At 41.3% G+C, this 72,089-nt stretch overlaps 3 protein-coding genes across 4 annotated transcripts; 1 reads left to right on the top strand and 2 right to left on the bottom strand.

Annotated features, from left to right (window-relative positions):
* Positions 1-29,372: 29,372 nt before the first annotated feature.
* LOC147897814 (glycine-rich protein) lies at positions 29,373-30,742 on the bottom strand. 2 transcript variants are annotated; one of them, XM_087380587.1, is made up of 2 exons: positions 30,557-30,742; positions 29,373-30,409 (listed from the first exon to the last, which is right to left on the bottom strand). In XM_087380587.1, exons 1-2 carry the CDS (start codon positions 30,690-30,692, stop codon positions 29,679-29,681), a joined length of 867 nt encoding a protein of 288 aa, XP_087236713.1. In that variant the 5' UTR covers positions 30,693-30,742; the 3' UTR covers positions 29,373-29,678. The 2 variants fall into 2 exon arrangements, with proteins under 2 accessions (XP_087236713.1, XP_087236714.1); XM_087380588.1 differs by having other exon boundaries at positions 29,373-30,364.
* A 12,609-nt stretch (positions 30,743-43,351) lies between these two features.
* Positions 43,352-46,256, top strand: LOC147897813 (pentatricopeptide repeat-containing protein At3g16610-like). Its single transcript, XM_087380777.1, has 2 exons — positions 43,352-43,668; positions 43,722-46,256. The coding sequence occupies exons 1-2, from the start codon at positions 43,492-43,494 to the stop codon at positions 46,020-46,022; spliced, it is 2,478 nt and encodes an 825-aa protein (XP_087236903.1). The 5' UTR covers positions 43,352-43,491; the 3' UTR covers positions 46,023-46,256.
* A 2,171-nt stretch (positions 46,257-48,427) lies between these two features.
* On the bottom strand, positions 48,428-50,000 carry LOC147897812 (uncharacterized protein At4g28440-like). Its single transcript, XM_087380627.1, has 2 exons — positions 49,645-50,000; positions 48,428-49,278 (listed from the first exon to the last, which is right to left on the bottom strand). Exons 1-2 carry the CDS (start codon positions 49,928-49,930, stop codon positions 49,088-49,090), a joined length of 477 nt encoding a protein of 158 aa, XP_087236753.1. The 5' UTR covers positions 49,931-50,000; the 3' UTR covers positions 48,428-49,087.
* Positions 50,001-72,089: the final 22,089 nt, after the last annotated feature.

Here is a 72,089-nt window from a genome sequence, read left to right as displayed (position 1 = left end):
AAATGAATCAAAAGAAGCCAAACAAGCCAAGGATTTGTTGAAAAGAAGAAAAGAAGATGGCAAAAGAAACCAACCAAACATGCAAGCAAAAAGAGACTCTAGAAGAGCTAAGAGATAAATTCTGATGCACTAACATAATTATTGAGAGCATGAATCAGCCTAAATGGACTAACACAAAGACATATCAAGGAGTGAATCTAAGGAAGGGAAGGTAGGCCCAAGGAGCAATACAAAACTAGGAGAAATTTTGGGAATTGAATGTAACAATTAACATAGAGCAACCAGTGGATCCGAGGAAGGGAAGGTAAGCCCGTGGAGCAACACAAATCAATACAAAACTAAGAGAAATTTTGGGAATTGAATGTAATGATTAATATTGGGCACTTCATTTCATGAAGTTCTTTAAAAATACCTTGGCCATCCATCAACTCATGGTAAAACCATTGACCACTAGAGTCTAACTAACTAGAATGGTGATTTGAGATGAAAAAGTACGTATGATCATAAAGACTCTAAATCACATGGTGAAAGGACTCCTCATTCTTGGAGGCTCTAGTTTCAACATCATCTAAGAAGAGGCCCACTAGTGGCTCAAGTCGAATAACTCAAAGCCATTAGCTTTTAAGATTCACGTGGCAAATCAAAAGTTGGTGATGCCAAAGGGAATGCTCAAAGGTGTGTGCATAATGTTAGGAGCAACATGATAACAGAGCAACAATACAAGAAGCGGAATGCATAAAATGCACAATATAAAAATCACATGAAATGGAAGAGAAAGAGAGACACTGATATACATGGTTCACCCAATGTGAGCTACATCCACGAAGAAGCAGCCAATCTTGTGTTTTTCTTATCTAGCAAGTGAGAAGATACCAAATACAAGCAGTATATCCACTACTCTTCTGCTATGTGAGACACACCCTTATCTTATAATTTTGACCACTCAACTCATGAGCAACTCACGCACCAATTCCATGTATCCTTGGAACCCCCCAGTGATAGTACTAGGGGTGTTCTAAATGTACTTACAGGAATTTTTGCTTCTTCTTGTAGGGATTAAAGGCCACTATACCAATACCTCAGCTATGTATAATACTCAAACACATATATATATGGATGACATAGAAGTTAGGGTGCTTTGCACCCACCAAACTTGTGTGGCTCTCTCTTCTGGCTCTCCCACTTAGTCACCTTCTTCCATTCTACTTCCGTTGTTGAGATCTCTCAACTGGTATGGAGCATGGGTGTTCTAGTTGAGCTCGGATGTGTGTGCATGGAGCCTGAAGTCTATTGCTACTACTACAACTTTGTAAGAGGGAGTGACTTTACTTGCATCCTAGTGTGCAAAGAACTTGCAGAAACCTTTGGAAAGTTATTTGAGTGGTTTTGGAGAATAAAGACGTTTTTTGTTGATTCCAACCATTCATAGATCTGTTAATTCCGGTGGACTCAGAGGAGGTCCTAAAACTTCTGTGTTGCTCATCATTCATACTCCAGTGATGTTTACAAATAGGTCTGTTTGCACAATCATTCTTTAGTCAGTGCATCAGACCCAGTGATTGGGAGCACGGTTTTTTAAATCGTTTGTTCCATTGCATTCCAGAGGCCCAAAAACCCATACTTGTGATCTCTTGCATGATTCCGTGGAGATTTGGAGAAGTTCCACCTCTCTAAGATGTTGAATTATCTGTTTCTCTGTCAGAAATCCGTTCGAAGGTTCAAACCTTTGATTTTTTGATAACATGTTAATTGCAAGGGTTGACTCCGTGTTTCCCATTCATCAGTTGGGATTTTGGAGTTCCAACAAAAGAGAGATATTATTGTTGAGTTCGATTATGCAGTGATGCCCATGTTTTGAGGCATCTCAGGTCCAATTTTAAGTAGCAATCATTGTCGTGGGGCCGTGATTTTTGGGACATACCTTACGTAGATCACTCTGGTTGTAGTGTAAGCTGTGTGCGCTCATTGGTGGTTTGTATTGGGTTATAGTGGATGCTTTAGAGGCCATTTGGATGCATTGCGATCCTTGTTGGATGAGTTGATAGGCCCTGTGGGATGCTTTATTGATGGGCGTTTAGCACACGGATGCTATTTTATGCTGAGGGATAGCTTTGACACATTGCAATTGATGCACTAATAATGCTATGCTCTTTTGGTTGAGACATTATTGATGCTTATGCCCATGGATGATGTTTATGCTTGAAGCATTTGGCTTTTATTGGCATTGGGTTTGCCATTGTCTTGTCATTGTGTAGGTTGACATTTTCCTTTGGGCCAGATTTGCTCATATGGATGCATAGTATATGCGCATGAGTTAGATGCATTTTGATGCTTTGAGCCTTTGAGGTTTGGTGATATTTCCTTCCATTTTGGCATACACTTTTGGGTGCACCTGGTATTTGGTGTGATTCTTTCTTGCAGGCACTGGCATTTGGGAATTTGATTTATTTGCATCATGGCATCCTCTTCCATGTCTGAAAATGAGTTTTTCAGCATTAAGAAGTTTGATGGGACAAACTTTTCTTTGTGGAAAGAACAGATAAGGGATGTGCTTATTCAAAAGAAGCAGATTAAACCCTTGGAATGGATTGAAGTTAAGCCTAAAAATATGTCTGAGGATGATTGGAATGAGTTAGATGCATTAGTAAAGTCTACTATTAGACTTCATCTTGCAGAGTCAGTTTATTTCACAGTAGTAAATGAGCAGACTACATAAGATTTGTGGAAGAAATTATGTGCCACTTATGAGAAGGAAGCTATCTATAATAAAGTTTACCTCATGAAGAGGTTGTTTGAGCTACATATGAAGGAAAGGGTCTCCATTGCTTCCCACTTGAATGAATTCAATACTATTTTCAACTAGCTTTAGGCTTAGAAGATGAATTTTGACACATAGACTTCAATAATATTTTCAGCCCAACTTCAGGCTAAGAAGATGAATTTTGACATGGAGGCTAAAGCAATATTCCTCTTATGTTTATTGCCATCCTCATGGGATACCTTCCATACAGCTGTCAGTAACTCTACACGGTGGAGTACGGAAGTTTGATGATGTTGTGGGTGCTTGTTGGCCGAGGAGATTATATGGAAGTCTATGGATGGCAACAAGCAGGATGCAGCCTTAAGTGTGCAAAGGGGCATATCACAGTTCAGGGGGAAGTCCCAAGAAAGAGTGAAGTCTCATAGCAAATCCAAGGCATAGAACATTGAGTGTTACCACTGTGGCAAGAAGGGCCACATGAAAAAGGAATGCTACAAGCTAAAAACAGATCAAAAGGATAAGGCAAAGAATGGAAATTGGGGTGCAAATAAGAAGGAAGACAGTCCCAGGGAGGACAAAGAAAAAATGAAGATCAAGGAGATTAATGATGTAGTCATCATTGATAATAGTGAATGACATTCTCTTCATGCCTAGTCCACTTCAGATGATGCATATTCCCAGGATTATATTTTGGATTCTGGTGCTTCATTCCAAGTTACTCCCCATAGATATGCAAGCAAGACAACAAGCTGAAATGCCCTTGAGAAGATCAACTAGAGTGACGAGATCACCTGAGAGACTTGATTGTGGAGAGCCTTCTTACTATAGGGAGGCTATGATGTGTGAGGATTAGCGGAGTATGCTATGCATGAATTCACTCATGAAAAATAAGACTTGGGACTCGATTTCTTTGCCACATGGAAAGAAAGCATTACAAGATGAAGGTCACATGTGATGATGTGCTTGAGTACAAGGGCCGTTTGGTTGCTAAAGGGTTCAACCAAAAGAAGGGTGTGGACTTTGATGAGATCTTCTCTCCGGTTGTGAAGATGACCACACTTAGATATGTACTTGGACTTGTGGTAGTAGAGGATATGGAGCTTATGTAGATGGATGTCAAGACAACTTTCTTGCATGGGGATCTGCATGAGGAAATTTACATGGTACAGCCAAAAGGCTTTGAAGAAAAGGACAAAGAACATTTGGTTTGCAAGTTGAAAAAGAGTCTCTGTGGCCTTCACCAAGCGTCTAGAGAATGGTATCAGTAGTTTGATTTTTTCATTCGGTCCTAGGGTTTCAAAAGAAGAGTCTGATCATTGCCTCTATACTAAAAGGGCTAAGGATAATAGCCTGATACTCATGGCACTTTATGTTGATGATATGCTATTGGCTAGCAAGAACACTTATGAGCTGGATGCATTGAAGGCCAAGTTGCACGAGGCCTTTGACATGAAGGATTTGGGACCTTCATGTCATATTCTTAGTATGCGCATCACACGTGATCGGAGTAGGAAACTCCTATGGCTTTCACATGAGTATGTTATAAAAGGATTGTAGCGTTTCCATATGGATGGGGGGAAGGCAGTGAGTACTCCATTGCCTCCATATGTGAAAGTGAGTTAGGCAAATAGTCCCAAATCAGATGAGGAGAGAGACATGATGGCCAAGGTTCCTTATGCATCAGCGATTGGGAATCTTATGCATGCTATGATAGCTACTACAACAGACATTGCATTTGCAGTGGGAGTTGTCAGTCGGTATATGGCTAATCCAGGAAAGAGGCATTGGGAGGCAGTTAAGTGCATCATGAGGTATATGAAGTGTACCAAGGAGATGTGTATCTACTTTGACAAAGGAGAGATCCGTGTACTTGGGTACACATATTTAGACTATGCAGGGCATGTGGATAGTAGGAGATCCACTTCTGGTTATGTGTTCACCTTTACAGGTGGTGCAGTGTGTGAAGATAATGGGAGAGAGGGAAGGAGTCTCACTTGCGGCTTTCTCACATACACAATGGGGGAATACACACAAAGGTGGAGGCTGAAAACTATTTTCCTCTTCTTAGTTGTGAAAGCCAAAAAGAACTCTCATACAAAGAAATAGAAGAACCCTATATGTGGGTCTCAAACCAAACTCAATTAACTAAGGTGGCATACTAACTGAGCCACGAACTAGAGTAGATAAGGATAGCTGTCATCTAGCTATTATTCATGGGTGGTGTACCAACCACATCTGCAGCTAACAAGTCAGTGACATAAATGCACGGTGGTCACCCTGGCATATCACAAGTGGAGCTCGATATCTCAACACTCCCCCTCGAGCTCAATCCCAATTCCTGCACACCAAGCAGGTCTTTGAACTTGCACAGCTTCTCTGCGCCCAACGCCTTCATGAATATGTCAGCTACCTGATCCTCTGTGCTGACATAAACTAGATCAATAAGACCTAGTAAAACCTTCTCCCACACATAGTGATAATGCACCTCAATGTGCTTTGTTCTAGCATGATAGACTGGGTTATTTGCCAAGTGTATACTACTCATGTTCTCACAATAAATGACAATTGGCCCATCTATAGAAGAGTAGCTTATGCAACCAAGCTACCTCACATGTAGCCATTGCTACACCCCTGTACTCAGCCTCTGTGCTCGACAAGGCAACTGTAGGCTGTTTCTTGCTGCTCCAAGTGACTGCAGCACTCCCAAAAGAGAACACATATCCAGTGGTAGATCGTCTATCAGAAATACTACTAGCCCAATCAGCATCAGTGTATCCATGCAACTGTATCTGAACCCCAGCCTCATAAAATAGTCCATACTGCAATGTGGACTTCACATACCTGAGTATGCATCTAGACGCATCCAAATGTGGTTTCCTTGAAGCCTGCATAAACTAACTTACCAATCCAACTGCATAGCTCAAATCTAGCCTGGTAATAGTCATATAAATCAAACTTCCTACTATGCGTCTATACATAGTAGGGTCTTCCAAAAGCCCACCTACATCTGTGCTCGGCTTCACATTTTGCTCCAAAGGAATTGAAATAGGCTTACAGCCTGCTGTCATCCCATATTTAGACAGCATGTCCAATCCATACTGCCTCTGCAAGAGCCGTATCCTACTTGGTGATCTAATCACCTCAATGCCCAAGAAATAACGCAGCTCTCCCAAATCCTTCATCTCAAACTTTTGCTTTAATAGCATTTTCACGTGAAGGATATCTTCATCACTTTCACCTGTGATGATTAAATCATCAACATAAATGACAAGCAGCATAATGCCTTTCTCTGTCTTTCTCACATAAAGTGAGAAATCCACCTTAGAAATCTGAAAGCCAATAGTGACGAGATACTATCCTATCTTGTCAGACCATGCTTTAGGTGCTTGCTTCAAGCCATACAATGCTTTCTTCAACCTACAAACAAACTCAGGATGGACAGCATGAACATAACCTGGTGGCTGCTCCATAAAGACCTCTTCTTGCAAATCACCATGCAAGAAGGCATTCTTTACATCCATCTGATGTAAAGACCATCATATTTCAGCCTATCCACACGATACCTAGCTCTGGTAGACCTGCGCAAAATAGGCTCACTTCTAGGTGCTCTCAAAACATCCCTGGTCTTCCTTACTCCAAGTGTAACAATAGAAGGAATACCCAACTCATCATCAATGCTCTAAACTGAGCCACTGGATTCACCATCCACGTGAGTGACTTGCATTCACATCAAACATGGGTTGATCTACCTTCTCTTTTCCTTTTCGTGATACCTGCGTACCACTATCTGCATTGCTTTGAGGAGATTCTCCTGATCTCAATCTGCATGTCCATGGTGAAGTATGAGAACCACTGCTAGAGGACATTGTAGGTCCACTAATATTTTGTGATTGCTGCTGCGAATTCTGTGCAGCATTACCATTTTGTGCATCTATGTCATCAATCATATTTATTGGTTTATACCAACTGCTCATCTCATCAAAGACAACATCTTTGCTCACTGTAAACTTACGAGTAGAAGGGTTATAGCATCTATACCCTTTCTGCTGCAGACAATAACCAATAAAGATGCACTTCTCAGCTTTTGGATCCAACTTGGACCTCAACTCATATGGCACATGAACATAGGCAATGCAACCAAAAATTTTCAAATGAGAAATATCTGGTTTTCTACTAGTATAATCTCCTCTGGCGTCATGCCATGTATTGCTGCAGTGGGAGTCCTGTTCATTATGTAAACTACTGTAGCAACTGCTTCAGCCCAATAATAATCTGGAAGGTCTTTTTCATTTAGGATGGCCCGAGATACCTCTCCAATATGCCTGTTTTTCCTTTCTGCAAGTCCATTTTGCTGTGGGGTATGACTGCATGAATATTGTTGCTTTATGCCATGCTCCTACAGGAACCTTGCAAACTCGTTTGAGAGGTACTCTCCCCCTCCATCTGACCTTAGGCATTTTATTTGCAGGCCTGTTTCTTTTTCAGCCATAGCTTTAAAAGCTTTAAAATGCCCAAACACTTCACTTTTCTTCTTCATAAAATGCACCCAAACTTTTCTGCTATAGTCATCAATAAAAGTGACAAAGTAATGATAGCCTCCAATAGATGCAGCTTTAGTAGTCCACACATCAGAGTGGATTAATTCCAATGGCTTCTTGCTCTCTTGAACATGCCTAGGAAATGGTTTCCTTGCCTGTTTTCCAAATTGACAGGCTTCACATACCTTATGCATTTCTGCAACCTTGAATTTACGCAATCCTGCAACAATATTTTGGGGCCTGCATTGATTTAAGTCGCTGTACATTAACATGACCAATGCGTTTATGCCAGATATCAATATCTGCAACAACACCGGTCCAAGGTGCAAACATCGCTACACTCAATTCAGGCATGTCCGCATCCAATGTAAACATCTTGCCCTTCTTCTTTCCTTTTGCTATCAAGCGACTATTATTTTTCATATCCTCAACAAAGCATCCATGAGGATTAAATCTGACCTGCAAGTCTTGCTCAACCATTTGACCAATAGAAACCAGGTTCTTGGTGATGTTTGGGATATGAAATACATCATATAGGTATTTCTTTTTCCCATCCTGCATAGACAAAGGAATTTTACCAATCTCCACAATAGGATGTGTAGTATCATCACCAGTCTACACAAATCCTGGTCTTTCCATTTTCCTTGCATCCTGTATCCATTCTGCATGACCTGTCATGTTGTTTGATGCACCTGAGTCAACATACCACACATCATTTCTTTCTTCTGCACTTGTCACAGAATTGGTCATCTGCTGCACCATAAATAGATGTTCATTTCTGTCATCACCCTGTCTACTAGAAGATGCATAATTGCCTTGCTGCAATTTTCCATTCATAATGTCATTCTGCTTTTTGTAGCAGTCTTTAGCCATATGACCCATTTTACCACAGTAGTAGCACTCAACATTGCTGTTTGCATTTTGGCCTCTCAGCCATCCACCACGGCCTCTTTGGCTCCCCTTGCCTCTAGAGTTACCACGTCCTCCTCCATAGGATTGGTTTTCTTAAGTTTGCTGCATATTCTGATTTCTACCACGGCCTCCAGATCGGCCTCCTCTACCTCTACCTCTATCTCTTCCAGCATTTGAGTAGAAGACAGTTTCTTTTGAAGTTCCTCCTAAAGAAGATGCACCCCCATTTCTCTGCTCTTCAGAAATTAGAAGAGCAAACAATTCCTCAAAATTAGGAAATTTTTCACGGACGGCAATGGATGTCCGGAACTGTGCATAATCCTTTCCTAGACCATTCAAGGTCACAGAAACTAGATCATCATCTTCCACTGGCGACCCAATGGAAGCAAGTGCATCTGCAATTTTCTTCACCTTCATGTGGTAGTCATTGATGCTCATATTTTCTCTCCACACATTGTGCAACTCCTGCTTGAGCTGCATTTTCCTGGCTTGCGTATTTGTGCTGTACATTTTTGCCAAAGTATCCCATGCCTCCTTTGGCATACTTGCATCCTGAATATGCACAATCATAGAATCGAAAATACTGATAGAAAGCTAGTACATAACTTTTCTGGCTCTCTCATGCCATCCTTTCAATGCCTGCATTTCCTATTGATTGGGAACATTAGGAAGAACTGGTTCTTCTTCATTTCCTGTAATGAACTCCCAATAGCCTTTTCCCATGAGGAAATTCGTCATTCTAAACTTCCATGCTTGGAAGTTGTTCTTATCAAGCTTTTCGGTGACAATCTGTGAAAGATAATCAGACGCCATTGGAAAACACTGCAAAAAATTCTGTCACTGTAAAACAACATAGCTTCTGCCTCACACGGGCAAATTTGCAAAACTGACGAAAGTGGTATTTGACCACACAGTCACTTCCTAGTGACGATTCTGCATTAACAGGCAACAAGGATGATTTTGCAACTCCCAATATCTCTGCGCACAGGCATACGATACAATTTCTGTGGTAACTTTTCACCGACCTACAGAGTAGTGGTCGCACAGCAAAAAAAGGGCCTTTTTTTGAGTGCGTGCGAAGAACTTCCGCCTTTAAAACGGGCCCCGAAATGGCCTCGAATCAGAAAAATAAAGTCACCAAGGACTTCGCCCTTGCCTGTAGCATATACTGCCCTCTCACCACATGGCGAAGGGCGTCTCAATCTGAGACAGTGCACTCTTGCACTTCTGGCTGTGCTACCTGCAGTGATTTGCTCCCAAACTCGAAAAAGGAAAGCAACACTGGTCCTCTTACTAAGACACTGCGAACTTGGTTTGCTTTCTTGAGCTCCTTACCATGAACCAGGCTCTGATACCATGTGAAGATAATGGAAGAGAGGGAAGGAGTCTCACTTGTGGCTTTCTCACATACACAATGGGGGAATACACACAAAGGTGGAGGCTGAAAACTGTTTTCCTCTTCTTAGTTGTGAAAGCAAAAAAGAACTCTCGTACAAAGAAATAGAAGAACCCTATATGTGGGTCTCAAACCAAACTCAACTAACTAAGGTGGCATACTAATTGAGCCACGAACTAGAGTAGATAAGGATAGTTGTCATCTAGCTATTATTCATGGGCGGTGTACCAACCGCATCTGCAGCTAACAAGTCAGTGACATAAATGCACAACGGTCACCCTGGCATATCACGAGTGGAGCTCGATATCTCAACACAGTGCCATGGATATCTCGTGCACAGAAGTGTGTTGCTTTGTCTACCACAGAGGCCGAGTATGTTGCAACTACAGAGGGTTGCAAGGCTCATCAAAGTAATATGTTTCTGATAATAGTCTTCTGAGCCATATAGCCTCACATGCACCTGTAGTGAGTGCTCTATATTCTGCTTCAGTCAAAGCCAAAGAAACAGTTGGTTGTTTGTTTGACAACCATGATATAGCACCTTGACCAAGGAAAAATGCATATCCCTGTGTCGATCTCCTGGTCTCATGATCTTCGGCATAGTCACTGTCATAGTATCCATGCAACCGTGGATGACTTCCTCTGTATTCTATCCCAAACTGTCTTGTTCCTCTGATGTATCTCAAGACTCTTTTGGATGCATTCCAATGAGACTATTTTTGGATTTGCCATAAACTGTGCTAGTGAGCTTACTGCATAACAAATATCTGGCCGTGTGATTGTCAGATATATAAGAGATCCAATGAGCGTCATTGACTATAGGCTTTTTTGAATCTTTAGTAAGTTTCAAACTCTGTTCCATGGGAGTGGCTGCAATCTTGCAATCTGCCATATGAAACTTCTTCAAGAGACTGTCAACATACTTGAGCTGACTCATAAATGTGCTATCTGAATCTCTCCAGAACTCAATTCCAAGACAATAATGCATAAGTCCAAGATCTTTCATGTCAAACTCTGCAGATAAGTCTTGTTTCAATTTTTTGATGAAGCTATCCTTGCTTCCTATCACAATCAGATCATGTACGTACAAAAGTGCAATAGTAATGTCTTTCCCTTAAACTTTGTAGTAGAGAGTATGATCCGCATTGGACTTCATGTATCCCAGATCAGCAAATACTTGTCAATTCTGCTGTACCAACTTTTGGGTGCTTGTTTTAAGCCGTAGAGACTTTTCTTGAGATGGCAAACCTTTTTCTCCTTTCTTGGTTCAACATAACTTGCGGGTTGTTGCATGTAGACTTCCTCGTCTAGATAACCATTGAGAAATGCATTCTTGACATCGAGCTGATACACATTCCATTTACTGAGTGTTGCTAGTGATATCAAGAACTGTATGGAATCCATCTTTGCTACTGGAACATAAGTCTCATCATAGTCCTGACCATATTGTTGTGCAAATCCTTTTGCAACTAATCTAGCTTTATATCTCTGAATACTGTCATCTGGATTGTACTTCACTTTGTATACCCATTTGTTTGCTATGGCCTTCTTTCCTGGTGGAAGGTCGCATAATTCCCAAGTATTGTTCTTATACAAAGCATCCATTTCTTCATTCATAGCAGTTTGCCATTCTGGCTTATCTGTTGCATCTTCGAAGTACACTGGCTCTTCTGTAGCCATGATGGTAGTCATAAGAGCATAGTTGGTGGTTTCCACCTGAATGGCTTTGCCTTTCTGAGCATATGTCAATTTGGCTGGTGGTCTGCTTTCCCTAGTAGACCATCTGAGCCACTGTGGCTCTGCTTGGGGTGTTGCTGGCAATTCTTGCTCTTCTTCATCAACTTGTTCTATAGATGACGGTGAAGTCGATGTTTCTATCTCTTGTGTAGGTGAGGTTTTCCATTCTGATTCCTCATCAAAGATTACATCTCTGGAGATAATGACTTTGCGGTTGATGGGATCATACAATTTGTATGCTTTGCTTTCTTCACTGTAGCCAACCATGATGCATTTGCGTGACTTCGCATCCAATTTCTTGTGATGATCATCATGTATGTGGGCATATGCTATGCAACCAAATATGCAGATATGCCCAATGCGTGGCTTGTGTCTAGTGAATGCTTCATAGGGAGTCATACCCTATATCGGTTCGGTAGGAAGCCGATTAAGCAAGTAGTTTGCTGTAGCTATTGCTTCTGCCCAATACTGATTCGAAAGATGCTTTTCACTAAGCATTGCTCTAGCACTGTCTGCTAAAGTCCCATTCTTCCTTTCAGCTATTGCATTTTGCTGAGGAGTATTTGCACATGTGAATTGTCTTCGTATGCCGTGATTTTTGCAAAAGTTCATGAATGCTGAAGAAATGCATTCACCTACTCTGTCTGATCTCATGACCTTAATCTTTCTGCCTATCTGGTTTCCTACCATGGCTTTGAATTCTTGAAATCTGGAAAACACTTCAGATTTCTCTTTCAAAAAGTAGACCCAACAATATCTACTGTAGTCATCGATGAAGGTCAAGTAATAAAGTGAACCATTGATGCTGCGGGTTTGGGCATAACCCCATACATCTATATGTATCAAATCAAGAATACCTCGTGCACGAGAGGTACTTCTGACAAAGTTGGTTCGCTTTTGTTTGCTGAAATAGCATGCTTCGTAAACTTTTCCAAGAAACTATAGCTTCGGAATCCCAATTGCCATATTCTGATGAGAGTGCTCTCAATGGAAGCAAGAACAGAAGAAGGAGAGAGAGAGACAGAGAGCCACACAAGTTTTGGTGGGTGCAGAACCACCCTAATCTTCTTTTTCATTCATTTATATATGTGTTTGAGTATTGTACATAACCGGGGTAAAGGCACAGTGACCTTTAACCCCCACAACCTCCCACTTAAAGAACAATGTGCCTTTTATGAACCTTGACAAGCTCTATGCGCTTATCCTCAAGTACCTCCCTGATGAAATGGTACGTGACCTCAATGTGTTTGGTCTTTGCATGAAAGACCGGATTCCACGCTAGCTGAATAGCACTCATGGAATCACTATGCAATGTCGGTACACCTGTATGAATCCCCAAATCTCCCACTAGCCGATCAAGCCATATAGCGTCCTTGCAACCCTCTGTGGCTGCAACATACTCAGCCTCTGTGGTAGAGAAAGCAATGCACTTCTATGTGCGAGACATCCATGACACTACACCACCTGCAAAGGTGAACACATAACCAGAAGTGGATCTCCTACTATCCACATGCCCTGCATAGTCTGAATCTGTGTACCCAAGTACACACATGTCTCCTCTACCAAAGCAGATGCACATCTCCTTGGTACCTTTCATGTACCTCATGATGCACTTAACTGCCTCCCAATGCCTCTTTCTTGGATTAGCCATATACTGGCTAACAGCCCCCACTGCAAATGCAATGTCTGGTCTAGTAGCTATCATAGCATACATAAGACTCCCAACTGCTGATGCATAAGGAACCTTGGCCATCATGGCCCTCTCCTCATCTGATTTGGGACTATCTGTATGACTCAATTTCACATATGGAGGCAATGGAGTACTCACTGCCTTCCCCCCCTCCATATTGAAACACTGCAATACTTTTGTAACATACTCTTTTTGTGAAAGCCAAAGGAGTTTCCTCCTCCGATCATGCGTGATGCGCATACCAAGAATATGATCTACAAGTCCCAAATCCTTCATATCAAAGGCCTCATGCAACTTGGCCTTTAATGCATCTAGCTCATAAATATTCTTGCTAGCCAATAGCATATCATCCACATATAGTGCCAAGATTATCAGGCTATTATCCTTAGCCCTTTTAGTGTAGAGGCAGTGATCAATTTCACTCCTTCTAAAACCCTGGGACCGAATGAAAGCATCAAACTTCTGATACCATTCTCTAGGTGCTTGCTTAAGACCATAGAGACTCTTCTTCAGCTTGCAAACTAAATGCTCTTTGCCCTTTTCTTCAAAGCCTTTCGGTTGCACCATGTAAATTTCCTCATGCAAATCCCCATGCAAGAAAGTTGTCTTGACATCCATCTGCATAAGCTCGATATCCTCTGATGCCACTAGTCCAAGCATGCATCTAAGTGTAGTCATCTTCACAACCAGAGAGAATATCTCATCAAAGTCCACACCCTTCTCTTGCTTGAACCCTTTAGCAACCAAACGGGCCTTGTACCTAGGCACATCATCACCTGTGACCTTCATTTTGTAGACCCATTTACATGGCAAGGCTTTCTTTCCATGTGGCAAAGAAACCAAGTCCCAAGTCTTATTCTTCATAAGTGAACTCATCTCGGATTGCATAGCATACTCCCACTTGTGTTGATCCTTGTGCATCATAGCCTCTTTGTAGCAAGAAGGCTCCTCACAATCAGTAAGCATCACATAGTCTACCCCTGGAACAAACTTATCAGGCGGTCTAGACACTCTAGAAGATCTTCTCAAGGGCATTTCAGCTTGCTGTCCCACCTGCATATCAGCCACATTTGGCTCATCATTTCCACCAATAGATGATCCATCATCTACCCTTGATTGTATACCTGTGGGAGTACTTGGTGGTACCATTTCTTGCACATTTGGTGCATGGACAGCTTGCTGTCTATCAACATATGCAGGTGGATTCACATCCTAGAAAGTGATTCTCCTCATTTCCACATCCCTCATGGGTGCCTTATGCATCTTCTTCTCATTGAAGACCACATCATGGCTGCGCATGATCTTCTTTGCTTCTGGATCCCAGAGACGATAGCCCATCTCTCCACTTTCACCATACCCCAGAAAGATGCATTTCCTAGACTTAGGATCTAGCTTCTTTTGAAGCTCTTTTGGCACATGTGCATATGCCTCACACCCAAATATACGCAAATGAGAGTAAGAGGGCTTCTTGCCACTCCATGCCTCTTCAGGAATACCACCATTCAAACTCTTACTAGGTGATCTATTGATCACATGCACTGCAGTCTTCATTGCCTCAGCCCAAAAACCACCAGAAAGACTTGCATTGGAAAGCATGCATTGCAACCTTTCTTGAATGGTACGGTTCATCTTTTCTGCAACTGGATTTTGCTCTGGAGTACGAGGTGATGTGAGCTCCCTCTTAATCCCACGTGTATCACAGAAATGCTAAAAGTCACGAGAGAGATACTCTCCACCATTGTCAGTCCGTAGGCATTTAAGCGTTCTACCTGACTGATTCTCAACCAAGGCCAACCATTTCTGAAATACCTGGAACACATCACTCTTCCGAGCTATAGCATAAGCCCACACTTTCCTAGTTGCATCATCAATGAATGTCACATAGTATTCAGCCCCGCCTAATGACCGTGTAGGCATGGGACCACATACGTCTGAATGCACCAAATCAAGCTTTTCAAGCTCTTTCTTTCCCCTTCTTTTATGGGCTGATTTAGTCTGCTTCCCATAGAGACACTGCTCACAAAATTCAAAATAAGAGAAACTCAAATGTGGTACATAACCCAAACGGCATAAGAGTTTCATTCCATTCTGGCTCATGTGCCCCAACTTGCAATGCCACAAAGAAGTGCTTGGCTGCTCGGTTATTGCAACAACATGATTAAATACCCCTGATACATGTAAGGGATACAAAGTCCCACACTTGGCACCCCTGGCCAAAAGCATAGAGCCCTTTTGAATTTTCCAACTCTGAAAGCCAAAAGTGGTGTGAAAACCAGCATCATCTAGATGACCCACTGAAATAAGACTCTTGGTCAGCTTAGGCACATGTCTCACATGTTTCAAAACAAATGCAGACCCATTTGCAAAAGAAAACTTTATGTCACCTGCTCCCACTATGTCACATGCATAGTCATTTCCAAGATGCACACAACCTGTCTTTCCACTGTCATAAGTGGAGAACCATTCCCTATGGGGAGTAACATGGAATGAAGCACCAGAATCCAAAATCCAATCCTGGGAATATGCATCATCTGAAGTGGTAAGCAACTCTGCAGATAAACTAGACATGAAGAGAACGTCATTGTCACTATCATGTGTGACTGCATTGATCTCCTCGATCTTCACTTTTCCTTTGTCCTCCCTTGGACTCTCTTCCTTTTGATTTACACCCCAATTTGCATTCTTTTTCTTATCCTTTTGCTCTCTTTTTAGCTTATAGCAATCCTTTTTCATATGGCCCTTCTTGCCAAAGTGGTAACACTCAATGTTCCATGCCCTAGATTTGCTACGAGACTTCCCTCTTTCTTGGGACTTCCCCCTGAACTGTGATCTACCCCTTTGCACATTTAAGGCTACATCCTGCTTGTTGCCATCCATAGACTTCCGTCTAATCTCCTCGGCCAACAAGCTACCCACAACATCATCAAATTTCAATACTCCACCAGGTGCAAAGTTACTGACAGCTGTACGGAAGGTATCCCATGAGGATGGCAATGAACATAAGAGAAATATTGCCTTAGTCTCCGCATCAAAATTCATCTTCTGAGCCTGAAGCTGGCTGAAAATAATATTGAATTCATTCAAGTGAGAAGCAATGGAGACCCCTTCCTTCATTTGCAGCTCAAACAACCTCTTCATGAGGTAAACTTTATTAGAGGCAGTTTCCTTCTCATAAGTGGCACACAATTTCTTCCACAAATCTTCCGTAGTCTGCTCATTTACTACTATGAAATAAACTGACTCTGCAAGATGAAGTCTAATAGTAGACTTTGCTAATGCATCGATGTGCAAAGCGTCCATAAAAAATAGCATCCCACAAGGCAATTTGGGCCTATTAGCGCATCCAATAAGGACCGCAATGCATCCAAATGGCCTATAAATCATCCACTGCAACCCAATGCATACCACGAATGAGCGCACACTGCTCAAATTGCAACCAGAGTGATCTGCATAAGGTATGCTCAAGAAATCATAGCCCCTGGTAATGACCACTGCTGAAAATAGAACCTGAGATGCCTCAAAACATGGGCGCCATTGCATAATCAGACTCAGCAAGAAAATCTGCAAATATCTCTCTTCTGCCAGAACTCCAAAATCCCAACCGATGAGTGAGAAATGGGAGTCAATACTTATCCACTACCATGTGGCATAAATCTAAGGTTTCAAAACCTTAGAATGAAAAATGAATAACAGAGAGGTGAAATTGAATACACAAAGATCTATAACTCTGAAAATCCTCCACCGAATTGCGCAAGAACTGACAGGTAGGGGTTTTTGGGCATCTGGAACGCAATGGGACAGACGGTTTTGGAAACCGTGGTCTCAATCACTGGGTCCAACACACGGGCTGAAAAACGTTTTTGGAAACAGAGCTATTTGTAAACTCCATCGGAGTGCGAATGATGAGCAACATAGAAGTTTTAGGACCTCCTGAGTACACCGGAACTGATAGATCTGCAAATGGTTGCTTCAAACTTGAGTTCCAACACCCGAGCAAAAAATGCAGAAAATGACACAGTGAGTTAGAAATCCAATGAAATGATCCTAGATTCAAGAATGAAGGTGTTTCCAAGCTCCTGAAGTGAAGTGGACACCAAAAGCAAGCAATAGTTGTCTCTACAAGTCAATATGGAGTCTTTGTCATCGAACGGAACAGGGAAAAGCTCAAAAAACGACTTTTTCTTTGAAAACTCTTAACAGGCTCTCAAAACCACTTCACAAAACCAAAGTGACTTTTCCAAAGGTTCCTCCAAGGTCTCTATACACTTGGATGCAAGTAAAGTCACCCACAAAGCTTCCCACAGAACTTCTCCTTCCTCCCACAGAGTTGCTGAGCTTCAAGCATTCACGCACACTCAGCTAGATCACCCGGGCTCTGATACCAGTTGAGAGTGCTCTCAACGGAAGCAAGAACGGAAGAAGGAGAGAGAGAGACAGAGAGCCACACAAGTTTTGGTGGGTGTAGAACCACCTAATCTTCTTTTTCATTCATTTATATATGTGTTTGAGTATTGTACATAACCGGGGTAAAGGCACAGTGACCTTTAACCCCCACATCTGATTCTTGAGATCTAACAAGTACTTGAAATTGACATGACCATATCTCTTGTGCCATTTTGTAGATAGTGGCATCTGTTGCATTTGAGCTGACATGGCATGCTTATATGGTATTGTAGCTAGCATTCTGTATAAGCATCCTTCCTTGACACCTTTTGCTACTAGCTGACATCTTTTGGATTTGTCTCTGATAATGCATTCATCACCGTCGAAGATGACTTTGTAGTTGTGTTCCGTCATTTGACCTACTGACAAAAGGTTCTTGCTGAGCTTCGGAACATAGAGCACATCTTTGACTAATCCTTTTGTACCAATGAAGTTATTCATAGGGATAACACCTGTCCCTTGAACTGGATTCGGTGTATTGTCTGCTGTGTAGATGACATTTTTTTGTCCTTCTAATGGTTTCATTTCTATGAACCATTCCTGATGATTTGTCATATGAGATGATGCACCGCTGTCGATGTACCAAGGATCCTATTCCATTGGTTGACTTGATAGCTAAAATCCTCTTTGGGATTGAAATCAGTGTCTAGGTGCATTGTATTAGTCTGATGCAATTCCTCGCTTGCAAGAAACATATTTCCATGTTCATTTGCAAAATGACCGTGACTAGAATGTCCACCACGATGATTTCCTCTTCCTCGGGAATTCCCTCGATTATTGCTGGATTGACTGCCTTGGTCGTACTACTTCTTGCGGCAATCTCTTTCATAGTGTCCAAACTTGTGACAGTAGTTGCACTGAATGTTTGACACATTGGTGGATGCATTCCCTCATCCTTGAAATCTTCCTCGGTTGGAATGATTTCCTCTTTGCTGATTCTGATGTTGCTGAGGATGATGCTGATTTTTAATTTTGATTTTGTTGATGATGACCACTTTTTTGGTATGATCTACCTCTATTTCTGCCTTTGCCTCTGCTTCTATCTGAAGCTGTGAATGCATGATCATTAGAATGACCTTTTCGTGCTTGGATGGCCTGAGTCCTGAGTTCTTCACCAAGTAGGACTGCTGACTGAAGTTCTTCCAGTGTTGGAATTTGCCGTTGGATGGCAATACTCTGGACTAGATTCTCGTATCCCTCTCCTAGTCCATTCAGGATTACTTGAACCATTTCTGTGGGGTTCATAGTCTCTCATGCTGCTGCAAGTTGATTGTTGTAGTCTTTAATGCGAAGTACATAAGCATGACCGATTTCACTGCTGTTGCGGAAACTCTGGTTGATTTGGTTTCTCAGGGTGAGAATCCTGGATGTGTTCTTGGACTCGTAGAGAGCCGCGAACATATCCCATGCTTCTTTTGATGTCTTGACTGTGTTGAGCTGTCCTAGCTTGACATCTTGCACATTCTGCTTGATCAGGTGATAGGCATACTTGTCTTTCTTATCCCATTCTGCTTGAGCTCGGGCAATGGCAGGATCTGCTACTGGTGCGGAAACTGTTTGTGTAGATGTAGATCCCATTGTAGATTCCGTTGCTGGTGCTGTGACAACAGATGGAGTAGAGCTACTGGTGGCTGGATTGTCTAATGGTCTAGGTGTAGACCCATTGACATACTCCCATTTGTCTTGAAGTACAAGAATGGTCTCCATTCGGTATTTCCATGTACCGTAATTGGAGTTGTCTAACTTAGCAGATGCCTCGAGATTGAGGTTGCTAGTCGACATGGTGCAAAAAATGTACTCAAAAAATGTCGTGAAGATCTCTGTATGAATCAACTGCAAATACACTAAAGATGCCAAGTGAAATCTCTGTACTATTGGTGAGGATAGAACTGCAGTATATAAAATCTGATCTGTGTTACAAGGCTTGTGGCAATGATGCCGGGAATAGCCAAGAGGCTATACAAGGCTGAAAATGATGTGCACGATGCCGTGAGATAGCCAATAGGCTTTACAATGGTGGCATGTGTGTGTGAAATCAAATGCTATCTGCCCACTGAATCAATCTACAATGCCTCTAAACTTTGAAGTCTGCTCACTAAACTGATGAATGTAAGGTTTCAGGTAATGTAATGATGTGAAATCGGATGTGAGCGTATGGACTGACTCCGAGTAGGTACTAGTCGGGAATTTTAGGCATGGCTTAGATTGGCAACTTGGGGAATTCAAAGCGTCCCCTCTATGGCAATCTAGTCTACTCTGATCTAGATCTAAACCAACCATCGATTAATGAAAGAACAGCAAATAATTCCTTTTCTTTTATTCTTTTTAAGTGCTAGGCCAGATGCGTCGATGTAGAGGCAAATGTGCGTGAAGGAAGTGGTTTTGTTGGCGAGGCTCATATGTGAGTGTAACTTGCACCAAAATGTGTGCATGATGTAACGAGCGCGTAGAGCACAAAAAAACGAGCGACTTTCCTTTTTGACGCACCCTCAAATTCTTCTTGGATCAAGAGATATGACTTGATCTAGGTGGAGGGGCAAAAAGAGTGCAAATGGTGCTCAATGATGATGTGTCACTGTGAGCCACATGCAATGATGATGTGGCACTGTGCTTAGCAAGAGGTGTGCCTGTGAAGCTCTGTGCTGAGGTGGCAACTGTGTGCACATGCAGCGTGTGCACAGTGTGCTTGACAAGGGACTGTGCCTGCAGAGGTCAATGCTGACTGGACAGCTGAGGTGGCAGTGTTGACGTGGCACTGTTGAGGTGGCTTGATGACATGGCACTAATGACATGGCATTGATGACATGGCTTGGATGATGTGGTAGAATGATGTGGCCTACCTACGTGGCACTGATGACGTGGTAGCATGACATGGATTGACACCTGGCTGGTCCTTGACCAAGCCTTGTGGTGTGGTTAAACCTTACCTGGGTTGGCTTGACCAACCTTATCCAACCCTTTTGAGGTGAGGTTGTGGTGAGGATAAGAAGCTGCCACATGTCGCTTCATGGGTAGCCAGAATCTTTCAAAGATTCACTGGAATCTGTGTAGATTCTATTGTCGTCAGGCATCTCTCTGTTGATGGTGCAGCTTGTGGAGCTTGCTGGTGATCGAATGGCTGCAAGAAGAGGCTGGTCGTTGGAGTTAGAAAGTCGCAGGCGAGGCTTTTGGAGCGGACATTCGTGGGCTGGCTATAAGGTCGCTGGAGCCGTGGGAGATGCAAGGTAGTCGCTGGCCGTCTATAGCTCTGAGAGGAGCTGTAGGTCGTGGAGCCGTCAGGTTTTGAGCCATAGTCTCCAAGCTTCCTAGCAACACAGCCACCTTCTTTACTGCAACCACAACTAGGAGCAATTCGGGAGCTTCGTTGTTGGGCTGTTGACAGTGTGCCCTCAAACTCTCCACCGCCTTTGCAACAAACTTCCACCTACAGTCTTTGCTGACCTCCTGCAGCTGTTGTTGATGGTGGATGCAGAAGCTCGTTGAGGTTGGTCGTAGGTGTTGAAGCTGTAGATGGCATTGGGGCAGCTGACAAACGCTCTGCTCCTTCAGCGAGCCAGTACCCTGCATGCAATACACTATCGTACCTGAGCTGGTGGAGGCTTTGGAAGCTGGTTGGAGAGGTGCAAGCGTGGCTGTGTGGGTTGTCTACCTTGGAGGTCGTTGAAGCAAGGCTATGGTTGGAGCATGACCATCGATGATATAGTGCAGTTGTTGGAGTCGTGTCTATTCGTAGGCGATAGAGGCAGAAGCTCATTGTTAGCTTGGTCGTTGCAGTCCCGGAATAGAGCAGAGTTGCAAGGTTGGAGCTTGCTACTGTGAAATCGTTGATGGGCTAAGGTGCCCAAAGAAAGGTTGGCCTTCGGAGATACATTTGGAGCGTTGGCATTGTAGCTAGCTGTGAGAGCTCTCGTGGGCTTTGAAGACTAGTCCACAGTTGAATCAGTGCTTTGAAGGCTCGAGGAGGTGCGCAGCTATCTCCACTAATAGCATTAACCTTTCTATCTCTCAAACAAGACTCTATTCATACATTATCACAGCAAAATTTCTCCCTATATCTCTCTCTATATCTCTCTCAGTTAAGGGAAGAATACCTCGCAAGTAAAGCACTCTCTTTGTAACAATGGAAATCTCTCAAGAACAATGATGGAAATTTCTTTCAATGGACAAAATTCTCACTCTCTACGGAAGTGAATGGAAGAATCTCACAATCACTCAAGAGAACTCTCAATCTCACAATCTCTCTCACTCTCTCAAGGATCGCAATGAAGTATGGCACCTCAATGGAAGGCAGAACCATGCTCTGATACCATGACAAAATATGAAGAAGGGGAGAGGAGAAGAGTGGAGATGAGGAGAGAGGGCACAGCTAGAGAGCACACCACAAATGACTAACTGTACACTAGATTTAGTTGAAAAAATAGAATATATACAAACCCTTTTAGGGTTAGGGTTAGGGGATCTAACCCTTTCCTTTATAGCACTCTATAAGGTTAGTGCTATGCACATATGATCACGTGATGGTGCTATGCACACATGATCACATGATGTTGAGCATGAACTCTCAACACTAAGAGCCTTCAACTTCTTTCCTGCCTCATTCTCATCCAAATCTTTCCATTTCTTAAAAGTTCAAAGTCATCAAATTTCCTTTAAATGCAATAAAACCAATTTTTTCTAGTTGCATTATCAATAAAAGTAACATAATTGTGGGAACCACCAAGAGATGATACATCAATAGGACCCCATACATCTGTATGCACAAGCTCTAACTTTTCTATCTTCTTTTTTTTTTCCATTTCAGAGAAACTTGGCTCTCTTCTGTTTGCCATAAACACAGTTCTCACAAAAGTCCAAATCAACCTGCTTCAAACTTGGCAACAAGTTTCTTGAGTGATGAATCTACATCCCCTTTTCACTCATGTGTCCAAACCTATGATGCCACAGAGTTGTCTGCTCCTATAGAAGCTAAAGCAATAGAGGAGTAAGCACTACTAGTACATAAATACAATGTACCTACCTTGGGTCCTTTTGCTATTACCATTGACCCTTTTGACCTTCCATAAATTTCTTGCAAATATGGTTGTTTAGCCTTCATCATCCAATTGTCCTACTGAAAATAAGTTTATTTTAAATCAGGAACATGCCTTACCTCCTTTAGGAACCATTGGTTTCCATTTTGCAATTTTATCAATACCTAGCCCTTTCCAACAACCTTAAATGCTTCATTATCACCTAAATGCAATTTTATCAATACCTTGCCCTTTCCAACAACCTTAAATGCTTCATTAAATGAACTCTGAAATCACTTGAACATAGTCTTGAAAATATCTTCTATGAGGTGTACCATGAAATGAAGCCCCTGACTCCACTACCCATGCATAATTGATAGTATCAAATGAAATAATTAAGGCATCTTGCAACAAACCACCTGTTACATTTGCTTCCTGCATATTCTCTTCTTGTCCATCTCCTTCTTTTTTCTTCCATGACTGACAATCTTTGTTCAGTTGTCCTTTCTTCCTAGATGCCTCAAAGTTCACAATAGGGTGTGTGTTGGTGCAGCCAGGTGAGTTTGATTTTAGCTATTTGATATACCAATAACCGTGCCCCCTTGTAAGTCTTTTGTTGATGCCAAGCAGCCTTCGACGTCATTCACAGCTAGAGCCAGAGTTGCCACAAGAACCTACCTCTAAAAAGGAGGCAGGCCCACAAGAACCTACTACCAAAAGTGGGGATAGTACTCCCTTCTATCCCTAAGTTATTATGTTACAAGGAATAGCTTCAAAGGTGGACCTAGCAATCACACAAGAACTTGTCCCTGAAAATGGGACAGTAACACAAGAACTTATGTGGGTTTCAAGGGAACTTTTTCAAGGGATCTTATGTTATATGATTACACTTCGATTGAATGTATGGTTTAGATGGATTTTGAGCATCATGCATGCTTAAGTGTTGTAATTGTCTTGAAAATTGTTAGAGATATGAGCAAGACTATTGCTCTTAGATGTACATTAATGTGGTCAAGTTAAAAAATGTGACCTATGGATTGTGGGTGCTGATGGGGCATTGAAGTAGCAACGATAACAGAGTAATATAGCTTATGGAGAGGCAATTCACTCAAGCAAGTAAATGACTAGGTCTAGGAGATGAAAAAACAAGGATTAGTACGAAATGATGTCTTAGGGACATCCTGCTCCCTAATTCGTACTAGTGTGAAATTTTCATGATTGCTTTGTATGCATTGGTAAGGGTTTTAGGTAGTGAGGAAAGAGTGAACATTGATAAAAATTAGGGCAATTTTTCATGAGAATAGAAGGTTTAACAATTAGCAATGATTGGCTACTAAAAGGAGATCCAAGTTTATGAATGCCTTAAAACTAGAGTCCATTGGATTCAAAGTGCTATGAAGACTTGTTGTGCAATTGGCTAGTCTATAATAGATAATTAGATAGTTGTTGCAAGTTGATATATTACAAAGTTATGGTTGAAATGGAAGATGGAGCGTCTTTCTCTATCAATGGGAAAGTACAATTGAAGACTTCTCATTGAAATTTGGGGATTTTAATACTACTCAATGCTCATAAATTTAGTAGCATTGTGCATTATTCTTGTTATGCACATGACCACTATCATTATGGGTCATGAAGATCTTCTCTCAATAAGAAATTCTAGGCTTATTTTATGGTTTTGTCCCTTGTGGGATAACCCCCATAGATTACCATCAATGGGGTGGGCCTATGTAAAAACAAAAGTAAGTTGATTACTAAAGACCAAATCCATCCTACATAAGAATTATTCCAAAATAACAAGATACATGAATGGAACACAACTCATAGCATGTGCTTACTTAATTGTAAGGAGGAAAATTGACATCTGGAGTAGCCAAAATAGAATATATCAAGATAGAGATGAAATACAAAAACTACCACAATATGTACCAATGCCTTGAAAAAACAATTGTCAAGGTAACGTACCAAAAGATCATCCCCTTTGCTACATCCTTTGAGGTAACTCTTCCTTTTCTGTCACATGCCTCCATGGGGGCTTTAGTAGCTAGTCAAGGTAGAGCACTTCTACTAGACTATAGTTCTTTGCAGAGACAATTCACTTCCGCACACTTTTTATGCTCTCCTAGAAATGTAGGTTGACACCTTGGGCTACTTTGGATGTTAGGGACCTATGCTTCAGCAAGAACTATTCAATGTAGGGATCACAAGTAGCTACCACTCTTCTTCAATCATCCTCTTCACTCCTCCAAGGTGATGTACATGTTGAGCACAAATGATACTTGGAAGCCCCCCAATGGGGGCCTTTTTATAGGGTTGGATAGCCCCCTTAGGTGTGGCCATCTTGCCGTCTACATAGTACAGGCTGACCCATACCATCTGACTTGGAGCAGGGCGGACCCTGCTCAACACTATTTGTATGGCTAGTTGTAGCTACCAACAGTTGGTAGCCAATCCACCCAAGCTAAATAGGCCAACTAGGCCCTATTGTTGGGGCCTATAAATCTATCCTCTGGTAGTAGCCCTTGCCATACCTTCTACTTCATCGATCATATTGTGCACATGGCAACCTTTGCTGCTATTATACTTGACTAACCTAACTAGTGCTTGCTATTGTCTTGCCATTTGTAGCCCTTCTACTACTCACTTTTAGCTCTGCATCGCTCTAGCTTTTGGGCCCTCAAATAGAGCCAAGTACTAACCGATTGTGCTACTATGTATAGCCCATCTGGCTACCCCAAATCAACATCACGAAGTATCCCTTTCCAGTATCCATGAAATGCCCATCTTATTACCCTCATGGTAGCATTAGTCCACCCCTTTGCTAATGCATCCACCCTCATACATATGCTGAGGTATCAGTCTCCTTAGCTCTCCTCATTTGGGGTCTTATAGATGGGGCATGAACCCATAGTTCTAGCAGGGCCTGCTAAACCCCCTTATTGTTGCACCCATTTTATGCTATGAAATGGTGAAACGGACCTATGCAAACATCATGGTATGCTAGCATGTAATACGCTATATTAGAATATTTCTTTATTTTAATTGCTCTATTGAGCATTTCTATCTTTCGTCAATGTAAATACATGGGATTGATAAAGTACGATCTAGAAGAAAATACATGTGGTGTATTTCTAGCTTTGATTTTGTTTTCACATGCTCCTTACGCAAGGTGCATTTAATTATGCTTTTAGCCTTTGAAGTTTTCTAATATGAAAATCCATTGATATATTTACAAAATTAATAGTCATTAACATATGGAGGAAGCCACATTAATGGAGGTGTTTAAGTGTAATAATGCGGTATAGGCCTACTGAGAGAGAGAGAGAGAGAGAGAGAGAGAGAGAGAGAGAGAGATAGAGAGAGAGAGAGAAAGGGGGGGGGAGGGGGGACACAAGAGGAGATAAGGGAGAGAGAAAGAGGGAAGAGACGAGGAGAGAGCCCTACCTGTATGTGCGAAGTGACAACAAAGTGCCGGTTATTTGCCTCGTTAAACAAGGCCTGTCCACATGCGTTCAAGCTACTGTATCTTTGAAGCACCCTTATTTATTGAATAGCCTCACTATGAGATAACAAACATATTGAAGATGAATGGACAAGATTTATTTAGGACCACACTAACGTTTTCAATGTGTGAACATTCATCTGAGTTTGGTAGAAGCTAATGTAGTTGTACCTTAACGTTGTATCTAATTTGCACGATACATGTATACACCTTGCACAGTAAGACTACCATGTGGCCATCCATGGTTGGCCTCCTAAAATTTATTTAACAAGTTGGAAATAGTCTTGTATGAGAACTTTTAACAAAACCTAGGCCCATGTTGCATCTAATTTGCACAGGTAAGCACCTTGCTCTCTAGGACTACCGCATGGCCATCTATGGTCGGCCTCCTAAATAACTTCATGAGTGCTTTTAACAAAACGTTGCATCTAATTTGCAATATACATGTATGTCATGAAAATGAGAGATTAACCATGCCACAAATTCATGAGCCATGATTCAAAGAAAAAAGAGAAACATGAAAGAAGAAAACAAAGAAGAGAGAAAAGAGAGAGTGACGTCTCATGGGGTCCAAACTGCCCCTTCTAAATGGTGGATCTTGCTTCCCATCTAGAGTATTTATAATTACATTTTCCAAGGCAAAGAGCCAATAATCCAAAAGCATGCCTTTTTCCCAAAGTAAGGGATTACAATTATAAAGCCACTTTGGGCTCACTTTATCCAAAATGATCTACGTCCTTTAATTTTTATAAATCCACTGTGGGCTTGCTTTATCCAAAAATGGTTCATGCCTTCTATCACAAAAATGGTTCATGCCTTCTATCACACATATTGCCCAATGTTTTACAATATCAATGAAATACAAAACTGGTCCATGGCTGTATGGTATGCATCGTGCGACATTTCAATTAGTACCCTCGCCCTAATTCAATCCTATTAGTTCCGTCACCTGTACTCAAGCTGCCAATTACATTAGTTATTACAATCAATTGAACGAGTCACCGAAGCAATCAATCCCAATATCATTGTTCTCAAAGTACAATAATCAAACATAACACCAATAACACTAGCAACATCAGTATTAAAATGGAATAACGCACAACTGACCATCTATCATGGCAAATCACAAGTTAGTTAGGTAACGCCAACTAAACCAGACAAATTATCCACTAGGACCCCTACCACGTCCGATGCACTCCTATGGAATACTTTGCCATAGTCACACTTGACTAAAAATGAAATAATGTCCTTAGCAAGAAATATAAAAAAATACAATTTCTTAACAATGTATGCACCTGCACACTAGGACTACCACGTTTCCAACATCTTATTTAAATCTTTAGATGGCCACGTGGTAGTCCTAGTGTGCAAGTGCTTACATTGGGCCACGTGGCCACATGGTTTTCTTAACAAGATGTGCCATGCACGTGGCCACATGGTTTTCTTAACAACGATGTTAAGAAAACCTAGCCCCCTCATAGTAGAGCCTTTGTTCCCTTGTGTAAGAAAGAAAGGAAGACCACACAAACGTGTTACATTGGGGTGAGGCTTGTCAAGAAGCATACTAGCTTTGTAAGGTGCTCTCTCCAAATCGGAACACAATTGTAGAGATGGCATTTGTAATCGAGCAACTAGACCATTTGGCATATTGTTTGAGGGACTGTAATATTACCTCTCCCTAGAACTAAGTTTGTTCACTTTTGCACCAAGAAAAATTCAGAAATTTTATTGGGACGTACAAAAATATATTTTGGTGAACTTTGACTTCCAACCTAGTGAATATACTAATGAAATGCATAATCTTGTATACAATGCTTGTAAAGCATTACCTAGTCAGAAGAGTGTTACAAGCACTACCTACTCAGAAGAGTGTTGTCTCTACTTTTGCATCCTTTGACTTAAATTGGTATCGATGTTTCACAGGGGTACTCTCTTTCTGCGTAAAATCCACAAAAGTCGTAAAATGGCCCACCATCTACATCTCATATGTTTTTTGAGTTTTAAGCCTTGGCTATTTAGAAACCAGCATTGAAAGTTTGAAAGTTGAATCTTGATTCCACTCTAGTGGCATTTGTTTGTCTGATAGTTTTTACTATTTAATTTGTTAATCAACAAATTAAAAGTCACTGTAGTGTTACTTGTATTTTAACTTTCACATTCTAAGGTCTGATAATTAACATTCTCTCTCTCTCTCTCTCTCTCTCTCTCTCTCTCTCTCCACACACTTTTTAGTGAAAGAAACTCTCTCCCCACACACACACACACATTGTCAACTTTGTGTGTGTACTGTGTTAAGGCATCATACATGACAAGTGTAAAACTGGATAGCTCATAAATATGATAGTAGACTGTACACTATAGTACTCATTAAAATACAAGCTGCACATATGATTCTTTATATAATCTATAGAAATAAACGAATTAAAGAAAATAAAAAATCTTTCCCATCTCTAATTTTCAAATGTTTAAAAATCAGAACAAAAAAGCTACTGGCTAGGAGAACTTGAAAAAACCGTCCACCGACTACTAACTGAGGTAATAACATGACGATTCAACTTATTGCTCTGCCTGAAGGAAATACATAAACAAGGTGCCTATACAAAATATATTTTCCCATAAACTCTGGTCCATGGTGAGGTGCATTTTTCACATCAGAAAAGCTTGGCATAACCAACCCCACTGCTAGACAATACACTTTAGCGAAAAACACTTCTCAAATGAACCATAAGGACTCCAGTTACAAAGCTAGCAATAAGGTTACAAGTTAATTATTCCACGCCAGCACTCAAATGGACAAAGGATTGCAGTGTAACAGACAATGCACAAACTTCTTTGTTCCTTCCTTTTGGATCATTGAGCTTGTTGATCGGTTCTGTGCATGCACATGTGAATACTAGGGATCTGTGCACCCATGTGAAAAGAATAATACTCACCTCATGCTGCAAAAAGCTCGCACTTTATACTACAGGGTATTGAATCCCCCCAACCACCCGCAAACATGGAGGGAGAGAGAGAGAGAGAGAGAGAGAGAGAGAGAGAGAGAGAGCTGCTCAGATGCAAACATGGAGAGAGAGAGAGAGAGAGAGAGAGAGAGAGAGAGAGAGAGCTGCTCAGATGCAATAAAATCAACTTTGTTTAGGACAAACAGTGCACAAGGATGTGCTTTTTGATAAGACATTGATGGATACGCCATATGAAGAAGGGAGAGCAATAATTCGCTGTAGTTAAGAGATATATGCAGAAGCATCAAATAAGTAAGACTGATCCATCATTTACACCTGATCTGCTTTAAAAAAAGACAAAAACAAGGGATTGCCATTCTTCACTGCAGCTCAGGCGTTCCCCACGTCAAACTTCATGGAAACACGAGAATGGGAGGTAAAATGAGCCCAAAGAGAGCGACTGATGGCTCAAAGCATTAATTACAGAGATTATGCACAAATTCTACACAAAATGGCTTTAAGACAACTATTGTATTTACATTCTGGTGCTTGATTCCCAATCATCAGATCCCTTCAAGCTTTCGGTAACAGGCTTGATTGAATCAGACCCTTATGAAGTCTGCCATTTCCAGCCTCCAGAGGGCAATGGCTGCTATGGCCAATAGACCTTCCTGACGGCCCTGGCACCGTAAAACCCCGGTGATGGATCTGTCATGTTACAAAGGATCTTTTCTAGGTTTCAATTTGTTCATCTCGTCCATCTCAACTTGCCCATGTATTCATCCACAAACGGTGGCACCCCCTTGACATCGCGACAAACAAAGACTGAAGAACATTGAGCAAACGCTCCAGCATCCCCAGAAGAATCGTCCACACCGTTCTGAACCAAATGTGTAACTTTCTTGAAAACAAAATGAAGACATTGTGAAAAGGAGATCCAACAGGCCATCTGATAAATAAGGTTGAAAGCAGCATCACCTGCCTCTTCCCACCACCAACCTTCGTCGTTCCAGCTTTCTCCCCAATAATCACCACCACCCCTACCATTATCGCTACCACCGTATCCACCACTACCCCCAAATCCCCCTTCATCCCATTCAGGCCCATCACCCTCCCCTCCCCCACTTTGAGATCGCCTCTTGGTGCGCCTTGCCTTGTAAGCAAGAGTCCTAGGAGCTACCCTATAGCGAGCAATCTTGACAGAGGGTGGTGCTGTCGCATCTTGAACGGGAGCCTGACCTGAAGCATTCGCCTCTGAAGAGCTAAATCCACAGATGACAGACATTGCCCAATTTCTGCACGGTTGCACGGGAAGATTTTGCTTCACCCATTCGTTGCAGCTCTTTTGCATCTTTGGTCCATAATACTGGACAAACGTTGCCACGGTGTCTCCAAGACCCTGAGCCATTGATATGTACAAAGCGGCGCTCTGCGCTGAATTGAAGATGGCAAGAATGAGGATCAGAGGATCAGATCTATCTGTGAGGTTCAAAAGCAGCTCCGCAGGGTGAAAAAACAATCCGATTTCTACAGATCCAAGACGCAGAAAAGGGTCGATCGGGCATGCAAAAGAGCCCTAATGTGCGAATCGAAGAAAGGATGGAAAACCCAAGAGAGATGGAGTACCTGATGAGAGGGAGGATCGGAGAAAATGGACCAACAACACGAAATCCAAGTGATGGACGGATGGGTTGCAAAGAAAGGACGGCAAACACTCAAAGAAAGGACGGCAGCCCACAAACAAAGACGTCCTCGTTGACATAGAAATTATTTGTTGAGTTGGGTACCCAATTCATATATAACATCCCACACCACCTTGTCTTCTTCTCCCTCCAAAAACCACCACTATGGCCTTCCACCTCACCCCACCCCGCGCACCTGCCGACCTTGACCCCCCGCGTGCGTGGGTAATTCTTCGGGTTTTTTTGTAAAAAGATGAGAGCAAATATATGTTTTGTTGGAGCATACTTTCAACCAAATCCAAGACAATCAATGCTTGTAGTAACAATGTATGCAATCTTTTTTTTTTGGGGTGGGCCTCTATAATCAACGCAGGGTTTAGGGTGGATGCTATGAAATGTAACTAAGGTGATGCTTGCAGATTTGGGCTTGACTGTGAATGATGAGCTCGTGGGTGGGTGTTTATGGGATAGTCTGCAGTTTTTGGCCCGCTAAGCAGCACAGGCCAAGGGGAGTTTCCTCATAAATTCAGCCGAGTTTTGTATCTGCTTTGCCTTCTTTTATCATAATGAAATCAACACTTATGCAATCTTACTACGTTCTTATAATATATAGAACAAATATTAAACCAAAAACCAACACATTTACTTCAAGATTCACAAAAGAAAGCACAACTGGTAGACTTCATGGAATAGAACCATCTGTACCTAACTAACAAAACAGTAACCACAATGAACAAATCCTAGATTGATCACATTTGGACAAACGCATCCATAATAAATAGTTACATTAGAACAACTGAAGCAACTAGACTGATCATATCCTTGTATACATAGGACATAGCCCACCACCACGACTACCACCATTCATAGAAAAATGAAATACTAGCACCAAACACATACGTCATGTCTCCACTACCAAAGAACAAATCTAGAAGTCCATCAAATTTAAAAAAGCATAAAAAGTTTTGTTACTATATCGATAGGTAGTGCTCAAGCACATTCATGCCCAATTGTTTATATATGACATGTATTTATAATTTTTACTAAATAAGAATTAAACATACATGTAAGTTATTGAATGGTTTGTCCATATGCATAAGCTCTTCTGGCGTTTGTTCTTGTTATGGTATGTTCGAGATGTGGTCTAAATGTGTCCCATATATTGCAGTTATATCTTTAAATTGCATTCACAACATGGTCTTCTTATTTCTTAATATCAGAAATCATGAACATTGTTGTCTTTAACCTCATATTTAGGAATTGATAAAGATTCTATTTGCAACTTTTCCATTTCTATTTGAAGATCCTTGTCTACAAAGATGTGTTCTCTAGAGAGAGCATCAAGCGAGTACAAGTTCGAATTCTTTTCATCAAGATAGAGCCATGTATGCAAGGCCATGTGGTGAGATGCAAGCTTTTCCATTGTCAAGCCTTGTGTTCTATGAATTGTTCTTATAGTACTTGGTTGTAATTGAAATTATTGATGTGTTGACTCGGACTGCTTTATAGTGCAAAATATCAATGTCCCTTTTTTTCTTATGGTAGCAGTGAACGCACTAACATTTTTGTGTCTTGTTTGCATCCCTATGTTAGTTGAAGGAAACTTTGTCCAAATGATGTTTTTGTTATTGTATTTGGACATTGTCATGAAAGCTTCCATCTGTACCATTTACTAATCCATCTTGTCAGCTTATATTTCCTGTACACAATTCAACTAGCATTTCCTCTTTAATTTATGCAATCGTTCCAGCCCTCTATTGCTTTAGGGTTCAACATTAGTTAAATTTACTAAATGTGGATTCGTTGAGGTGGTCAATTGCTTTTATAATATAATTTTCCTTTTTGTTATTTGCAAGATGTTTTGATTATGAAGATTCATTTGAAGATTAGCGTAGTATAGATGACGAAAAGTAAGATCTCATGGTGGTACACACAAATATTTATTATTGTGTTGTGTGAGAGCATTATCTAAATGCTTTGAATGTTTGTGTGAAATCTTGTTATTTGTAGTTCAAAACATTTTGGTTTGATTTTATTCCAATCTTCCAACCATTCAAATATCTTCTTTTGTTCCAAAGAGATAATCTTGACATGAAACATTGTTAACACACAATATATCTCAAATCCTACATGGTATGAACTGTCATTCAAATAACAAATACTTCATAGAAAAATAAATATATCACGATTAAATTTTACATATCACTACAGATAGTTTTTGCTATAAATCTTCATACTGTCAAAACAATTGATTGAAGTACAACTTCACTACAACAATACATAGCTTCATGAGAAAAAATAAGAAAGACCGTATCAAATATTGGATTTATTTAGAAGACATTAGTGACATAGTTTGTTTAAAATATTGGATATCTTTAAAATACATTAGTCACATAATTTTGAGACTACAACTTCTCTAAATTAAAAAAAGCAAATGTAAAGGACTCAAAAAAAGCACTCTTAGGCTTCAAAATGTTGATATTTCTTTGACTGCATGCAAAACATAGAAGTTGAAGTATTATCATAAAGAGTTGAAATGGAAACTTAAAGAGTTGAGGTGCAAACTTTCAAGGAGTGTGTGTAACAACAACACTCTACATCCACATTCAAATCTTCAAATCTATTTGAGAATGTAAGTCAAACTTAAAGAGTTGAAGTGCAATTTTTCAAGGAGTTTTTACTGAACCACATTCTAGATCTACATTATCTTCAAATCTATTAGAGCATATGTAATTCAATACTCCAAAGATTTCATATAAAGCAAATCTCTATAGTTCAAAAGAAGGATCTATGATGCATTTTTGCTTTGCTTATTGATGCTACTTTATTGCTATTACATTTGTTGCCACTGTGTTGAGATTTTTTGTTGCTAGTTTTGAGTCTATTCTTTTTTATTTCTGGCTTGTGGGTGCAAAGGGGCTTACTTGTTGTTGTTCTATGCTGTCGGTGAATCTTGCTATGCGTTGCTATGCTTGTCTTAGGCACTTCTAATTGCTTGTGGTCTAGTGCCTTTTCATTGCAACTATTATTGTTGCTATCCATTCTACTTGCTCTAGTCATTTTCTGGCTGTCACATCCACCATAGGAGGTCTTAGACACTCGGGCCATACAGGAAGAAGCTGCCCAAGTGCTAGATATAGGCAACATGTCTAGTGGTGGCTCCTAGAGAGGATATTAAGGGTTGCCAAGGCTTAGAAGACAAGCATACCATGTAATAAGGAGTAGAATACATCACCTTCATAGAAAAACCTTTACAAAGAATATGAATAGACTCCTTTTTCTCATACAAAGAAACTCTTAAGGAAGATAAACACTCAAAGAATGATAAGTCAAGCTCCATAAAGCTAAATGAAGAACTTTCTATCTCGAATCAAAAGGGGAGGAGCTCTACAAGGTGATTTCAATAAAGTTAAAGATACCTCAAGAAGGAGGGCTTGTTCCTTAACGATTGAAGAAAAGGCTTGTGCCTCTCTCTCTCTCTCTCTGAGACCAATGAGATTTGTATCTTCTCATGAAGTTCTTGGAATTTTGATATTTCTTCCATCTCCTCTTGCATGTATGGTCTTGTGGATGATAGCATAGGACTGTCCTGCAAAGTCTCGGTTGCATGCGTTGTGTAGTATCTAGGAGCATTTATCTTGGAAAGCTTTGCTGCATGCATTGTGTAGTCTCTAAGAACATCATTAACAACTCCCACTCATACAACATACTATCATTGAGAGAACCTGCTTGCTCTCTTTTCCATCTCTTTATCCATCACATTCCCAAGAGACCAAGAAAGTGGACTATGGTTCCATCAAATTTTGCTGATCACAATGGGACTCGCATGTGTGAGTGGGGGCTGTTTTATCGAGAACAATAGGTCAATTTGAAAGATTGCACCTTCTTCTCTAGTCTAACAATAAGATCAAGGCTTTAGAGATTCTGACATTTACCTGTCTTTAGAGATTCTGAAGATTCAGGTACCTTAAGGTAGACTTTCTCATTTACTTCAAACTCCAACTTTCTATGGTGGGGGTTTGCATAACTTCATGCTCTATCTTGAGCTCTTCTTATGCTATCTTTAGCTAACTTAAGCGTTTGATTCATATCCTCAAGAAAGTCTTTGGCTGCTTGAACCTTCTCTTTTTCGAGTCCCACTGTCATTGGGGTTCTTGGTTGAAATCCATACATCATCATGAATGGACTGAAACCTGTAGCTGAATGTTTGGCACTGCTATATGCAAATTCTAATATGGGCAAATATTGTTCCCAATTAGTTTGCCGTTTACTTACATATGCTCGAAGCATATCCTCAATGATCTGATTGACCATCACTCTGTGGATGATCCGCGATGCTCATATTCAATGAAGTTTCCAACCTCTTAAACATAGCCCTCCAAAAATGGCTGTTAAATTTGCTATCCCGATCACTAACAATACCGGTTGGTAGCCCATATAGTCTATAGATATGCTCCACAAATAGCCTAGCTAATTCTGGAGTTTTAACATCTTTACTAACAAGAATAAAATGAGCCATCTTGGTCAATCGATCCACAATAACCACACACAGAGTTGTGCCCCCTCTGTATCCTAGGTAGTCCCATTTGCCATATGGAATCTCCAATGGGTGTAGGAGACCTCCCACCTTAGGGCATTCAGCCTTATTGACCTGGCATTTTTGGCACTTCAATACATAATCTTGGACGTCCTTACCTATTCCAGGCCAAAAGAATTGTCTTTTTAGAAGCACATATGTCTTTTGAATTCCCGGGTGTCCAGCACTCAGACTATCATGACATTCAAAAAGAATTTGGCACCTAATGTCATTATCATCTGGGACACATACTCTACCCTTGTAGAGTAGGTAGCCATCTTCAATAGTGTATTTTTTCCACTTGAGTCCTTTATCACCAACCTGTGGTGTGTCACCATTTCCATGCGACTCCTTAGTGAAAGCCTCTCGATTAGTTGGATCCCTATTTTTAATTGCTTTCCATATTTCAGAGAAGTGAGGATCAAACTCACATTTCCCCTTTAAGGACTCTAGGAAATCATTCTGAAATTGAGTAAAACTCAATTCATTAACAATTGGCATTTGGCTAAGAGAGTCTGCTACCACATTAAACTTCCCTTTCCTATATGTCAATTGTATATCAAACTCTTGCATTAATTCAACCCATCTGGCTTTTCCACCTTTAAGCTCTGGCTGATTACAAATCCACTTAATGCTCTCCTAATCAAAGATGATCTCAAATTTTGCACCATATAAATAGTGCCTCCATTTTTTTAAAGCATAGACTATAGCATATAGTTCTTTCTCATATGCCAAGTAATTCTATTGGGCACGATCCAATTTTTTGCTTTCAAAAGACACTGGTCGACCCTTTTGTATAAGTAACGCCCCAACAGCAAAATCACTAGCATTTGTCTCAACCACAAATGGTTCATTAGGATCCACTACTTTTAAGACAGGAGCTGTCGCTATAGCTACCTTTGATTTTTCAAAACTAATTTGCTCAAATGTCTTACGGACATCCTACTCCCTAATTCGTACTTGGTGATATCCTGATCTTAAATCAATTTTAGTAAAGTATTTTGCCCCTTGCAATTGATCAAAGAGCTCATTAATGCGAGGCATAGGATACTTATTTTTTATGGTAATTTTATTTAGTGCTCGGTAATCTATGCATAAACGCATAGTACCGTCCTTTTTCTTTACCAGCAAAACTGGTGTAGACCAAGGTGAGCTACTTGTTTGGATTTGGCCCTTCCTAATATAATCCGTTAACTGTCTTTCAACCTCCGTTTGACTAAGCCTATATGGGGGTTTACAAACAGGGGTAGATCCATGAATTAAATCTATTTTATGATCTACTTCTCTCTCAGGAGGTAAACCACCAGGTAAATCAGACGGAAAAACATCTTTAAATTCAAACATTAAATCATTGAAAGAAGATTTATACTTTTTAACATTGTCAAAAACAACATTACTTCTTTCCAATGCAAAAGACATAAAATTACCAATAAAAGTAAGTTCACAAAAATATACCTCGCATTCTTCTTGGTGTAGTAGTTCCAATTCCATCGAACAAATAAGAGGAGAGTTAGGCACATCATGTTCTCCTTGAATCTGAAAGACTCTACCCTCTTGTTCAAACATAATGAAGTTATTAAGATAACTCCTTTGTAAACTATGCCCAAGACTATATAGCCATTCTCGACCAAGCACTACATTTGTTCAGTCGAGATGCATGATTTGGAAATCCAAGGCATCCTGATAGCCTTGAATATCCACCTCTACACCATATATCATGGTGTCTCAAACTTTTTTATCACTACCCTTTGCCAAAGAAACCACATATTTATGGGCACCGGGACTCTCAGGCAATTTTAATTTCTTAACTAACGAGTAGTTTAAGAAATTATGTGTTGCACTATCATCGACCATCACTCTTACTCTTTGCCCCTTAATTTTTCCATGCATCCTCATTAAATCATGAGGACCAAAGGTGGGCTGCCACATTGCCAATGATAGACAACACATGTGGGTGCTATCCTCAGGATAGACCTCTACCTCAGTGTACTTTTCAATACCATTAAGCGGCAACACTTGCACCGCATGCACTTGTTTTTGTGGAGGTCTATTTGGGGCTTTAGCTCCCGCTAGTTTATTTTTAGGGCAGTTCCAAGCAGCATGGTCTTTGCCTAGACATTCAAAGCAAAGATTTTCTTGCCTGGCCCTTTCATAATCCTCTTTCTTCAAGAGAGGATAATTTTGTGTTTGAGGTTTCTTAGGTGGTGCTTGAGGGGTGCGTCAATTTTATGAGCAAAATCCTATGAGCAGGTTTATCCGAGCGTGTTTTTCAAGAGATTTTAAAAATTGTATTTCCTTAAGAAACATGGTTTTTACACTTTTATTTTCACTAGAACTAGATCCCTTTATCATAAAAATGTACAGAATTGTCACTCATTCAATTTTACATAACATAAATTTTCTTGTTCATAGACATCCTTTGTACCCCTGTTATTACCTTTTAAAAAGTGTTGAAAAATAATTCCTTTAAGGAACATCCCTCATAATCACTCTCAATGTAATAATATTATGCATATATAATCACTTATTAAACACATTTATATCAATATGATAAGAGCTTTCTAGTGTTTTAATAGCATAAATAACAAGATATTTATGGATATATTTCTAAATAAGTTTAAATTACTATAAATAAGTATTAACTTAGGCTTATATATCACTCTTATAATAAAGATTTAATATTTAATACTATATATGCAATATTTTCCAAAATATAACCCCATAGATATTCTCAAATGGGGTTTTTCGATCAATTTGAGTGGCTGAATGACTATATTTGGACATTCGATGTGAAAGTTATGCCACTTTTAAAAGTGTTGTCCATGGTAGTTTCGCCAGCGAAACTACCTTGGAAGACCTACTTCAAAGGGGTTTCGCTGGCGAAACTACCTTGATGGCTTGCTTCAATGAGGTTTCTTTGGATAAACCCTTTCATGAGGGGGGTTTTCAATGTCACCCCCTATTAAGTAAAAGTTGTAAGAAGAATCATAAGGGAATTTTCATAGGGAAGTCTACTCTACATATGGGTTTCTTCAAAAGTCATCCCATTATGTTACTCACCATTCCCAAAGATTCATGTAAAGATTGTTGTATAAAATGGGCATTGCTATAATACTTTGCATATTTCTAAGGGAAACTATGTTTTGTTTGGATCTATTTTTGCCATATTTTTATATAGTTGGAAGCTTTTTTTTTCCTCTGCTCGAATGCTCAAAAGATTTTGCTCGGAAAATGCTCGTTCCCGTGCTTGAGGAACCTCCTTCTTAAAGTGTCCCTTCCTTTTCAAATTGGGAAATTTATTGAACTTTGGAATAAAACCTGTTTGCTTCGAAGTTCCAACTCTGAATTTTCCCGTTGTATCATCATATATTTGGGCATACTTAATGGCTTCCTCGAAGGTTTTAGGAGAATTTCTTTTCACCTCAACCTTATAAGTGTCTTTGAGACCTCTCACGAAACCCTTTATCTTTTGGAATTCATCAATTCCCTTCAGCTTAAGGACTACCTCCCTATAGTTCACTATCTACTGGACTAGAGTGTTTTTACCCATAGTGCAATTGTCCCAAGCCTCCCACGCTCTTTCTAATTCATTTTTCGGTAAAAACTCTTTTAGGAAGGCTTGTTCAAACTCAGTCCAATATCTAGGAATTCTATTACTCTCCTTGAGGCTCATCCACCATTTATAGGCTTTATTTCCAAGGGAAAGACTTGCTTCCACGACTTGATTTTTAGGAGGTGTATTCTTGAGTCGGTGGAAGTCTTGCCATTTTTACAAGAACGTATTAATTGCATCTTTATTATGCTCCTTTTCTTCCCCATTGAAAATTGGCGGTTTTAAGTCCTTAAGGATGTTCGAGGTTTCTCTAAGTCGAGAGGTGGACCTCTCAACTTGATTAGGAGGAATCGATGATTTTTCAGTAACAGATACCAATTGAGAATCGGCTATCTTAGTTATAGCTTCTCAGCTAGGGTTTTTAGTGTTTCACTAATAACCCCTAACTGTGTTTTTATATTTTGCATTCGAGTTTCAAGTTTAGTGAATTCCGTATATGGAATTCCATAATCATCGTAGCCTATATCCTCCATTACGACATTATCCTCTTGATTTTCAATTTGTACTTCCTCATGTGTTTCTTCTCCAAGTATTGCTTTTCCCTTCCTAGCCCTTTCCTCGGCCTGCCTAATCATATCATCCCCTGGAGTTGTCATTTCAAAGACATATATTTTTCAAAAATTAAAGCGAAACGCTTTATATCAGAGAGAAAAATGTGATGCCCACTTCCTTGGTATTTGTTCGAGGCGTTGGATTCGTCTTCAAAGTCATATCACTTTCTTTGATTCATGGACTTGCCTTTCAATTTTGCTCTTTCCCTTCTTTGGATCTCGAACTCCTCGGTCTTTGACTTGAGATCGACGAGGGTAAAGGTTGAAAAACCTTAAAAACTTGATTGAGAGAAAGGGGTGAAAAGGTCCTTCGATCCTAAACTGTGGAGAGGGGTTTTAAAAAAAAGAATGACGTGGCTTTTTCTAAAGGTTAAAAGACCTTAGATAATGGTGATTCTTGAAGACCATGTTGATCTTAGCTTTTGAACTTCGGAGTCTATACACAGCACCATTGCTCAATTTTGAGAGGATAGCAAGCTATGTGCCATACGTAGCAATTGCAGCCTGTCTCTGTGATTATGAATTCATGTTACAAGGCTGGGCTCGTTGATGACCATTCGAGGAGTCTTGCTGTTGCGTCGATTCTGTTTGAGTTTGACCTCCAGATACTTGCGTTCTCGCTATCATCTCGGGCTACTGCTGTGAGCTGCTCCTACCACCTTCTTGACTATAACACTATAATCCTGTTTGTGGAGGGATGACTGGCCTCGTGGACATAATTTCGTAAGGCATAAGTCTCTACGTGCGCACCTTTGGAGCCTGGCTGTCTATTGGAATGCCGAAACGGAGAATCTCTTCCCTTCAAGCGTCCAATTAACAAACCAATCAACCCTCATCATCTTCGAAAGCTCCGTGACTCCGATGCCAGCGATGTCTTCGCTGCCCAAAACCATGGAATGCATTCACAAAAGTGCAAATATTGAGCAGTAGAACAACTCTCTACTTCGTGAGTTCAATTGGCTGCTCAGATGTCACGTCAGGTCACGAACTGCGTGACGGGGAGCAACAAATGCTCAACTTCCATCCAATTGCACCTCTGATTTTGCTCCCTTAAGACCTCTCTATAAACTCAGCCTCACAAGTCACGGTCTTGTGACGAGCAGTTCGGCCCATGTCTCTAAATCCTTCATCAAGCACTATGCAAAACTCGATTAGCTGCAGATCGATCGGCTCTGATACCAGTGTTATGATTCTTGAACAAGAGGGTTCTCTCTCTGCTTATTCCTCCCAGCCGCGATTACTAGAGAGCTCCCAACTGCTTCCTATGTGAACTCTCTTTGAGTTCCCTTAGTTTTCTTCCTTTATGAAGCCTTTCTCTAGAAATCTCCCCTGAACCCAGTGCATGACATGTGGACCCCTTTTACGCCAAGTATCCTTTCAAAGGACCTTAATCTTTTGACCCATCTTGGCGTCCTTCTATAATGCTAGGCATTAATTCGTGTGTCCACCGTTGCACTGTCGAGCCCTATGGCTTCCCACTTCACCATATCCACACTCCCGGGATTATGGCTGATGTAACAACTCTCCCCTCATACACCCTCGTCTTTCCCCCCATACACCCTCTTGCCATCTCCTACAATCTTGTTCACCTTCCCCTCCTTACAAGCATCCTCAGTCACTCTCCTTGAATCCTTTCCCCTTGCACATTCTTTACCTCCTCTTCTGCCACCATGGAACCCTCAGCTTAGCTTCTTGCCAGAGTCATTGTTAAAGCTCCCAAATTCAAAGTGGCTCTGATAGAGAGTGCATGAGCATCTCTCCAGGTGAGTGCTAGAAAGAAGCCTTTTTTTCTAGCCAATGAAAAAACCAGTTTAGTAAGGTTTATGGTTTGCAGATTGATTTTCACTCTTGTATAGTAGAACTCTATTAAAGTAGAGGATAATTGCTTTTTTGTGGAAATTTATGTACCTTTATCTTGTGGACCATTTGATTCTAAAGAGAACCCCTCTATTGTATTTCCTATGATAAAAGTCAATGCAATAAAGCTAGACGTTTTCAAGCAAAAGTCTAATAAAAAAGTTGGTATTACATGAGACTAAGGCCTAATAGAGCTTGTCAAAATATTACATGAGATTAGCTTTTTTTAAATATAGAATTTGGTATTACATGAGATAAAGACCCAATAAATCTTGTCATAATATTAATTCTTTAAATTCATCCCATGCTACATAGAAATCTTAAATAGTAGACTTATTATTGAAGTTTGTTCCATACTCATCAAACAAAACATTTTCCAATTCCTTTTGTAGTTCCACAGTAGTTTGTGAGCTGTGGTGGACACCTTGGCTTTTTTCTTTACCCAATATCCCTTGGTGAACATATCATCTCCTAGAACCCCAAACAATGAACTCAGAACGCATCCTACCCATAGACTCACTTGTTGATTCAACTTTCTTAATTAGCATTGATGTCTTACTTGATAATCCACCTGATGAGGTAGGATTTCTCTTTTGCACTAATCACCCACTAAATGATTTGATTTCTTTTTCTCCTTTTCTATCTTAGACCCCTCATTACTACATCCATAGCCTTAATGGGAACTAGAATGTCAATATTTCCATTAGATGATGGGATCTCTAAAGAGATAGTGTCTTCCATAGGTCTCCCCTTGTTATTGCTATTGTGTTTAAAACTACCCAATCCTCCAAGTCATCATCTTGCTCAATCACACCAATACAGAAACTTGAGAAATATCTTCAAGTGTATCCACCTCATCTTTTGTAGCCAAGAATGTAATGCAATGCCTCTTTGAAATTATTGCTATAGAGGTCACAATTCTACCATACATCAATGGCATAATGTAATTTGTGACAAAATAATCGAATAGGTTTCTCTTGCTCTAGTAGTGGGTGGAGTCTGGAGGTTAGGATGAGTAATCCTAACTAGAGTCATATATCTAGATGGAGGTGTAGAAAGTAATGGGACTTGTTTGCTAATAATAGCCATGGAGTGTGGCTATAAGTTGGCATAAGGGGCTTAGTGTTGGAGAGATTTGATTGATGCCTAGGCAATGATTCCTACTAGAGGCATCATTGTACCTAATAGTCTATGTAAATGCATCTCTCATGGATGGGGCTTCCATGGTATTGGACGTGGAGGCCTATTGACCTAGAGTCTAGCCATGTGTCTTCCCTATGTCCTCCAATGCATGGGGGTGAGTAGATTGCTCTATGGCTGTGTGGTGAGTTCCAAATGAACCACTCTATGGTTTAGTTTCTAGAACGTGGATTGGTAAAGATGGTCTTCATATGGACTTATAGGAGTTGTCTCAATAGTATCAGAGAAAATATTCACCTAAAGAATTGCGATAAATGAAGATGCCTTTATGTGTTGAGCAGTTCTGTTTTCTTGACCATAGATCACCTTGAGAAACTTTGATTGGTGTCTTTTAATTTCTTCTTCAATCTCTAGAATAGGGGCTAACAACCCCAACGCTCGCATGTCTTGTGATGGATCTTCAAAAATTCTGTCATCAACGTTTTGGGAGGGCCTTACACTGATTACACACTTGCTCGCCTGTGGGCACATCCAAGGCTCATGGATAGGCAAGATTGCCTACCCACAGCCCGCCCATGGTTTAGATGCATTTCTTGGACACCCACAGTGTGTAAACACCCTTAAAGTCATTCATTTCTTTCCCTTGTTAGCATTGTCTTGGGGGTAGCGCTATACTAACACTTTTGTTAAAAAGTGTCCAAGAGAGTTTCTTGCCAAGTGGCCCCCTTCTATTTTGGTTCTCTCTCTCTCTCTCACACACACACACTTGTTTTTTTAACACTTCCTTGCAAGGGAAGTGCTCTATTGAGAGACAGCCACACATGTATGCACGGAGTTTGCACATCACTTTGCAAGCGGTTGCATTATAGCACTCTCAATCTTTCCAGTGGTTCTAAAGAGAGGCTTCACGATCATTTACATTTTGCAGGACATAAAGAAGTGCTCAAGAGTACCTGTACTACCTTCTTCTTTTGAAGGCTAGTTAGATCTGTGTAATTGAAGTTGTAGAGAAGGAGCACTCGTGTGCTTGAGGAGAGCCCTTGGACTTGTATTGGCCACATAACCCCTCAGCTAATGCAAGAGCTTGCAAGATCCATGGCAGCTCATCGTTCGCAGGTTCTCTCCCCGATGGCTCAGTCTCCATGGGGGAGCCAGGGAGGAACTGCATCCGGTTGGTTCTTCTCGAACCACTTCAGAAGTTTGCTTTTCCCGCAATTGGTTGTCATCGTCGTCATTTCGCAGGTGGCTCACGTACCTTGCGCTTGTGGAAGGAGTACTTCACGGATCCCTCCCAATGCTGGGACAAACGAAACAGCAAAGTGCTTTAGTGTTTTGCATACGTGAAGCCATAATCTGATGTCTTCATTGACAGACAAGCCCAAGATCTCCAGATTTCAAGGATAAAATTACCAAAGAGTCTCTGATAGACGGCTGGTATAATCTAGATTGCGTTCAACAACTGCACGAGCAAAGCGAGTCAGCAACGAAGGGAATGCACAGGATTAAAGCACAGGCCTGGTCAAACTGTGAAGGCCGCTTTTGGTCTGGAGTACAGGTAAAGGTCTCCAAAGCAGCAGGAAAATACAGCAGCTGGGAGATGCTTAGCTCAGAGGAGGCACTTACTACTCTGGAACGGGTGGCCCAGCCGCCTTCGATGGATAACTTCACAAGCGTCTTGCAAAAGTGCAGACAGACGAAAAATCTAGCGCATACGAAGCGCTTGCATGCCTATATGTGCAAAAATGGGCTAGAAGATCATATATCTTTTGGCAACTACCTCGTTCCAATGCTGGTGCAAGTAGGAAGCATCCCGGATGCTCAGCAGGTTTTTAACAGGTTACTTGATCGGAATGTGTATTCTTGGACTTCCCTCATCACGGGTTATATTGAATGTGGAGAATCATACCATGCCCTCAGCCTGTACCAGAAAATGCAAGAAGATTCTGTACATCCTAGCAAGTGTACATTCCTGGCCGTATTGAAGGCTTGTGTAAGATTGAAAGATGTGGAAAGGGCTGGGGAAATACACGCTGAGATTGCCAGAAAAGGATTGGAAAGGGATCTTGCCGTTGGCAGCACTTTGGTTGATGTGTATGCAAAATGCGGTTCGCTTATAAAAGCACAGGAATTGTTCCACAAGCTTCCAATTCGAGATGTGGTCTCATGGAACATACTTATTGTGGGATTTGCTGAACATGGTCTTGGCAAGGAAGCGCTCGACTTTTTCAGACAGATGCAACTGGAGGGTCTCTCTCCAAATGCTCTCACGTTTGTTTGCAGCTTGAAAGCTTGTGGCAGCATAGAAGCTGTAAACAAGGGCCAAGAAATACACGCAGAGATTGCAATGAAGGGATTAGAAAGAGATCCTTTTGTTGGCAACTCCTTAGTGGATATGTATGCCAAATGTGGCTCTCTTGTAAAAGCACAGGAAGTATTTGACAGGCTCTCAATTCGAGATCTAGTCTCATGGAATACACTAATTACAGGATATGCTGAACATGGCCTTGGTGAGAAAGCACTTAACTGTTTCAAACAGATGCAACTGGAAGGTGTCTCTGCAGATGCTGTCGCATTTGTTGGCACCTTGAAAGCTTGTGGCAGCATAGGAGATACAGACAAAGGCCAAGAAATACATGCTGAGATTGCCAGAAGGGGGTTGGAAAGAGACCTTTTTGTTGGCAGCACCTTGGTTGATATGTATGCCAAATGTGGTTTGCTTGAAAGAGCACAAAAAGTGTTTGACAAGCTGTCAGTTAGAGATGAAGTCTCCTGGAATGTACTGATTGCAGGATATGCTGAACATGGTCTTAGTGAGAAAGCACTGAACTGTTACAATCAAATGCAAGTAGAGGGTGTAGCTTTGAACACTGTCACATTTGTCTGCAGCTTGAAAGCTTGTGGCGGCATAGGAGCTATTGGCAAGGGCCGAGAAATACATGCTCAGACTGCCAGAAAGGGATTGGAAACGGATCTTTTTGTTGGCAGCATCTTGGTCGATATGTATGTCAACTGTGGCTCACTTGGAAGAGCTCAAGAAGTGTTTGACAAGCTTCTAGTTCGAGATGATGTCTTATGGAACACACTAATTGCAGGATATGCCCAGATAGGAGAAAGTAAAATTGTTTTCCATTTGCTTGAGAGAATGAGAGGAGAAGGCATAAAGCCAAGTGGGGCCACATTCCTCAGCATTCTTACTGTATGCAGCCACACAGGTCTAGTGGATAAGGGTCAAGAGTACTTTGAGGCCATGAGGAAACATTATGGCATCACTCAAACTATTGAGCACCACACCTGCATGGTTGATCTCTTTGGCCGTGCAGGCCAATTAGATGAGGCAGTATCGATGGTGAAGAAGATGCCATTCCACCCCAATATTCCAGTGTGGCATACTCTGTTGGGTGCTTGTCGAAAGTGGGGTAATGTGGAGGTTGGAAGGCAAGCCTTTGAACATGCATTGCAATTGGATGGAAAGGATGCTGCAACTTATGACTTGATGTCTAACATCTATGCAGATGCTCACATGAAGGAGGACAAGAAGAAAGTTGATGCAATGAGAGTGAGGGAACAAGCATTGATGAAGCGTGGGCACAGTTGGACTCACGACGGCACAATTGTGCATTTGATTTTTATAGGGAATACAAAAGGCAAAATATATGTGCCAGCTAGAGCTTGATGTCTAACATCTATGCAGATAGTCACATGCAGCAGGACAAGAAGAAAGTTGACGCGATGAGAGTGAGGGAACATACATAGAATAACCAAGCCAGAGCTTCACAGCTTTACAGAAATCATATTTTTTGTTAAGCTGTAAATGGATATATGACATCTCACTTCCCTTCTATTAGAAAAACAAAAATGGAAGAAGCAAGAGCAGACTTGGTGGCCTGACACTATCAGAATTGTGCATTCATTTTTCATGGGCTGAAGAGGGCAAGGAATGTGTGCTTCCGTTGCTTGCACGATGCGCCAATATGTTCTTTTTGGTTTTAAAAGGCAACGCAAATTCAGGGTCCGAAGCATTTATTCGCACCCCTAATGTTTTCTAGGGCATCACCTAGATTCACAGTGGGTGGTATGGGTGGGTGTAGTGACAAGCTAGCTATCACATATCCCCTTATGTCCTAATCAATACACCTAATGGGACACCTTAAATCTCCCCATGCTAATAACGAGTCATGCAGCCACAGCATTCACATGATGGCAGGAGCAAAGTAATTTTTCCTCGTCTTTAAAGGTGCTTGTGATGGTTCTAGGTCGCAGGTTCTGGGTGACCTGTAATGATGGGAAAGCTGAAAGTCAATTGGATCATCGTTTGGGTTCTAGTGGGACCAGAAATAATGATGTCTTAGAGCCTGTAAGAGCTACAGGAACAAGAAAAGGGGCATAGAGGAGCATGGTAGGAGCAGGAGTAAAAAATTAAATGCAATAAGTGGAGTTTGGGGTGCCTCTGCCTCGTAGTTAGTCATCACTTCCTGAAGTTCGTGATGTAAGGTGGGTTGGGTCATAGATTCACTTTGATCTGTACTTTTGTCTGCAGGGGTTGTGTAAGTCAGGCAGATTCTTTGTTTGATATGGGATGACCCTTTAAGATGGAAGCTATAAAAGGATCTGTTCTGGATAGATGGGAAGGAATGCAACTTTGGATGAGGGGAGGAAGAAGCTGGATCACCTCATCACATCTCCAAGTTTCAACTGGTAGCCCACCGTAATTTCCCCCAGTTCTCACTTGCATTAGAATAGTATATAAATATACCCAAATCTACTATTGCAATGCACATGGGTAGAGATCATGCCACCATTAACCCTTGCAGCTAGGTGAAACTTTGAAAAGCCCCAGTTCTAGAATAGTATATAAATATATGCAAATCCACTATTGCAATGCACATGGGTAGAGATCATGCCACCATTAACCCTTGCAGCTAGCTGAAACTTCGAAAAGGAAGCTAGTCAGCAATCCTAAAAAGATTACGATCTCTGCTAGTTGCATGGAGAAAAACAATCACAATCCTCATCTATTCCATACAATTTTAAATGCACAAGAAATGCTTGCTATTTAGCAGAATCAAGACGTGATCATGCCATCATTCAAGTTGAAGATTTCACGAGGAAATTGCACTCTGTAGTTGCTCCTTAACATATATTCCCGCACCCCCACTCATTTAAAAAAGGCTCAAGAATTTTTAAGGCAGCGAGAAATTTAGGTCACAAGAAACCCTTTCATGCTATTCTTTGATAAATGGCATGTGTCTGCATTTCCACTGAAAAGGAAATCGTGGGGGTTTGTTTTCTAATTTGGTCAATTGTTAAAGAAATCTTCAGAAGCAGACAAAAGTGCAGCAATTCTGCTTCCATGTTCAATGCTTCAAGAGGTCTTTACATGGGCCTACTATATGTTTCATCAAGGTGAGACAAAAAGAGAGCCAGCAATGCATACAACGTAGGTAGGAGCCTAAGCAGGCATTTCTGATCACCAACTCTTGAAGGACATGGTAGGCATATTCCTAGCCAGGCTCCTTGTGAACACTCCTGGATGTCTTATCAAAAAATTTGTAGCAAGATTTTACTATTCTGTTATTATTTGCTGTGCAAACTTTAGACAAAAACCTAAGAGCATACATTAGAATACCACCAATACCAAGGCTTGAAATCCTTGCTCTTTTTTAGATGGCGTTCTAATTCATTTGAATTTGAATGTGTATAAAAATCATCTCTGCTACTCGGCATCGACCACATTAATATTTGAAAAAGCTTTGAAATTACAAATTGATGGATGACCGATCACATCATGTCTGCTACCCTGAATAAATCACAGCCTACAAAATCAAAATAAAGCACAATTAACAAATGCTGTAATGACACCCTGCCATCAATGTCTTAAAGAGAAAAGAATGTAATTTAGTCTCACAGTAAAGAAAACAGACACGTCAAAATGAATACAACAGCCAGTATGATCCAATGTGGAGCAACTTCAGTGCCCCCTAAAATTACAGACTAACCCTAGATTAAAAGCACAAAGAGAAACTCAAACTAGTTAAGTACAAATGAGATGACCAACTACTACGACAGGACACATAAGCATGCAGCCAAAACTATGGTTTAATGGCAAGCAGAGCCAAATGGAAATTACTAAGCAATAGTATTACAATACTTGATGTTCTGGGAACAAAAATAGCTAGATCCTGTTGCCAACGGTATGAAACCGTGCAACCTTGCAGATTCTACATCTAACTCCCAAAACTTTTGGAACTTCACTGATACCACTCTTGGATGAAAAAGAGGACAAAACGAAAAGAGAGGTGAACTTGACAAAACAAGACACCTTGGAATGTAAACCTTACACTATCCTCTGGAGTGCAGTAAAACCCTTATTGAGTAAACCTACTTTCCAAAACAAAGTCCCTGGATTCACTCAACCTAATCATCTTATTGTGCTCACTCCTGTATAGTTCCATGTGATTTGCATGCAGTGTTCCAAGCTTAAAAAGAGGAGCTGCAGATCGTTGACAAAACCTTGCTGCAATCTCAAGCCCTCCCAAAACACTTAGAATATTGAAAACCCTGCCCAGTACACGAATTCCAAGGCCTAGCAACGGTGGCAGGGTAACCACTGCTGCCTCTCATTCACACTTTCCATCTGATCGTTGCAATGTTTTGCTGGTGTCCTTGATCCTTGCAATTGCACAGCCAACTAGCTAAGTTCAACTGTTACCAGTAGACCCAGTCTAGTGTCATCAACTATTATTCTTCAGCGACATTCACTAGCTCATATTCCACAAGCGAAAGATTGTTGTCCTCCTTCACCGTGAAACTTGCAGGCTCAGTTACCTCAACTCGACCCCACCTATCAACAGCCAGCCGCATTGAGCCCCTAAACATATCAATTTTGGCGTTCCTCAATATGAGAGTTGCTCCCTCCTTCACAAGGTCCACTGAAACAAAAAAAAAAAAACCCAAGCGTGAAAATGAAATTCTCAGTCCTTGACGAAAAAGAAACAAAAAACCGGTTGGGAAAATGAATTAAAATAAAAAAATAGGAAAGGGAAATGAAGCTCAATGAAAATAAATATTATCTCAAACACGCAGCAGCCTATCAGCCAGAAGAATACCATCAAAACAATAACTTTAGCCCTCCTAAGCCGATCAAAACTGGCATGCAGAGACTAAGCCCAATTCTATGCTACATCCAACTATAAAACCATAGAACAAAGGGCACGGGGATACGGTCCAAAGATTTTTCCCCAAACCAGATTTATCGCATAAATCCTACGCCGCTACAAGCGACAACAAGGCCTAACCTTGTTCATTCCGGGCGGTGAGGACGATGACACCAGTTTGATCGCCGACGAGGCACTCAGCGATGCGGACCTGGCGGACGTTGTTCAGGTTGGGGCGGGACTTCTGGACGACAAGCTTAGAGGTGACGACTTTGACGACGAGGGTGTGGCCGGAGGTTCCAGGGAGCAACTGGTCGACGGTGATGAAGACGGGCTTACGGAGTTGCTGCTGCTGCTGATGATGATGATGCTGTTGGCGTTGGGGCTGCTGGCGTTGAGGCTTGTGCTGAGGGGCTTGGGAAGCCATGGATTAGGGTTGGTGATGAAGCAGATGAAGATGAAGAAGAAGAAAATGATGAAGAAGAAATAGGAAGCACAAGGATAAGTGTTCTTCCAATTTCAATATAATATCTCTCCTGTTCTTTGCATTGTACCATTCTAGGGCTTGGCCCAAGAACCTCTTGTGTCCTCTCCGAGAGAGAGAGAGAGAGAGAGAGAGAGAGAGAGAGAGAGAGAGAGAGCCCGTCCCCATCGACCCGCTTAACTCGGTTACAGTAGGCAGCCTTTTCGTTGTAGAGCACATAACTACTAGCTCGAAATTGAATTTGAATCCTAGCATTTTATGAAAAATTTAAGGCAAAAAAGCGAATGAGTAAAAATGTGGAGATGAGACACGGCACACGGTCCATTAGGACCCGATCCTCCTTGCAAATGTTTGGGGTGGTGATTTATTATTGACTTAGTGATACTTTATGGCATTGTTTGGTTTTGGGTTAAATTTGGAAGGCTTGTTTTAAGCCTTTAGATCAACTTAAAATCAAGAGCTCAAAATTATACACATGGTTGAACGAGGGCTTAAGAAAACCAAACTTTCCTTTAGGCTCCCTACCATAACAAGGTCTCCCCTTGAGCACGGTAGAAGGTGCCGGAATGGAGGGATCGGAGGCCCCATTGATTCCCGCATTTTGCATGCCCAAAAATAGTTTTGAAACCCTGGGAGGTGCTCTTGGTCAACCCGAGCAATTCACACAATGGGTTAGTAGATAGTTCCATGGGGACTCCATAAATAGTCCAGATTGTCCATCACGTGGAGATTGCCGGTCCATGGGGATTGGCACTTAAGATTTTAGACCAGTGAATCTTGTAGCACACGGCAGGATCCCCATAGACCATGTGGAACGTGCACGGATATTTCTTGTGAAGATGCTTGTCCCCACAAATAGTGAGAATTATGGTAGGCCAAGCAACGCACGTGGCACGTGTCTCAGTCATGAAATGAGATAGTTTGCAAGTGGCAGACGTCCATCCCCTAGGTGTGTAAAGAGGATGGGATACTCACTACACCTGTCTGGACGCATCTTAAACCTATTTTATTAGCAGTGCCTGGACCACAAAAGCGATAGGTGGTGGTTAACCAAGATATGGAGACAAGGCCTCCATCAAGGCTCCAGGTGTTCTTTTCCTAACACCACTTAATCATTTGACATAGTAGCTTGTGCATTCTGCATCAGTTGGAGAGAACGGCAGTACTTCTTGACATGACCATATTTTTACAAGCAAAGCACTGTGTTCGACCATTGCTCTCACGATCCGGGAGACGTTTATCATCAGAACCCATCGGGCGAGGGTGAAAGGTGGTCTTTTGGGAGGTCCGAGCACTTTGAGAATGGTCAATCTCCATAGGAGTAGGACCAGTAGCATACACATGGACCGACAGCAATGGTGGGAGAGATGGCATCTTGGTACCAGGTTTGCTTGAAGCAAACTCAATTCGTTGGGCCGCTAGTAAGGCTTCCTGAAGAGTTTTTGGACCTTGGTCTTGGGTGCGAGCATATATATTAGGTCTGAGGTGGGGCCATAGAAAGAAAGTTTGAGATCCTCAATCATATTAGGATCCACTCGGAGCAACATATGCATAAGCGTCAGTGCATCTTTTACAGTGTCTGTATTCCCAAATGTAGTAGTCAAGGCATATCGTAAATGACAAGGCCTTGAAAGGAGGGCTTTATCTCTTTGACTTTCTGTGCGTCGTTCCAACGATGATAATCAGCAAGATTTGAGAAATGGTCAAGCCACATGTAAATATCATCGTCAGAAGAGCTGTTGTAAGGCTTGGGGCGCACTTTGGAATCGTGGCCCGTAGTATAAGCTTTGTTGGTTATCAGGTGGGCTGTAAAATTAGCAACATGCACATTCAACTGTATGAGCTTAGATAATAGAGTGGCTCAGGACGTCTGTGGTGAGTTGGCATGGAGGGGAGTGATGCTCATGGTTTGGAGGACCAAAATCCATACCCGACATCTCCACCAAAGATGTAACAATCAATTTACATCAAGGATGGACCTCGACCCTCCGGACTCTACTCTCAAGATAGAACAAGACCAGGAAGCTATTGCTTATGATCTCACAGGTCCTTTTCCCAATTCCACCAAAGGCAACATGTACATCATTGTACTCACTGATTATCTTACATGGTGGACCATAACCCAACCCTTGCAATTGGCACATGCTTCAGAGGTGGCAAAGTTCCTGCTACAGCACCTTATCCTACCTTACGGTGGCTGGCCAGAGAAATTACTATCAGATCAAGGGAGCAATTTCAAGTCCCAAGTGGTTTGCATTGTAGCTGACCATCTCAATGCCAAGCAACAATTCGCCAACCCACACCACCCTGACTACAACAGGCTCACTAAATGGCAACCCACACCACCTTGACTGCAACATGATCACCGAATGCCTGAATCGAATTATTAAGCTCATGCTTGCTATGTACATTGATCATCAACATTCCAACTGGGATATTTCTCTCGCCTATGTCGTGGCTGCTTATGATATAGCAATCCATGAGTTGACACGGTTAAGCCCATTTGAAGCACTATTTGGCCAATCTCTAGCTCTCCCCCCAGAAATTGGTACTATCTAGCACGACAAATCAAGCACAAAGATGCTCAACAGTGGGCTGAATTTCTAAAAGATGCTTTGTCCTTTATCAAACAAAACGCAGCTGACCACTTGAAGCAAGCACAACAATGGCAACAAATTCTCTATGATCGGAGACATAAACTAGCGTTGGCGATTTGTTAATGGTGCATTACCTAATTCATAAAAGGTTTAGTAGAATTTTTTTAAGCCAAATGGATTGGCTCTTATCAAATTCTCAAACCGGTGGGAAAGACAACTTAAACTATCCAACAATTCCAAGCTGACTGAAAAAAGACTTGTGCCACCACTCACTTTTTAGGGGGGGAGTAGACATGATGACTTGGGAAACCACATGAACACCATTGAGCCAACTCACCCAATAGTTAGTTGAAACAGTCGCCCATTCTTGATGCAAGATGATTGTTGCTCCTTCTTGATGAAATTGATCACAGACCGATTTAAGGGTCAATCTAAGATGAATGAAACACTGGATGGACAAAAAAGATAGAACCTACCTCGCCTTTACAGCCACCCTCATCCACAATAAAAGCAACTGGACAACACAATCACAAAATAAAAGATGTTCATTCAAAATCCTCATCCCTACACACATCTACACTCAAACACATCCTCTGGCCACATATCCTTCGGAAGCCAAACAACCTCTGCCCACTCCTCATTACCTCACATATATCACTAAACACTAATAATTACCATGGACCACTAACATCAAAATTTCAACATTGAATCCGTCAAATGACATACCACAAATCCCTGGCCCAAGCTCTAGTGATATAATCATTTCCTTCTTTTACTATAACAGTAAAAAGCATTTAAGGCCAGGACCCAATGGGGTCATAATAGTTTGGGTAACTTATAGATGGCGCTATATCCCAACAACCAGAGCATGTATCACAATTCCAAGACTCTAAATAGACTCATGCAATCAAACTGAGGCCAGACTCTGACATACACAATATCACATCTCAAATATGCAACACATGAAGACTTTTATGTATCCCATGACAAGCTCACTTTTAAAACAGTTCCGCTTTGATCCTCAAGTTGCCAAATTCTTTATGTATCCAAAAGTATCACCCTATAAGTGAACCCACTTCAATAGATTTATAGGCTTAATGAATTTGCTTTCCTTGAACTGCATCACTTGCCTATAGTCTCTACTGCCATAAGCAAAGTATCCTCCATAAACAACTATGCTCACCGAGTTCCTGCAACTAGCCAATCTTACAACACTTCTCTCAAGCCATGCATGGAACTTCTCACAGTCACTCACTCTCCATAGAAAGCCACCTAATCAAAGCCTCTCTACTTAGCTTTGGAAACTCAATGCTTGTATGAATGATGAGTAGCCAGGCAATAAGCACACTACTGCACTCATGAAGACTTCCTCATGAAGACTTCCTCATAGCTTCACAATTCATATAGCTCATAGAGCTCAAGTACCTCCTTTGTGTGAGAAGCTTCCATCTACACAGTAGCCACGCCAACCAAGTAACTCCCTCCAAGAACAAATAGCCTGCTACCCAGCTCACATGTAGTCTTCTATCAAGCCACCTCCATTTAGCACCTCCCGACCTCAAAGCAATTGCTTGCCATCTCTTCTTCATGAAGATTGACTACTCTCCTATTCTTGGCACACACACATCCATCATCCAAGGTCCTCCAGCTCACCGGCCTGCATAGTATTAAAGACGCCCGTAGCCCATAGCCCGTCACCCGCTTGTGGCCTTCATGCAATATTAACTTTGTCTTGCAGCTTCTCTCCTATCATGGAGCACCCAGAGCCCTTGGCCTCTCGTTGCCGATAGCATTCATGCCTGCATAGTAGCGACGCCACTCCTGGCCTGAAGCTCACGACCAATGCTCTAACAATTTGTCCTCTGAACCTGAGCTCCCACTCAAAGCCACTCTCCCCATCTCAACATCTCCCAACCCGCATGATAGCCTCACCTTGTAGAGATGCTCCACACCCGCAATAGTCGACCTCTCCAGCAAAGCTCATGTTATTCCTCCTGTCTCCTTCATCTATTCTCTTCTCCACTTCTTTCACCAAAATGGGACCCTCTTTGTATGTTAATAGATCTGCTAGTGTGGCTCTGGAAGTGCTCTCCACTAAAAATGAGAAAATATACTCTTGTAGGCTGTAGCTCAACCAAAGACTTCATCATACTTAGAGAAAGTGTTGAATTATTAACTAGATGAGGCAATAAAGTGTAGCAAGTCAAAACAACAAATGGCTTCGAGATAAGATATGCCCTGAACTTCCTGCAAGCATACACCAAGCTTGGCAGAATCAAATCTACCTTTGTATATCTCCTCTATGCTTCTGTCTTAACTCTACTAGCATAATACACAAGCCTCATATAACGGGACTCCTCCCCTTTCTGCAATAAGATGGCTCCCACAGCATCTGGTCGAAAAGAAGGGTTTATATAAAAGGTATGAGAGAAATCTGGAGCTTTCACACATGCAACCTCTCCCAACACTTCCTTCACTCTATTGAACACTGCTTCACAATCCTCACTCCATTGCAAAGGCTCTTCTTTCATAGCTTGCTGCAAACGGTACAACAACTGAGAGAACAAATGTATGAACCTTGTCATATAATTCACTTTTTGCACAAAAGTCTACAATTGTTTAGATGTAGAGGGAGATGGTAGTAAGATAAGTGCTTTCACCTTCTCTGGATCAAGTTCAATGCCATTTTGAGACACTATATGTCCCAACAACTTCAACGAACAAAAAATCTCGAGCCTACCCCGCATTTAGAGCCACCCTCATCCACAATAAAAGCAATTGGACAACACAATCACAAAGTAAAAGACGTTCATTCAAAATCCTCATCCCTACACACATCTACACTCAACATATCCTCTGGCCACATATCCTTTGGAAGCCAAACAACCTCTGCCCACTCCTCATCACTCACATATATCACTAAAGTCCAAAAATTACCATGGACCACTGACAGTAAAATTTCAACATTGAATCCCTCAAATGACAGACCACAAATCCCTGGCTCAAGCTCCAGTGATATAATCATTTCCTTCTTTTACTGTAATAGTAAAAAGCATTTAAGGCCAGGACCCAATGGGATCAGAATAGTGTGGGTAACTTATAGATGGACCTATATCCTAGCAACTAGAGCATGTATCACAACTCCAGGTCTCTAAACAGACTCATGCAATCAAACTGAGGCTAGACTCTGACATACACAATATCACATCTCAAATATGCAACACATGAAGACTTTTATCTATCCCATGACAAGGTTACTTTTGAAACAGTTTTGATTTGATCCTCAAGTTGCCAAATGCTTTATGTATCCAAAAGTATCAAGTGAACCCACTTTAATAGCTTTATAGGCTTAATGAATTTGCTTTCCTTGGATTGCACTATAGTTTCTATGCTATTGCCACAAGCAAAATCTCCTCCATAAACAACTATGCTCACCAGGTTCCTGCAACTAGCCAATCTTACACTTCTTCTCTCAAGCCATGCATGGAACTTCTCATAGTTCCACAGACTATCCATGGAAAGCCACCTGATCAAAGCCTCTCTACTCAGCCTGGTAAACTCAATGCTTGTATGATGACTAGCCAAGCCATAAGCACGCTACTGCACTCGCGTTATCTTCTTCCTTATGAAGACTTCGTCACAGCTTCACAATTCATACAACTCATAGAGCTCATGTACCTCCTTTGTGTGAGAAGCTTCCATCTACATAGTAGCCACGCCAACCAAGTAACTCCCTCCAAGAGCAAATAGCATGCTACCCAGCTCACACGTAGTCTTCTATCAAGCCACCTACCGCCGACCTCAAAGCAATTGCCTGTCATCTCTCCTTCATGAAGACTGAGCCCCAGACTACTCTCCTATTCCTGGCTCACACACATCCCATCATCCAAGGTCCTCCAACTCACCGACCTGCATAGTAAAGATGCCCAAAGCCCATCACAGATTGTGGCCTTCATGCGATATTCACTCTATCTCGTAGCTTCTCTCCTCTCATGGAGTACCTAGAGCCCTTGGCCTCGTCACCCACAGCCCTCATGCCTGCATAGTAGCGATGCCACTCCTGGCCAAAAGCTCACGACCAATGCTCTAACAATCTGTCCTCTGAACCCGCGCTCCCACTCAAAGCCACTATCCCCATCTCAACATCTCCCAACCCGCAGGATAGCCTCACCTCGTAGAGATGCTCCACACCTGCAACAATCGACCTCTCTAGCAAAGCTCATGTTATTCCTCCCATCTCCTTCACATGAAGATAACCAATAGTGCGTCTTCACTTGTCATCATGGATCTATGCCTCTTACAAAGCGCTCCCACTACACAGTAGCCACGCCATAGCCATATATCTCCTTCCAAAGAAAATTTCCTGCCAGAGAGCAACGCCAGCAAAATCCTAGAGCTCCTCATACACAGTAGAGATGCCACCTCTAGGAACTCGTCACCCACGATGGCCTTCACGCACAGGTTTCAGCTTCCCACTCACACACGACCTCCCATCCACTGCCAAGCTCTCCCCCTCCTTCCCCCAACTCTTCAAGAAGCCTTCACGTCGAGTGCAACATTGGATCCTTCGAGCAAGCTCCGATGTGCTCCTAGCCACCACCTCGCCATCCTCACATACCTCCAGCACTAATCTAGAAACTCCCCTTCTTCCTTATGTAGCCACAGTTGCATGCATGCCTTTCTTGATTCCAGCCACGTCATTCTTGATTTGCCACCTCATGCTTGCCTTTTTACCACTCTCCATGTTTTCCTCCAAAACTTAGACCAAGGCTTTTAATGCACCACACAATAGACTTTATGCACCCTAATGCATGCCACAAACACTTAGCATCTAATTGCCCACCGACTATCCACATATAATGGATACAATCCTAACACAGTGGATTTACAAGACAATCATGACCAAATATGCTCATGCTCTCATGTACATATGGCTCGGGACAACCATGAAAACGTTTGTCATCCCACACAAACACACAGTCACACACTGGATACCATGCTCTGGAATGTACCCACACTGCTGTCATCATCATTTCCCAAGAGTCTCTACAAAAGCATTTACAATCTCAAAAAGTATTTACATCAGTATAGAGTCTTTTGATGAGAGTGTCCATAAGGGTCCATAAACTCAAAACTACCACCCACTAGCTATGTGCCTAGCCACTAGCATGCAACAAGTGGAAAACTTGTTTACAATTTTATCCACACAATGCATTGTTTTGTATGCTTCAATCTGGCTTCTTGGTCTTGTTCTATCTCAAGAGTAGAGTCCGGAGGGTTGAGATCCACCATCCCTGACGTAAACTGATTGTCACAATATCTAGGAAAAACCTATAGAGATACTCAATCGGCTGAATGTAGTCATAGACAAACTTCCTAAGGAAGAGTATCAAATCTTGAACTAAGTGAAAACCACCTTTGACAAATAGAGATGCTAGAACATTGGCTTGTGGTGGCAAGAAACCCAAATTAAACAATGATTAATTCAAAACAAGGAAAAAGGGTAAGAGGTTCATCCATGTTAGGAAACCCTTACTTGACTTTGAACCACATGATGTTGGTAGGGATTTGGCTAAACTAGAAGTGTCAATGTCTATGCTATAAGCCATGATGTTTTCTATTGACATTAGCTGGATAATAAGGTCACTATTTGAGGGACGAAGTGCATCATTGATACATCTACAACATAGTGATCGCTTTGATGACTACATAACAAAATTTCCCTAAGATCTAGTGGATACAATAGATGTGGTAATTAATGTTGGGTCAACTATGAACATCATGAACCATGAAATGTATGAGAAGTTAATTCTAAATATGTTAGGCCAAGCTTTTTAGGCCTTACAAATGGAAAACACCCCCATAGCTTCTCATACAGCTCTACATCAAACCAAGGAGGTTGGAGGGCCCAAAATTGGAGAATCCATGATGGAGAAGCCCCTTAATACTGAGGTACCAAAAGGTGGCATCCCCTCAACACATCAAAGTATATCTCTAGGACTTTAAAGGGGATAAGGATGTAGATTTGTACAACCACTTGCAAAGTGGTTGTATAAAGTGGTGGCATCCCCCCAACACATCAAAGTAAAAGTCTAGGACTTTAAAGGGGATAAGGATGCCGATTCATACGACTTGAAAAGTTTCCTTTCAGTGTGTGTCATCAATGGGTACAATTCCCCATCAGTTATATCAATGGTGCACAACTGAGGAGCACAACATGAATTACTTCCCTTGCACAATGGGAAAGACTACTTAGAGTTGGTTCAACTAGTTCCACATTCATTACTTCCACGACTGGCAATAGATGACAGAAGCCTTCCATAAGCAGTTTTGCCAAGAATAAAATAGGGAAGACATTCAAACAAAGATCAATACACTGAGTAGAGAAAGGGACCATCTACTTAGGACTTTGCCCTATCAATACACCAAACTAGAGAATCTATTTAGGACTTTGCCCTATAAATGAGGGCTTGGTCAATTAGTTAATCCATGTTTTTTTCGGGGGAAAATCAAATTGTATTAAGGGAAGAAAAAGTGTACAGAGAAAAGGAAAAGTCGACTGCCTTAAAGTAAGGCAAGAACAAGCACAAAGGAATTTACAACCAAATAAAGCTTAAGATTTTCAAAGCTTCATTCTTGTGACCAAAATGCTGCATAGTCCTTTGAATGTCTTGGATCACCTCAGGTGCAATTTGTCTCTCAACTCGGACTCGTTTGAAGACTAGCCCATTGTGCAATAGTTCCAGATGTTAACTAGAGTTATTGCTCTAATAAACTACCAACTAGGATAAAGGCTATCATTTAGTCCCCCATCATCTCCCAAAAGGGCTATCTTCCTCCTTATCTTGATGTGAATCTGAGCAAAATTTAGACTTTTACTGATTTCCTTCCGTACTTCTCTGGTATGAAAACAATCCCATAGAACATGCATGTGTGTCTCCTTTCTTTGACCAAAAGTTTCCCTATCAAGACCCTCCATAACATGAGATTGAGGCTAAACGTGGGGTTGCCCTCCACACCCTTCTTAGCCGAGCTCACCACACATTAATTTTATCTATAGGGGCATGAAATTTCCATTTTTCTTTAGCCAAACACACCACTGAGCCCAAGTCCGATTCCTTGAGGTCTTTTAGACAAACCTTCAAGAGTAGTTTACTTGATCTCCAAAGGAGACCTCTAAGCTCCTCATCATGCAGGTAGAGTTGACTAGTGGGCCAATTGTCCTTCAGCCTGTTTAGGATTTTTGTATCAAATCAGTCTCAGAAGTTGTAAGATCAAATCTCTGCCTTATTGAGGCAATATCGTCCCATTTTTTGCCACCCAAATCCCACACTTTTCTGAACATCTGGAGACCTTTTCTAAAGATTTTGGCAGCCAGCCCCTTAGAACGCTCCTTAAACTAGAGGATGACTCAGAAATGCCTAATCAGTAAGCCATAAGGACCTACCCAATGAGGCATCACCATGAAGGGCTTTGAGGTCACCCCATGAGCATTATTTAGTCTTGGTTTTTTAGATCTGAAGTAGTCTATTTAGTAGTTCAGATTGAGGGACTTTAATATGAAACTCTGAAAACACAACATCTTGCCATGGCACACTTATGCCTTTAAGTACATAAAGCATCTAGCTATTCTAGCCGATGGCTGAATGCTCCCAATCTAGAGCAACCACTTAGAGCATAGGTTCTCATTCTTTAAAATCATATTGGTAAGCCCTAGACCACTAGCCTCTCTTGGGGTAGCAAGTACATCGCACTTAATTGCATGCCATATACCTTCCCAAATAAAGTTGCAAATGCATCTGTCTACTTTCCTCAAATTAGTTTTGGAGAAGTGAAAAACGGATAAAACATAAACGATTAGAGACTCGAGTATATGTTTTGCCACTGTAATCCTACTAGCAAGGGAAAGAGTTCTTCCAGCCCATCTCTCCAACTTATCTTTTATTTTATGAAAAGTCCAATTGAATTTGTCCTTGAGGTTTGCACCCACTCCCAAAGGACATCCAAGGTATCTTATATCAATTGATCGTTGGGGATCCATCTGAAGTGAAAGGAAGATGTCATATCTGCATAAAATTGAAGATATTTTCTTCAGTTTATTCTAGGAAATTGGTATTATCATTTGCAAAGAACAGTGAGCAGAAGTGAGTTCCATCTGGCATCCTTAAACCTTTGATGAATCCTCTATTAATCTGATGATCAATCTGGGCCAAAAGAGGTTCAGTGAGACCATTGCAAATAGCAAAGGCGCCAAAGGGCAACCTTGCCTTATTGATCTTTGAAGTGAAAACCTCTGATAGTGATAACCATTAATTGACACCCTACCCCATGCATTAGTGAATAACATCTTAGTTAATCTACAAAACCCATCACCAAAACCTAAAGCTTGCATGCTACACAAAGTGAATTCCCAACAACTGATCCTGTCATAGGCCTTTTCTAGGTCCAAGTTGAGCATAACGATCTTCACATTTTGAGGCAAAGCATAGTCCACTGCCAGCAATGCATTTAAAATAGCTTCTTGAATGTTCCACTGCCAACAATGCATTTAAAATAGCTTCCTGAATGTTCCTCCCCATAACAAATCCAAACTGATTTGGGTGCATAAGCCTACCCAAATTGAACTTAATTTTGTTAGCTAACAGTTTTGCCACTATCTTATAAATAGTGTTAAGCATGGAAAGGGGTCTCCATTGACTAGGATTTAGTTTATTGTGACTTTTGGGATTTAATTTAATAAATCAATCATTAGAAGCTTACAGGTGTTCCAATAATGTTGGAAAATTTTGTAGGCATACCATCCGAACCAAAGATCTTATCCTTGCTTAGCTGCATCACTGTGAACTTGATCTTCTCCTCTGAAAAGGCCTTTGAAGGAGTAAATCTTCCTGCACATGAACTCTACGTGGTATCTCTACAAGGAATGTTGTGACTCTCTCATGGTAATTAGAAGGCAAAATTGGTTTAGCTCCTACCACTTTGGCCAAGCGCTTCACAAAAACCTTTGATATGTTAGCATCGCCTATAACGACCCTTCCTTCCTCATCTTTATCATGGTTATTGTTTGCTCTTTCCCACGGCTTCCTTGTAGGAAGAACGGGGTATTCTTAGTATGTAGGGTTTCGAGGCTTTTTGTTACCTATAGATATATTGGTGTTGTCGTTTGTAGGATAAGTGTAGCTTAGGACCTCAGGTCGTATTTTGTTGAGAGACGTAGGCTTAAGCACTAGTGGTAAGCAAACATAGTGCATGCATGTGTGAAAAGGACATGCATCATCTTGAATGGGGTAATGAAGGCTTTTGCCTTCATTGGGGGTTGAAGGGTTTAGGAGGAGTTTGAGGGTTAGAGGGAGGTTCAGGGTAGAGTACATGGCGGAGAACTCATCTCCCTCATAGATCATGGAGGTTAAGGGTTGAGGGACTAAGGTTTTAGGGGGAGCATAGGAGTGGGAGAGGAAGAAGATGTAAGAGCAAAAGGGAGGAGAAGGGAGGAGGGTGTTAAAGGCATAGCTTGCACCCACGTGGACACTTACCATGGGATAGGATAAATACACCTCTGGTAAAAGGGAGTTACTAGAACAAAGTGGTGGGATCATTTTGTAACTGTAGGGATAGTTTTAGGGACATTTGTAACTGTCCCTAACAACACTCCTTAGTGGCGTGATACACCACATAATGTTTTGGACTATGACTGTTACATTTTGAAACTTACTGTTGCCTTACAATAGTCGGACTGATCTCGGATGGCTATATAAACCTTGTATCAGCTCCTATTGGAGAGAGTTGTTGAGTTGATGTATTCTCTACTAAAATAGAATATACAAGAAACATACTACCTTTGCAAGGTTTCCTCTCTATTCCTTTTATACATCTCGTGATAGTTTTGTAGTCCGATTACTTTTTGATCATACTCTGATTGCTGGCACCTTGTTGTCAGGAGTGGAGATGTGTTTGTGTTTTTCACTTGTTTGAAGAACTCTGAACACTATTGGCGATCCTATCAGCATTCCTCCTCAAAATTGCCAGTTTTTGCTCATAGTACAACAAGCAACACTGTCGATTACGACATGATACAACAACAGAGAAACATACAAACCGCAACTCCAAAAACATCAAAGCTTCCAATAGCATCGTAGGATCACACTTGCGTTCACAAACCTGGCGAATACGCCAACGATTACAAATGACATCATAAACCACATATGATAGCTAGTGTCGAAAAGCATGAAACTCTATCCTAGTGAATACACTAGTAGAGGAAGACCTCACAGCGATAATTCAACAATACGTGCACATCCGTATTGTAAAGCAATACTCTGCCAAAGAGAGCTTTGATGAGGCTCAATATAGTTGTCATTAAGAGTTGTCTTTGTGCCAACATGGACTTAGGTAGTACAGTGTGTAGAGTAGCAGCAAAGCTCCGCTTGTACTTGCATAAGACTAGGAATAATCTCTCTTAGGAATCCTCAACATGCAAGTTCTACTTGCGATTCCTACATACGAGTTCTACATGTAACTCCTACATGCAAGTCCTACATGCGATTCCTACATGCATGTTCTACTTGCAACTTCTACATACAACTCCTACATGCAACTCCTAGCGATTCCTACATGCGAGTTCTACATGCAACTCCTACATGCCACATGCAACATGCGAGTTCTACATGCAACTCTTACATGCAACTTGCAACTCCTATGTGCAACTTGCAACTTCTACATGCAACTTCTATATGCAACTTCTATATGCAAGTTCTACATGCAGAGAGAGAGTGTCTTACAATTCCTACATGTAGAGAGAGAAGCTCTCCAACTTGTATAAATACCCCATAATGGAATGAAGCCCAGACTCTTTGGGACATTGTGTTGAGTTCTACTTTGATATTCCAAGCAATTGTCTCAAGTGTCCATGCTTCCTTGCACTCCATGTCCAAAAGCATGTCCTAACCTTGCAACTCCTCCTCTCCTCTCCTCCAACCTTGCAACCCATCCTCTCCCTCTCCTCCTCCCTCCTCCTGCTCCCTCCTCCTCCCTCCTCCTCCCTTCTCCTCCTCCCTCCTCCTCCTCCTCCTCCCTCCTCTCTCTTCTTTCCTCCTCCTCCCTCCTCTCTCTTCTTTCCCCCATGCTCTTACACCTTCTTCCTCTCCCACTTCCATTCTCCCCCTAAACCCTTAGTTCCTCAACCCTTAACCTCCATGATCTATGAGGGAGACGAGTTCTCCACCATGTACTCTACCATGAACCTTGGATCCTCCTAATCCTTGAACCTCTTCTAAACTTGGAACCTCTCCTAAACACTGGAACCTCTCTCTAAACCTTGGAACCTCCTTCTAAACCCTGAACCTCCCTCTAACTCTTAAAATCCTCCTAAACCCTTCAACCCCCAATGAAGGTGAAAGCCTTCATTACCTCAACCATGATGATACACGTTCCTTTCACACATGCATAGTACGTGCCTTCACCATTGACGAGCTTACAAGGGAATGCAGAATCTTAAAGGACCATCTTGCTACCGCTAAAGAGGCCAGCACTTCATAAGCACAAGTCTTGGACCAATGGTCCAATACCACTGAAGACATTCCTCAACAAGCAAAGGTCACCTTGCAAATGAGAAAGCTTAAGGAGGCATATACATCCATCTACTTGAAATACAAAGAAAAAATGGATGAGATGCACTCCCAAAAGATAATCATCTCCAAGCTTAAACTCCAATTGCTAGTGCACAACAATGAGGCAATGGAAGACAACACCAATGAATCCCCACTACAATGCACGACGATGGTGTACCAAGAGCTTGTGGCTGCTCTACAAGTGGAAGATCACCTCACCACACGCATGCTTATCCAATGGAAGCAACTCCAAATCAGGATCATATCCGCTCATCCAACAATCAAATGGGAATTTCCATAGAGACCAAAACTCTATGGATAATTTGCCAAGACTTGTCTGAAGATGAGAAAAATATCTTCTCTCTATCCACACATGTCGGGTTTATAGCACTCAAGATGGATGCTTTCATTGCATATGTATGCCTCATGGGTAGTCCTCCCCTCAAGGTTATTGCTGGTTTGTTGCCATTGCTACAAAGGCCATCACTATTATTTGCAAGGCATGACATAATCGACATCCCACCCATGCAGCTGATGACCCCATTGCACCAGCAAAAAAGAGGTGTCGAAAGATGACAGGGCATATCTCACATTCAATTCCCATATCTAACCACTCTTTCTGCCAACCTCATAACCTCACTTACCCTTGCTACTATCACCCTCTTAACGTTCCCTGAGCTCCATCCTAACATCTAATCCCTCCATCGTCTCTTTGCTCATGCCTCTCACCATTTTCAACTAACCCAACAGTCACAAACTTATGAGCCTCTCACACCTAGCTTCTTCACTTCCCTTGCTAATTCTACCCTTGAGGATTACCAAGCTACTCAAACCATTTGCCCAGTTCTTCCCCCCCTCTCCTCTGCTCCCCCTTCCACAACTAATACTCTTCCATATTTTTCCCCCATATTCCCAGATTCTCTCCTTGCCCCATCATCACCTTCGACACTACTTGTGCTGCCATCAACAAAAAATGACACAATATTTGATTTTGAATATTAGGATCCAGATAATCCAATTCATACTCCCATGCCAAGTTCCAATGATGGGTATGATTTTGATGAGATAACACTTCCCAATAACCCTATCAAGGAATTCTGGAGCAAATATCATGATATGAAACCTCGAGGTGGACAACTTCCCTACCAACCTTCATCAACATCAAATTAGTGAAGATTGGATAAGCAAGTTGGATCCACAACCTGATTGGCACCATCCCAAGATCTTTGATGTAATCTTCTTGAAAGAGTACCTATGTGCACCTCTATGTCTCAGAGCACATCCCAAGTTTTATGCAGTTCCACGACATAAAAAATAGGAAACCAACATACACACTTTGGATGAAGGTTGCACCATTAATTGGCCAATGATCGAACCATACTTTGATGTAGAATGGAATATCCAAGGCACAATGATCCGAGCACTTTAGTAGCATGAGCAAATAATGTGCGGCAACATTGATCGCTTCCTTCACCTAAGTGCCATCTTCTGCAAAAGATTGGAATACATTATGGAGGTCCCATGTTACCTCGATGGCCATTTGCCTGAAATCTATTTCAATCCCAATGAACGGGTCGATGCTCAGATTATAAGCCCGCTCTATCAAAGAGTGATCTTCTTAGAAGCACACCACATATGTTCGAACAAATGGTGGATATAGGCTACATGGAAACTGAGCAAAAATTGTATGGTGCCAAGGCTTTACAGCAAGATCGACTGGCACGACACAAGTTCCACAACCATTGGACTACACGCATGGCAACCTAGGTACGTGCTCATAATAAGCCATAACCCAAGGATGGGTAATTAAATGGATCCGGGAGTATGTTGTCTCTATGCCAACATGGACTTAGGTAGTACAGAATGTGTGTGTAGCGTAGCAACAAAGCTTCGCTTGTACTTGCATAAGGCTAGGAATAATCTCTCTTAGGAATCCTCAACATGCAATTTCTACTTGCGATTCCTACATGCGAGTTCTACATGCAACTCCTACATGCAAGTCCTACATGCGATTCCTACATGCATGTTCTACTTGCAACTTCTACATGCAACTCCTACATGCAAGTCCTACATGCGATTCCTACATGCGAGTTCTACATGCAACTCCTACATGCAACATTCAACATGTGAGTTCTACATGCAACTCCTACAGCAACATGCAACTCCTACATGCAACTTGCAACTTCTACATGCAACTTCTATATGCAAGTTCTACATGGAGAGAGAGAATGTCTTATAATTCCTAAATGCGAAGAGAGAAGCTCTCCAACTTGCATAAGTACCCCATAATGGAATGAAGCCCAGACTCTTTGGGGCATTGTGTTGAGTTCTACTTTGGTATTCCAAGCAATTGTCTCAAGTGTCTAGGCTTCCTTGCACTCCACATCCAAAAGCATGTCCTAGCCTTGTAACTCCCCCTCCCCTCTCCTCCAACCTTGAAACCCATCCTCTCCCTCCTCCTCCTCCTCCTCTTCCTCCCTTCTCCTCCTCCCTCCTCCTCCTCCTCCTCCTCCTCCCTCCTCCTCCCTTCTCCTCCTCCCTCCTCCTCCTCCTCCCTCCTCTCTCTTCTTTCCCCCATGCTCTTACACCTTCTTTCTCTCCCACTCCTATGCTCCCCCTAAACCCTTAGTTCCTCAACCCTTAACCTCCATGATCTATGAGGGAGACGAGTTCTCCACCATGTACTCTACCTTGGATCCTCCTTCTAACCCTTGAACCTCTTCTAAACTTTGGATTCTCTCCTAAACTCTAGAACCTCTCTCTAAACCTTGGATCCTCCTTCTAACCTTTGAACCTCTTCTAAACTCTGGAACCTCTCCTAAACTCTGGAACCTCTCTCTAAACCTTGGAACCTTCTTCTAAACCATGAATCTCCCTCTAATCCTTAAACTCCTCCTAAATCCTTCAACCCCCAATGAAGGCAAAAGCCTTCATTACCTCAACCATGATGATACTCGTTCCTTTTACACATGCATGCACTATGTTTGCTTACCACGCTTAGAATATGACTTGAGGTCCTAAGCTACACGTATACTACAAACAACAAACCCGATATATCTATAGGTGACAAAAAGCCTTGGAATCCTACATACTGAGAATACCCTGCTCTTCCTGCGGAAGCCATGGGAAAGAGACAGCATTAAGCATCAACTGCAGGCACAATTGTTTCAATCCAGAATAGCTTAAAGCTTCAAACTACAACTCACAAAGAAAGACCTCGACAAAAGCAACAACAAGAAAAGAACAGCTGACAGTCGGAATCCTATTGGAATACGGATGCTTGACATCAACATCAACAAGACACTAAAACAAGCACAGTACATCAAGGTCAGCAAAGAAGATCACAACAATAACATCACAGTTTCATTGTGAAAGTAGCATGTAAATCTTAGCTGACAACAACGCATTTCGACCACCTGATAAGCTACTATAATCACACCTCTCTCCTTTCTTTTCATGGAACGACTAGCCCATGTCGAATAGGTTCGAAGAGGAAATGCCGCCTCGCCATATTGGTATTGCATATTTTACAAGAAATAGAGTTCGGGTAGAGGTTGCTTCCCAAATAGATGATCCAGAGGATATCTTTCATGACCCTGATTATATCCCTAGTGGGACAAGTTCCTCTGATAATTCCCTACATAGCCAAGAGGTGCATAAGGCAAAAAATGTCTTTGTGATTGCAAGGAAACAACTAAATTTCAATCCCCTCCCACCACCTCTACAAAAAAAGAAGAAGCTTGTTAAAGTTCAAGCTCAACCTCAGCAAAAAATTTAGAGCCCATTAGTCAAAGCTGCAAAGTCTAATGGCAAGAAAGGACAAGACCCCGACAGCCATGTTGGGCAATTTGAGACAAGGTGGACAGCTAGTGGATTTGGACAACTACCAGATGATACCAAGGTGGAGCAATTTGCAGCAACATTCAATGTTAAAGCAATGAATTGGTTTATGCAGTATGGTATTGCACATTTTGCCACTTATGATGAATTATAGATTGCTTTCTTAAGTCGTTTTAGGAAAGAAAAATCACCAAAGGACCTCTTGAAAAATTGAGAACAATGAAATAAAAAGACCTCATGGTTGAGGACTATTCATAGATGCTTAGAAACCTCAACAGAAGGCTAACAACAAACCAAAGACCCACCCAGGAGCAACTGGGAGACTATTTTTGCAAAGGATTGAACAAGGAACTAAGAACTGCAATAGCTGGCAGGGACCAACTTAGAGGAGCAAATGATTTTAACAATATGGTCGAAGCTACCCAGAGGGCAGAGAGAAGACTTGGTATAACATCAAGATCCAAGAAGACAAAAAAGAAAAGACATTCAGATTTAGAAATAGACTCAGAGATAGACACAGATAGTGAAGCAGAAGAAGATACTGAAGATGAGGAAGATGACTCATAAAAAATTATGAGGATGACAAGGAACACTCCAAGAAAAAGAAGAAAGAGAAAAAGCAAAATTTGAAGAAAAATCCATAGCAAAAAAGACAGTAGACAATCTCTAAGTTGGAGAAGATGATTAAAGGCTAGCTGCTACTATAAAGCTTAAAGCCACCCCCACAACAACAAAAGGTTCCATGTGAATTCTGTAAAAAGGAAAATCATGACTAAGAGAGATGCTAGTACAAACCCAATTACAGAGAGAGAGTACCACCTTACATTCAACAACAATAGAATTGAGCACCAGCCATACCTATTAATGAAATAGTAGTGGCAAGACCAACACAACAAAGGTATCAAAATGCAACCCCAAGAAGGCCCAATCAACAACCATGGGGGAACCAGTAGCAGAGGCAAATGCAAGACCAAGCTTGCACCTACTATGGTATGGATGGCCATAGGCAAGGTCCACCATGTGAGCTTTGGTGAGAGCACAAGGAGGAAAGAGGTATACCCATTGTTCAATACGACGGAAGGACCAGTCAAAATCACCAGCAACATCCTCCTCTAGGAGTACATATGGTCTATCCAGAACCCATCAATCAGGAGTACAACCACAACAATCAATGCCATCAAAGAAATATTCAAGCTTTGGTAGTTATGAGGTCTAAGAATACAAAGGCATTACTAGGGCTAGGAGATGCACCAAGGGAAAGAGCCAAGCCAATGAACTGGACAAATCAAACTGAGACTAGGGACGAAGCATTGCAACAAGTGCTAGAGAACAGCGCCTCACAAGGTTTCAGAAAAGAACACTTGACTAACAAAGGCAAAGGGATAATATAATACAAATAGAGCCGACTGTAGTCTAAAGAAGACAGTCCACTTGCACAACAGCAGCAACATAAAAATCAAGCTATAGATTTAGAATGCAATAGCAATACATTAGGGCAGAGTTCAGGGAAGAACCAACATATAAAAAGTGCTTATTGAAGTCAAAATATCACTCCAAAATAGAAAACGAACTCTCAGATTGGAACAGCACCAAAGTTTCCAAAATTACAAAATACGACTGCACAAACAAAACCACAAACTATGATACATGCCAAAACAACTCCAGGAAGTGAGGACTCTACGACAAGGCCTAAGAGATGCAACAAGACATGAGCATGCAAAATGAAGAGAACACACTCTTTTTCCAAGAGTTAATGGACTCCAAGTTACAAATTACTCTTGATCAACTACTAAACTTGGTTCCAGCTTTCAAACATAAAATTTGTAAGAGATTGCATCTAGAAGAGTCACATCCAACAAAAGCTCAACAACCAAGTAATGTTGAGGAGGAAATTCTAGATATTTACACATCAGCAGCTGAAGATGTGGACTACCAAATACCACTCATTGATCTAGACTACAAAAGGCAGAGGATTCCAGAAGTTTTGGTTGATGGAGGCTTAGGTGTCAATATCCTATCAGAGGATCTATTCAAAAAATTTTGTTGCAATGAATTTGTTTTAGCACCATTCTAGGTGAGGATGGCTAACCAAAGGAGAATTCAACCTCTTGGAATATTGAGAGGGCAAGAAATTACAATCATGGGACTAACATTCATAGTCACATTTGTAGTGTTCCAAATGGAAGAAAAGAATTCTGCTTACTCAATGCTATTGGGTAGGCCATGGTTAAGAGTTGCCAAGGTTAAGCAAGACTGGCTCAGAGAGAATCACTATCAGGAAAGGGAAAAAGAAAGTCAAGATCAACCTATCCTCTAGAAGGTGTTTTCCAAGAAAAACACAGCCACTGCAAGCAGAGGGAATCAATATGATTCTAGATTTTGATGAAGATGAGGAAGAAAATTTCCTTAGAAGAAACCCCACTATATATCCTATTTTTGCGATTGATGTTATTAAGATTATTAATCAATATAGAGGTCCAAATTCGCAGGTACAACATTTCGACACAGATCCAACTACTGCAGAACATAACAAAGTCCAAAACCAGTTGGATCACGTTTTCACAGAAAAATATACAATAGAGGCTACTGGTGCAAGCAAAGATGATGCACCAGGGGATATCACTTCTAAATCAGCAGATGAGGCAATCATGGAAGCATAAATACAATTTGAAGAACATATGCAAAAAAGTGCCAGGGTCAGGCAGGATGACTTTGAGGAGATGAACTTGGGAAACAGTGATAATCCACAACCAGTTATGGTAAGCACAAATCTCTCTCCACCTTTTAAAATGGCACTCAAAGAATTATTGATGCAGTACAAAGATATTTTTACATGGCACTACACTAATATGAAGGGGGTAGATCCTAAATTCTGCCAACATAGAATCAATCTAAAAACTGATGTAGTACCAATCATACAAAGTAGATATAGAATGAATCCAAATTATGCCAAGCTGGTCAAAGAGGAGATTGACAAGTTATTAAGAGTTGGTTTCATATATCCCCTAACACATGACACATGGTTATTCTATTGTCATTGTTACAAAGAAAAATGGGAAATTGAGAATCTATGTAGACTATAGAAAATTAAATGCAACCACTATCACTGATACATTCCCACTACATTCCCACTACCATTTTGTGATTCATTGCCTGATCCTGTAGCTGGACATGAAATTTATAGTTATAGTCAGAAGAAGCTCCGACTGGCATCCTAGATGAACTCCTTGATGCAGGTATATTTATGGTAAGGATAGAAGAACCTCCAAGCTGGTATGACAAGATGTTATTTCTCCTTATTGATGGACTAATCCCAAAAACATTGAATAGGGATCAAAGAAAGAAGTTAGTATTGCAAAACAGACCTTTCCTTATCATTGCTGAAGTGTTGTACAGAAGAGGTATTGACCAGGTCATCAGAAGGCAAGACCATGAGCAAAAAGTTGTGTTAGTAGAGGCACATGGGAGGGCCAGTAGGTGGCCACTTCTCAGGTGATATCATGAGAAAGAAAATCTTGCAGGCTAGATTATGGTGGCCCACAGTATTAAAAGATGCACACAATTATGCCAAATCATGCTTGTCATGTCAAAGGGATGACAGACCAATGGATAGTGACAGAATGCCACATCAACCCATTCTTCCATTGGGACCTTTTTAAAAGTGGGGATTGGACTTTATTGGACCAATCAAACCTGCAGCCAAATTCTCAAGTAATCAATATATTCTTGGTGCTACTGATTATTGCATTAAATGGGTTGAGGCTGTAGCATTGAAGACATGCAAAGCTAGAACCGTTGCACATTTTTTGTATCACAATATTTTAACCAAATTTGGTGTTCCCATTGAGATTGTATCTGACAGAGGAACCCGTTTCATAAACAAAACCATCATAAAAATGACCAAGATGCACATGATACTGCACAAAAAATCCACAGCATATTACCCACAAGCCAATGGATTGGTTGAAAGTTCCAACAAGCTAATGAAAAAGGTTTACAGAAGAACAATTGCTGATCACCTAGAGGATTGGGATCAATATTTAGACTCAGTGCTTTGGG

Source organism: Dipteris shenzhenensis, chromosome 10 (genome assembly GCF_047967505.1).
Source record: "Dipteris shenzhenensis isolate YYH24624 ecotype China chromosome 10, Dip_SZ_1.0, whole genome shotgun sequence".
NCBI lineage: Eukaryota > Viridiplantae > Streptophyta > Polypodiopsida > Gleicheniales > Dipteridaceae > Dipteris > Dipteris shenzhenensis.
This window is presented reverse-complemented; position numbering and strand designations above follow the sequence as displayed.

Coding starts and splice junctions, on each gene's coding strand:
- LOC147897812 (XM_087380627.1), bottom strand. CDS start 49,930: ATGGCTTCCCAAGCCCCTCAGCACAAGCCTCAACGCCAGCAGCCCCAA. Junction 49,279..49,644: donor CACCGCCCGGAATGAACAAG/GTTAGGCCTTGT, acceptor TTTTTGTTTCAG/TGGACCTTGTGAAGGAGGGA.
- LOC147897813 (XM_087380777.1), top strand. CDS start 43,492: ATGGGGGAGCCAGGGAGGAACTGCATCCGGTTGGTTCTTCTCGAACCA. Junction 43,669..43,721: donor GGGACAAACGAAACAGCAAA/GTGCTTTAGTGT, acceptor CTTCATTGACAG/ACAAGCCCAAGATCTCCAGA.
- LOC147897814 (XM_087380587.1), bottom strand. CDS start 30,692: ATGTCAACGAGGACGTCTTTGTTTGTGGGCTGCCGTCCTTTCTTTGAG. Junction 30,410..30,556: donor CCGATCCTCCCTCTCATCAG/GTACTCCATCTC, acceptor TGAACCTCACAG/ATAGATCTGATCCTCTGATC.